General features: G+C 39.6%; 4 protein-coding genes across 13 annotated transcripts in view; 2 read left to right on the forward strand and 2 right to left on the reverse strand.

Annotated features, from left to right (window-relative positions):
• Window positions 1–3354: 3354 nt before the first annotated feature.
• On the forward strand, window positions 3355–11727 carry get1 (guided entry of tail-anchored proteins factor 1). The gene is made up of 5 exons (XM_058418985.1): window positions 3355–3622; window positions 8006–8171; window positions 9239–9306; window positions 9559–9673; window positions 10758–11727. Exons 1-5 carry the CDS (start codon window positions 3530–3532, stop codon window positions 10829–10831), a joined length of 516 nt encoding a protein of 171 aa, XP_058274968.1. The 5' UTR covers window positions 3355–3529; the 3' UTR covers window positions 10832–11727.
• Window positions 11728–11885: 158 nt separating this feature from the next.
• LOC131341993 (lebercilin-like protein) lies at window positions 11886–18762 on the reverse strand. The gene is made up of 9 exons (XM_058372701.1): window positions 18678–18762; window positions 16840–17336; window positions 16619–16756; window positions 16465–16519; window positions 15426–15535; window positions 15265–15346; window positions 14111–14226; window positions 13935–14034; window positions 11886–12350 (listed from the first exon to the last, which is right to left on the reverse strand). Exons 1-9 carry the CDS (start codon window positions 18760–18762, stop codon window positions 11977–11979), a joined length of 1557 nt encoding a protein of 518 aa, XP_058228684.1. The 3' UTR covers window positions 11886–11976.
• A 2255-nt stretch (window positions 18763–21017) lies between these two features.
• sh3bgr (SH3 domain binding glutamate-rich protein) lies at window positions 21018–36923 on the forward strand. 10 transcript variants are annotated; one of them, XM_058418974.1, is made up of 11 exons: window positions 21018–21175; window positions 23777–23962; window positions 25170–25250; window positions 26364–26549; window positions 26886–26915; window positions 27436–27465; window positions 32434–32457; window positions 32783–32809; window positions 33799–33825; window positions 34932–34983; window positions 36429–36923. In XM_058418974.1, exons 1-10 carry the CDS (start codon window positions 21131–21133, stop codon window positions 34950–34952), a joined length of 657 nt encoding a protein of 218 aa, XP_058274957.1. In that variant the 5' UTR covers window positions 21018–21130; the 3' UTR covers window positions 34953–34983; window positions 36429–36923. The 10 variants fall into 10 exon arrangements, with proteins under 10 accessions (XP_058274957.1, XP_058274960.1, XP_058274958.1 ...); XM_058418977.1 differs by lacking the exon at window positions 32783–32809; XM_058418975.1 differs by lacking the exon at window positions 32434–32457.
• Window positions 36924–61233: 24310 nt separating this feature from the next.
• Window positions 61234–72089, reverse strand: part of dscamb (Down syndrome cell adhesion molecule b) — a 133452-nt gene continuing 122596 nt past the window's right edge. Inside the window, exons 30-33 of the mRNA XM_058418997.1 lie at window positions 70649–70798; window positions 69824–70021; window positions 69094–69396; window positions 61234–64876 (exon numbers count right to left, since the gene is read on the reverse strand). Coding sequence (XP_058274980.1) covers window positions 64503–64876; window positions 69094–69396; window positions 69824–70021; window positions 70649–70798 — 1025 coding nt within the window. The 3' untranslated portion in view covers window positions 61234–64502. The remainder of the gene's footprint in view (window positions 64877–69093; window positions 69397–69823; window positions 70022–70648; window positions 70799–72089) is intronic.

The following is a 72089-nucleotide window of genomic DNA, read 5'->3' on the forward strand; positions in this document are numbered from 1 at the left end:
TGGCAGAGGGGAAGGAAGTGTTCTTTTCTCTGTTTACTCTGTACGATGCGTGCAAATGTGTGTGTGAGTGAGAAAGAGAGAGACTGAAAAGCCCTCATCTGAATCTTTATTCTTCTAGAATAAGGAAAAAAGGCTTACTGGATATTTTGTCTTACTGAATAAAACACAAGGCTCTTGCTTGTTTATTAGTTGGCTGCATCCTTATCAATCAAATGGAGTCTCAGAGTTACTGCCATATAATAGTACAGCATCCAGTATCACTTCTTATATGCTTTAATAGGAGTAACATTAATAAGATGAGACCATAAGAGGTTAATAATATGAAACATGGGTTGCTGTCATCAGCTGGTGGAACCGAGGTCCGGATGCTGATCCAGCCAATTATGTCAGCAGATGGAAACAGTTCCTTGAATCGAAACTAGATTCAAGGAAGACTAGTAGAAGAGCTGATCAATGTGAAAATAATTCAATAAAAAACAATTGAACAAAAACCTGGATGTGGTTCAGTGACCAAGCACAAGTGAGTCATCTAGTGAGTCATCTGAATCAATTTATAATTCAGAGATTTTTTTGTATACCCATTATAAAATAAATTTCTCCCTCATTTAGTCACCTGCCAATTCTCACCCACCCTCCAGCTCACCCCACCATTCAGCAGCTACCAAACTGTGAAGGATGAGTGTGAACATCTGCTTCCTCTGAGACACATGAAGCCAGCCAGCCATAGCTTTTTAGAAGCACTATTTATCCTCTCTGGTTTACATGAACTCACAGACACCCACGATTAGTTAGTGTTGCTTTGATGGACAGGAGAGAGAGAGAGAGAGAGAGAGAGAGAGAGAGAGTCATATCTCTCCCACCAAAAAAGCACAAGCAATTTGGCTTCCTTTGCCAATAAAGCACTTATTAAGCATCAGTTGTAAGGACATTTAATATTTTGACTAAACAACCGTTTATTAAATCAGTTTAGAATTATGCTTTGAATGAAACAAATTAAATTTCCACTGACAAAAATCATTCTTGTGAATTATTTACTGATAAAATGGGTAGAAATTTTGGTTTGAGCGACTGTTCCTTGTTAGGTGATTTGATCACAGCTGCATTGCCGACAAGGACAGCTTTTCACACCTGGCATGGTCATAACTTTTTGTTTGAGAAATGCTAATACCCAGTCTGAGCAGGGCCTTAGTCCAGGTTAAATACACTATATTGCCAAACATTTTGGGACACCCCTCCAAATAATTGAATTCAGGTGTTGTTTTTCAGGGGTTTGGCTCAGCCCCTTAGATCCAGTGAAAGGAACTCTTAATGCTTCAGCTTCATACCAAGACATTTTGGACAATTTCATTATCCAAACTTTGTGGGAACAGTTTGGGGATGACCCCTTCCTGTTCCAACATGACTGCACACCAGTGCACAAAGCAAGGTCCATAAAAACATGGATGAGGGAGTTTGGTGTGGAGGAACTTGACTGGTCTGCACAGAGTCCTGACCTCAACCCCACAGAACACCTTTGGGATGTATTAGTGCGGAGACTGTGAGCCAGGCCAAAACTGGTACGTCTGCCTTTACCTGCACATGAATGTAATATAGAGTTGGCCCACCCTTTGCAGCTATAACAGCTTCTGGGAAGGCTTTCCACAAGGTTTAGGAGTGTGTTTATGGGAATTTTTGACCATTCCTCTAGAAGCGCATTTGTGAGATCAGGCACTAATGTTGGACGAGAAGGCCTGAGGTTGAGGTCAGGTTGAGGTCAGGAAGTTCCTCCAGACCAAACTCGCTCATCCATATTTTTATTGACCTTGCTTTGCGCACAGCAGTGGAAGGCCGTCAGGGCCAGCAAGGCCTTCTCTGCTGGCCTAAACAGCAGTGATCTGAATCACTGACTTGCATGTTAATATATTTAATATATTTTTCTATGAATGTGTATTAAATTATTCCCAATAGTCTATTCTCTACATTTGCGCTGCATCCAGTAGTATATATTTATGATAAGAGTATTTATCCAATCATATCATGTGTTGCCCGGCCTCAAGGCCTTCAGAATCAATAGTGCAGGTTCCCATAGCTTAAAATAAGTGGCAATGAAACTGTTCCATTAACCAATCAGATTTCGAGTTAGTGTCACTGGGGCCATCTAGCAGGAATACAATTTCACATCTTTTGACTGGATAATTGGAGTAGTCAGAGGCAGAGAACCGCACAAACTAAATAATATATATATATATTTTAACTCACAATGGCTGACAGAGGCGAAGAAATTTCCGCGATTTGGTTGCAGACATCCTTACAAATGCATTTCACGGCAGACTTTTCAAGAAAATACTTTTTTTTTTTCCCCCTAGCTTTTTTGTCTCGCACACTTGCAGGGTCTGCTGTTTGTAGCAGATCAATCGACCCGCGTGTGATTTGGCACAGATTTTTACGCCGGATAGTTGGTAAGCTTTTTCAAGAACCATTTATGCTTTTGGGTTTTCTTTTACATAAAACAGTTTGCCTTCATTCCAGATCCCTGGGGTGGACTGTGGGTTTTTTTTGCTGCAGTGAAAGGAAACTTGTGAGACTGAATTGTGTTCATTTTTTTTTTTTGCTATATGTAATGTAATTTTATTCATGTTCGCTACAAGAGCCTGTGACACGACGCACTGTTATACAGTGTTTCTATATTCTCTGGGTCTCATTTCAGATGCTGCGTCCTCCGGAGGTTGCAGTACACGTCATCAAGAATGTCTTTTTTGAGAAAAGTAACCATAATAAAATTGACTATTCCTTGTGAGGTGTGAAATACTGTAGCCTAATTTCTTATTAATTAGCAGTTGATTAGTATCTATTGCCGTGGCGTCATAATGATGCTATAGAGGTGGATTAATTCAGGAAGGACACCAGTGAAGGCCTAGGTGTGAAATGCATGGCCTGCCACTGGTGTGCAGTCATGTTGGAACAGGAATTGGCCATCCACAAACTGTTCCCACAAAGTTGGGAGCATGAAATTGTCCAAAATGTCTTGGTATGCTGATGCATTAAGAGTTCCTTTCACTGGAACTAAGGGGCCGATCCCAACCCCTGAAAAACAACACCTGAATTCCCAAAACCTTTGGCAATAAGGCCCACAGTACTAACCCTGCCATGGTTCCTACAGAAACTCCTGATGAACTGTATGATCCTTTTTTTGGAGGACATATTTGTTGACCCTTTAAATTCAATTAAAGTCGCACTCCTGTTAGAAAACTGCCCTATCCAAGATGGCGCCACGGACGGTTCTGCATTAGTGTGCGGACAAATAAAATCTCTTAAATGGGGTAGAATTTCTCTTGTGATATGCAACCGCTCTGATCGACGTGCTTGAAGTGAAAACACATTTTTTTATCAATCTGTAAATAGCGCATGGCTTTATTGCATAATCAAAATAAAAACTCCCTTTTACTATGAAGGCAGTACCGTACGACGCACACTTCCGGGTTTACGTCGCCCTGCCTCCTCCCGAGTCCTAGTTGCCGCCGGGTTCCTGAAGACTTCATAAACAAAGAACATGGCTGACTCCGGATACAACTGGCTGCTGGTCCTGAGCTCGGTTTTTCTGTGCAACATCGTCAAAACACTATTACCCTCCATTTCCTCACTTGTAAGTAGCGAAGTGATTTCTAGTACAGTTTTCTGAGAGGCTCGTTGATTTTTTTTTATTGTCATGTAAGAATGCGCTCTGCCCTAAAGTGTAATGAGCCTGTACTGCATGCATGTCAGGGGTTCTCCATCAGCACCTGCACATCATTTATTCATATTATAAATAGTTTAATTAGGACTAATTATAATTCAGTTTTTCAGTTTAGTAATCTCTAACACTTACATTTATACTAGTACAGAATTACAGACTTAAATGTCATTCTGCGCGTGAAGCTCTTAATACACATGTGCCTTTCGCTGCTTATTAAAAACCCGTGCTGTTTATTATATGATGGGCAGCTAAGATAAAAAAACAATATTTTTAATGAAACTTTGAATACGTTTATATTTTTTATGAGACGTTAAAGACACATAAAATCCACTTTTCGTGCCCGCGCGGGCACCTTTCAGCGAGCACGAGCGCTGTTAAGGCGTGAATGAAGGTAATGTGAAATTTCCTGAATTCGGCCTTTTTTGTATTTTTGTAAAAGCAAATCATATTCCATCGTGTTTTTTTTTAGTTGAGTTTGTTTTATTGTCATTCTTTCAAAAGACACGATATCCAAAAAAAAGAAAGAAAGAAAATAAATAAATTAGAGTCTCGTGCTCTTACAGCTAACCCTAGAAAGCATACAGCGCATGCGCAGAAAAAAGATACAGAGACTTGTTCACATCAGGTGGGAAAATATTGTTCGATTTCTGCATTGTGTGTGTGTGTGTGTGTGTGTGTGGAGTTTGGATGTTCTCTTTGTGCTTTTGGGGTTTCTTTTGAGTTTTCCAGTACAAAGAGAAATGTTGTAGGCTGAATAGCATCTCTATATTGTCTGTAGTGTGTGTTTGTGCTCTTGTGATTGGTTGTCATCCTGTCCAGGGTGTCCCCTGCCCTTTTCTCCAAGTCCCATGGGATAGACTCGCGGATCCTTGCAACCCTGTGCAGGACAAATATTTTAAACCACAAGATACAGCTCCGGAAAAAGCTCCTCATGATCTTTTGCAAACCTCAGCTTTGCTTCTCATTAATTAAAAGCTGTTTTCCTAGCTTTGCATGACTTCAGCCCAGCCTGTTGAACCGTCCTTCCCGTGCACTTGACCCCAGCTACCGTTTGCCATTCTTTTTGTAGGTCACTTGATATCATCCTACGCTTGTTTGATTGACATTTGAATGATTTGGCGGCTATCCCAGCTTTGTTGTCTCCAATGTCTGCAGCTTGACCTTGTTCTTAGTCTTTGTAATTTTAAGGATGGAAGCAACGTGGCACTGTATCCATCAGACATTAAAGACAGAATTGAACTCTTCTTTTTCCTCACTCAAAACCTTTCTTTTCAACTCTTTTGGCATGGTCAATAATTATTATTTGACTCCAGTTACTTTTGAGGTACATACTAGCACAGTTTTTTGCCATCCAGCTGGTCCTAATGGAAGAGGATCGTGATGACGGCAGCAGTGGTTTTTATTTCCTTGTTAAATAAGATTCAGTACTTCATTAATCAGAATTGGTATTCAACAGACACTGGAATAAAATGGCTGCTATACGTGTAGAGATGCTGATTTCAGAAACAAATTCGGGAGTGGTCTCTTAATTTTCTTTGGAGCTGTATAGTGCAGGAAATGATACAGGTGTATTTGGAGGATTTTATACACTGATCAGGCATAACATTATGACCACCTGCCTAACATTGTGTTGGTCCCCCTTTTGCTGCCAAACAGCCCTGACCCATCATGCACTGTGTATTCTGACACATCAGAATCAGCATTAACTTCTTCAGCAGTTTGCCCTGACCCGTGATGCACTGTGTATTGACACCTTTCTATCAGAACTAACATTAACTTCTTCAGCAATTTGAGCAACAGTAGCTCGTCTGTTGGATCGGATCACACGGGCCAGCCTTCACTCCCCACGTGCATCAATGAGCCTTGACCGCACATGACCCTGTCGCCAGTTCACCACTGTTCCTTCCTTGGACCACTTTTGATAGATACTGACCACTGCAGACCGGGAACACCTCACAAGAGCTGCAGTTTTGGAGATGCTCTGATCCAGTGGTCTAGCCAACACAATTTGGCCCTTCATCAAACTCACTCAAATCCTTACACTTGCCCATTTTTCCTGCTTCTAACACATCAACTTTGAGGACAAAATGTACACTTGCCTGTGATGGACTGGTGACCTGTCCAGGGTGTACCCCTGCCTTTCGCCCTGTGTGCACTGGGATAGGTTCCAGCAGACCCCCCTGACCCTAATTAGGAATAAGCGGGTATAGATGATGGATGGATAGATGTTCACTTGCTGCCTAATATATCCCACCCACTAACAGGTGCCATGATGAGGAGATCATCAGTGTTATTCACTTCACCTGTCACTGCTCATAATGTTATGCCTGATCGGTGTATATCCTGTGTATGGATCTGATTCTCTGTAATGCAGGCAATCGAGACTACCGTGGAGACCCGGGTTCAATCCCTCACTTCAGGCAGCGTCTCCCAATGTTACACCCTTTCATATGTAAAGAAAAATATTCTGCTCTAATGTATGTGTGGTGATAATAAAGGCATCTGGTGCAAATTATATACTCGGGAGGATTCTAGAGTGAATGGGGAATATTTACACAGACCCCTTATGTTGAAATGGCAGGTTTTGGAAATCAAGAGAAATCCTGACAGACCTTTTTCCCCCTCACACACATTAATGTGGGACATGATTCTAGAGAAAACAAGTAAAATGGGGAAAAGAAATTACAATCTGGTTGTACATTTCCTTTAACTAATACTTTGTAAAAGCACCTTTTGCTTATGATACAACTTTGTATCTGAAATCGTTCTAGTTGATCAAAAACACTGCAGTATCACCAGAAGTAAGAAGACTGAAGATTCAGGAGACTAAGAGTCAGATTATAGTCAAAGAGATTTTATTTCTGGGCAATCCATCGTCTAAAAGCAAGTTGAAAAGAGGTTTATAGTGAGGTGTACGGCAAAGGATTATACAGATAATGCTCAAGGCTGAAAGAAAAATGAACAAAAACTTCCCGAGTGAATAAAGTACAGATGTCACGAGTAAGAAAAATCACAGTAGGTTGAGCTTAAAGGATTAAATCATGTCTCCTTCATCACATAAGTGTGGAAAAATAGAAATAAATCCCAAATCTGGCAATTTTATCGCTTGCTTCCATGCAAAAAAATCTATCAGATTGTGAGTGGCTCATCCCTTTACCAGTCATCCCACAGGCTTTCAGTAGGATTTAGATCTAGGCTCTGACTGGTTCACTCCAGAATATCGATCATCTACTGAAGCCATATTTTTGTAGCCTGGGATTTGAGACGTTCTTATGCTGGAAGGTGATTCCAGGGAGTGAACTGTACTCACCAGGTATTGCTCTTTACTGGTCTTCCAGTTAGTGAAGAGCAGCCATGATGACTTTTACATTTCCATATACAGCATTTTGGCAGACATCCTTATCCAGAGCGACTTACAGAAGACTGGGCTCTCATCCTGCATCTGAATATGAATCGTTTATCATACAGAGAGACCCATGATGGTATATTTTTAAAATCTGACTTTCATTTTCAGTAAAGGAGTCTCAAGGTAATGCTTGAGTGTATCAGCTGAGCACCCAGGCAATGAAAGTCCTAAATGAACTCACCCTTTTCAGACAAAGGAGATATTATGTATTATTAGATTATTTACAAATACATTGTACAAGGAAAGAAGTCTCCTGGTGGTCCAGCGGCAGAATCCCGTGCTCTCGTTGCCATGGTCCGGATTTGATCCCCGGGCAAGTTGCTAACCCAGCCACTGAAGAGTTAACACTCAGTGCCTGTCCTAAGCCACGATAAAATGGGAGGGTTGCATCAGGAAGGGTATCTGGGGTAAAACCTGTGCCAAATCGAAACATGCTGACCAAATGATCTGCCCCCAAACAGGGAGCAGCCGAAAGAGCAACAACAACCACAGTGTACAGGCACATGTAATATCTGATGATAAAATTATGTCTATGTAAGATTTTGATTTATAATTTAAGCTGGCTGGCTTGATTGCCAAAGAAAACGCAGACAGGTAGTCAGGTTTTCTTTTAGTGTCTATATGTGAAGCTTTCTGTTCTAGGAAAGGCCCTTTTCCGCATACACTCCTGATTGGCTAGAGTCGCTGTGATTGACAGCGGGGAGATAGCATGCTGTCCGACGAACACAATTGCCTGTACATGCTTAAAAACACACTTCCTGTTATATAATCTGTGTACATGGCTGATATATTAGCGATATTACTGCTATTTTAGTGATTCTGAAAATTCTTTCAAATTATAGTCATGAATTTTAAGAAGGTTTTTTCTTTAATGTTTCCCCGCGAAGCTGTCCAAGGTCCTGCAGAAAGATGCCGAGCAGGAAATGGAGATGCGAACAGAAATCCAGAACATGAGGTTGGAGCTTTCGTCTATAAGCATGATGGATGAATTCGCCAGGTACGCAAGGCTGGAGCGCAAGATAAACAAGATGACGGACAAGCTGAAAACTCACGGTAAGAGACCTCGTGCTCAGGGTTTCATAAAATGAAGCTGAGGACAGAAATGACAAGTCAGTGAGATATTACTAAAAACCTACTGTCATTACACTAAGATGACCCAAGGTGACATCACGCTGTATAGTTATTATTTGGAGCAAAGTGCAATTAAGATATTGTGCCTAAAAATACCAGGGTGTTTAATCGACTGTTTAAATCACACCCAAGCGGCTGTTCAAAAACGAACTGGCCAAAAAATAAATAAATAAATAACTTAAATTTATCCATCGATACACAGAGTGGCTGGGTGAAAACGGGTAGCACCTTTGCCTCGCACCTACAGGGTTGAGGGTTTGATTCCTGCCTCCTCTTTGTGTGTGAGGAGTTTGCATGTTCTCCCTTTGCTTTCGGACTTTTCCTATTAGCCACTCTGGTTTGCTCCCCAAGTCTAAAGACATACGTTGCAAGCTGATTGGCATCTCTGTAGTGTGTGTGTGTGTGTGTGTGTGTGTGTGTGTGACGCTTACCTGTGATAGCTTGGCACCTCGTCCAGGGTGTCCTTCACCTTGTGTCCCGAGTCCTCCTGGGATAGACATTCCATGACTCTGTGTAGGACATAGAAAATAGATGGACGGACAGTGGGAGGGTCATCTGAACACTCAAGACTTTGGTCTTGGGTCAATATCCCAAATTTGCTTTTATTTAAACAGGAATCTATAAATGCAAATTGTGATGGCTAGACGACTGGGTCAGAGCATCTCCAAAACTGCAGCTCTTGGTCTGCAGTGGTCAGTATCTATCAAAAGTTGTCCAAGGAAGGAACAGTGGTGAACCGGCGACAGGGTCATGGCTCAAGACCTGGGTCTTGGGTCAATATCCCAAAGTTGGATCTGTAAATGTAAATGATAAAATATCTAAAAAATATTCAAGATGGTGAACATTTGCTTTATTAGTTTTAAATATTCCAAAACGTAAATAGAAACAGATCAATAAACATGGTCTCAGACCTTTGGCCTCCTCTCTATCTCTGTGTACTTATTTTTTTTTTTTTTTACATTTTTTTTCCTGTTATTTTTGTCATACAGTGAAATCGAGAACGGCTCAGCAGGCTAAAATGAAATGGATTGTCAACATCATTTTCTACATCCTTCAGGTAAGTTTCAGTCCTGTTTTAAAGACAAAATAGATTCAGTAGACAGCTCACAATTATTAACTATTTCAGCAAAAAGGAAAGAAATCTTTGTATACAGCATTATATAAGGAGGTGATCTGAGACCGTGCAGTATAATATACAGTTTGCTTCAAGATGTAAAATCCCTCTACTGTTCATGTCATGACACTGTAGTAGTGTTTTCTCGCTGAGTTTGAGTTTAATGCTGCTCCACGTTTTGCTCTATGACCTCAGGCAGTGCTCATGATCTCACTCATCTGGAAGTATTACGCAGACCCAGTCACTGTGGTTCCCAGCAAGTGGATTTCACCACTGGAAAGACTTGTAGCTTTTCCATCTGGAGTTGCAGGTAAGAACCGATGGCTCAGTAGTATTTTCATTCCATTCGACTTTTTATAATACAGACGGTTATATTGTGAGTTTTGACTAAAAAATTAATTTATATATATTTATACATACACTGATCAGGCATAACATTATGACCACTTACAGGTGCCGTGAATAAGACTGATTATCTCCTCATCATGGCACCTGTTAGTGGGTGGGATATATTAGGCAGCAAGTGAACATTTTGCAGACCGGGAACACCTCCACAAGAGCTGCAGTTTTGGAGATGTTCCCGGTCTGCAGTGGTCAGTATCCATCCAAAGTGGTCCAAAGAAGGAACAGTGGTGAACCGGCGACAGGGTCATGGGCGGCCAAGGCTCACTGATGCACGTGGGAAGCGAAGGCTGGCCCGTGTTATCCGATCCAATAGAACAGCTACTGTTGATGAAGAATGCTAGTGTCAGAATACACAGTGCATAAGGGGGACCGACACAGTATTGGGCAGGTGGTCATAATGTTATGCCTGTTCAGTGTACACTTACACACAAACCATTATACAGTGGAACCTCGGCATACGCATTTAATTCGTCCTGGTGGTGAGTTCTTAAGGTGAATATGTGCATTGTGAAATGAATTTTCTTAGATGTCATTTTAAAGGCACATAATCCGTTCCAGCCGCCCAAAAGTGTGACCAATACGAAGCGTATGTAAACTGCTTACTTGTAAACTGACCCCAAGCCAAGCATTCCATGTCAAGGCTCCTCACAGGAAGTCGTGCCACCAAGCTTAGGGTAAAAATAGAACGGACCACCAATCTGTCAACAAAAAAAAAACGGCTGAAAAATCAGGTAGCTGTTGAACGCAGGCCGAAGGCAACGTTGGTATAGTGGGTTGACTCTTCCGAAACAGCTTTCACTGATTGAGAAAAAATTCGTAAACTCTCTTTGCTTGGCTTTTCCACTGGCACAAACAAGTTTCGAACGACTCCTGGACATGTGCGCAACTTGGCTGGCATTCAGTTTGGTTCGTTCGTATGCCGGTGAGTGTATTAGTAGTGTTTTTTTTTTTTTATCTAAAATCAACCTCATTTCCTTGTCTTTTTTCAGGTGGTGTCGGAATAACGTGCTGGTTGGTGGTCTGCAACAAAGTGGTAGCCATTGGCATTCATGCTTTTAGCTAATTCCTGTTGTAAGGCGTCTACAACTGTGGAAAATTCTCAACAAGATCTCAAACCAGTGTTTGTAAAAAAAACATGTTCTTATTGGAGCTATCGTTTCAGCAGAGCCAAACTATGCAGTCTGTTTAAAGGCGACATTTTGGCTGGCAAATTTCCCCTCGTTGAATTTCAGAAAGCCCGAACAATCTAGTCCCTCATTTCTCTTGTATAGCAAAAAGGAAAAAATGAGCTTTTTGCTGTAACTTTGTCAACTTGAGCATCATTACACATCGATCATTTTAATAATTATTTTTTTTAATATCAGGGGTTTATGATGATCTAAAATGTAAATAGAGCTGTGTCGCTTTATTGCACTTGTGTATATATAGATGGTCATCAGTGCATTTAAGAAATGCCCCCCCCCCTCCAAATAATTTACAGCTAACGAAATGAACATTCCTGTACTTAAAAACTAAAGCGAATAGAACTGGACAATGGAAACACTAGTGACGTTTGGTAACTCTGGTTCTATAGAACACTGGATAACAGCCAGGGACGATGAAGGTCATGTGGAAATCTTCTCGTGTGCACGGTTAGGTAGAAATGGTGCCTGTGATAAATACTACGTCATCATGTGGTCACACAATAAAGGTGTCCAGGTGATCATCACTATCCCTGGTGGTTAGGAGAGCTGAAACTGAACCTGCTTTATATTTATTGATCTGTGGCTGTATTTGTCGGTTTTCTTTGTGCCTGTGTGTTGTAATTAATTTAGTGCACAATTCTGTTTGCGGAAAATTTCATTGAGGAAAGAGATCGTCCATGCACACGAACAGTGTCCTGTATTATATTTTCAGTTGAAAAGGGGTAGCATTGGTCCACTGTGAAAGAAAATAAAATCTTACTGCACCCTGGCTTGATGTTTGAATTTATATGACCTTCTTGCTCCATGTTCAGTTTCAGTAAATAAACACACTATCTGAACAAAGGCATTTTTATTTTGCATATTTATTTTTTGCGTATTAACAGTTCAACCAAATCTAAACTATTGATTAAGACACATCAATTATGTTGTCTGCAAAATGACAAAAGATTGTTTTCTTTGAATCTGAGCTTTTATTGCCTTTTAATATCAGGCATCTAATCGATCAATTTCATTGACCAAACTATTAATTCTTCAATTTATTCTTTCTGGTATTGCTTGGCGCAAAAACGGTTGGCTCATATGTACCAGTGTCGAGAACATTACTAGTAGCTTTACGTCTGTGGAATCTTGGTCCAGATCTCTGACTTGTTCCATAAGCAGGTTTGCCGCTATGTAGGTTCTGGACAGTCTCTCTAAATGTGTACTGCTGTCTGATTGTGACTGGAGATTGAGTATCCTTGTTAGTGCTAACTAAATTCTGGGAATCTAACTGATCATTGATATCTTCTGAACTGGGCTCGTCAGAAGCTGAATCCTGAGTGAGGCCTGCTGTTATTTCTTCCTGCTCTGCGTTATACTCCAGCTCGATTCCATCAGTGCCACTTGTCTTTGTAATATCTAACAGGAAATGGCAAGTACATACATTATATATAGTATAATGTATTATTATATATACATCATATATAGTATACATTATAGCAAGAAAAAAACTTCTTAACGTATGCGAACTTGGACTCAGAGCACAGAGTCAGCCGTGATACAGCACTGATAAAGAGAGGGCCTTGCTTGGCAGTGCTGAGGCTTAAACTCTTCTGATCAAAAAAAACCCCATTTATAGTCAATGTTTGGGATCATTCCCTTACTAGTATCAAATTTGTCTCTCTTGAAGTCAGTTAGACCGAAGAAAAAACAAACCCCAGAGCTAATGTTCCAGAGAAATGAGAAGACAAACTTACCGAAGTTTCCGTGATTATATGTTTTACATTTGCTGTCTATTATTAGACTTTTATTATTTGCTATATACACTGATCAGGCATAACATTATGACCACCCATTTTGTCTACTCACTGTGATATTTTCTACAAGGTTGTTATGCACCTTCTTGAGAAGGCTTGTGTGAAACTCAGGAGATCAGCAGTTTCGGAAATACACTAACCATCCCGTCTGACACAAAGAAACGTGTCACGGTTAAAGTCACAGAGGTCACATTTTTCCCCCCATTGTGAAGCTTGATTGTGAGCATTGACTGAAGGTCATGGCCTGTATCTACATGGTTTTGTGTATTGTCCATCAAGCAAATGCAGATTAAAAAAGCTTCAATTATATTATACACCGATCAGGCATAACATTATGAGCGCTGACGGGTGAAGTGAATAACACTGATGATCTCCTCATCATGGCACCTGTTAGTGGGTGGGATATATTAGGCAGCAAGTGAACATTTTGTCCTCAAAGTTGATGTGTTAGAAGCAGGAGAAATGGACAAGTGTAAGGATTTGAGTGAGTTTGACGAAGGGCCAAATTGTGATGGCTAGACCACTGGATCAGAGCATCTCCAAAACTGCAGCTCTTGTGGGGTGTTCCCGGTCTGCAGTGGTCAGTATCTATCAAAAGTATCCTCTGAGACCCCACCTCGCAACGTACAGGACTTAAAGAATCTGCTGCTGACATCTTAGTGCCAGATACCACAGCACACCTTCAGGGATCCATGTCTCAATTGGCCAGGGCAGAAAAAGGGAACCAACACAATATTAGGCGGGTGGTCATAATGTTATGCCTGATCAGTGTATAACCCTGTGTTACTATTAAAAAGATAACACATTAAATGAAGTGCATTGATGTAAATCAGTGATACAGGTAGGGTTATAGAAATGTCAGAACAATTGCTGTGGTATAAATACAATTAACAAAGCCCAACCAAAGCCAACTGTCTTTCAGGCATCATCATGTGATGCATAAACTTTTGCTCTCTTGGGCCAAAAATTATATGATGAAGGAATTAGACAGGAAACTGGAGGCTCAGTGGCTTTGGGCTGATGATTAGAAGGTCATGAGTTCAAATTTTTTCACATCACCAAGCGGCTTTGAATAACAGCATCAGCCAACTGAGCAAATATAAATGGAGAGTATAGCTGTACTGAAATAGACCGTCATGTATCCGTCCACCTACAGAGGCAGCCTGGACAGTCTGGCAGCTCTTACCAGGAGGTGTCTCATTAGAGGTTTCCTCATTTTCCTTCTGCGTCAGCTCATCCTCAGAGTCTGGTCCTGGTTCATTGGCATCAAGCTCCTTTAAATAAAACTACAGTAAACACAGACTTGTACAATTTTAAGTGACTCATAGCAGCAGCAGCAATATATTCTAACATGAACTTTACCAAAGTGTTCTCCTCCATGTCTGCCTGTGGATACTCTATCTGCAGTGGGAGAGGAGGAGGTTCCAGTGCTATAGACATCAGAGGTTCAGTCAGAAATAGTTTGTTCTCTGTTGTTTCTGAAAATGGCAGATGTGAAAAACAGAAGGTTAGTCATATTTTCACATTTAACTGCAGTGCAAATGCTGCCTTTTTTGCTTTGCTTTGCTAAAAACTGGACAGGACGAAGCCGTCAATCTTGAAGATTCAGATTCAAGTAAGTGAATGTAACAAAGCACTGCCACAGGGGACTTGTTAAATGTCTCCTGTGGACGTGGGGGGCGTGGTCGAGTTTGAATGAAAGGCGGAGCCAGGAGAAGTGTGTGTGCATGTGGGTGTGTTTGCTGAAAAGTGAAAAACTTGTGATCTTTAAGTTTGCCTCCACTTTCGATGTTTATACAATGACCAGGCATAACATTATGACCACCTGCCTAATATTGTCTTGGTCCCCCTTTTGCTGTTTTGAGCAACAGTCACTCGTCTGTTGGATCGGATCACACGGGCCAGCCTTCGTTCCCCACGTGCATCAATGAGCCTTGGTCGCCCATGACCCTGTTGCTGGTTCACCACTGTTCCTTTCTTGGACCACTTTTGGTAGATACTGACCACTGCAGACCGGGAACACACCACAAGAGCTGCAGTTTTGGAGATGCTCTGATCCAGTGGTCTATTTCACATCACAAGTTGGCCCTTGTCAAACTCGCTCAAATCTTTAAACTTTTTTCCATTTTTCCTGTTTCTAACACATCAACTTTGAGGACAAAATGTTCACTTGCTGCCTAATATATCCCACCCACTAACAGGTGCCATGATGAGGAGATAATCAGTGTTATTCACCTCACCTCTCAGTGGTCATAATGTTATGCCTGATGACATGTAAACCAGTAAACCAGTGAGGGACTGGCAGACTTTCAGGCATCATTATGCCATAAACGAACATAAACTAAGCAATTAAGAACTTGAAAAGCCTGAGACAGGGTGGCTCAGTGGCAGTGAGCTGCTGATTGGAAGGTCATGAGAATCTAATCAAATCTCAGCATCAGACAATTGAATACAGCTAGGATTGTCACGTATCAGTCCACCTACAGCGGCAGCATGCTCAGTCTGGCAGCTCTTACCAGGAGTTGTCTCATTAAAGTTTTCCTCATGTGTCAGTTCATCCTCACTGCTCTCCTTTGCTGCTTCATTGGCATCAACCTCCTGTAAGTGAAACTACGGTATTTCAATTTCATTTTAAGTGATTCCACACAGCAGCAACATATTCAACCATGAACTTTACCCAAGTGTTCTTCTCCATGTCTTCCTGTGGATGCTCTATCTGCATTGGAAGGGGAGGAGGTTCGACTACTATGACAGGTGGTTCGGTTTGAACACATTTGTGTTTGGTCCCTGAAAATGGAAGAAAAGAAAAAAAGGTTATTCCCATGTCTATACTGTGTAAGCTTGTACCACTTTAAAGACACAAATTCTTGGACCCTTGTCCCTTTTTACTACTCGAAATCAAACCAAGGCACGACACAAATAAGTGTGAGAGTGTGTGTTTGTGATGTATTCCCATATGAATACGTGTGAAGCCTCATGCCCAGTGTTTTTGGGATTAGCTCCAGAGGTTACTGAAGCTGAATGAACCTCTGTATCTTTTTTATTTGGTTCAGTGGGTTTTACACAGCAGCAGTTTGCATACGATTGTGTCCAGTGATTGGTCACAAAATGACTAGTGTCGAGAAATGGCTGTGGTATGAGAAAAATAAAACACACTGGAATGTGTTGTTATGGGAAAATAACACCACTGATTATTTTCATTTTATTTGTCCTTTGGCTGCTCCTTGTTCAGAGTCATCACTTATTTGATTTTTGGCATGAGTTTATCACACGAATGCCCTTCCTGACACAACTCACAAGGCTTGGGAGCAACACTCAGAGTTAACCCCTCCTTGGGGAGGGGGGCAGTTCTCTGCCTGGGAATCAAACCCGAGGCATGGCTGGGAAAGCGTGGGATCCTGTTGCTGGAAACATACTGTTGTTCTGTCGGTGTGTATTTCTGTTGTGTGCCAATATAATATACCCACTTCAGGAACTATATCGAAGCCATTTTCATTGTTTATTCAAATAGTTATCTAGTCAAAAGTTGACCATGTTAATACTGAACTATTGGCCAAGGAGCGGGTCACTGAGTCCCTTGAGTATGGGTGTCGTGTTCACATAACAGAAAAAAACGAACCCAAACCACACTGAAAGGATATATCTGTCCCACACCAAACAAGGACAATGTCACAATGTGTGAGAAAGTGTACAGTCTGTAGTAAGCTTCCTACTACCTTTCAGGAATCTATGCGAGTAGATATCATAGTTCGCCAATTCTTTCTCCATCACCTATAACATAGGATAAACAGATGAATAAAAACAATATAAAAGAAAATAATATAAAACAATATGCAGGTCAAAAAAAGCTGTCTAATATATAAAACTCACTTTGATTTTTTGCATGAGATTGCTTATCATTTCCTCCAGATGCCTGGACAGATCTCGGGCTTCCGTCGCCTTTCTCATTTCAGCACTGATTTGACGTTTAAACGATTCAGTTCTCAGCGCTAGGTTTGTCTCCAGATCCTGGTGTGAATTGAAAAATTCAGATCATTAAGAGAGATGTTGCTGCTCCACACACATCCCTGCAGCTTGACTTTACACAATACCTGAATCCTTTTGTTCTTCTTGTCCAAGTCCACTGTGAGTACACTGAGGCGGTGGGTCAGGGTCTCTCGCTCCTCCAGGTGCTGGTCCTGGGCGAGACGCTGTAGCCGGTGCAGTGTGTCGCGGGTGTGCAGCAGCGTGCTCTCGGTGCTCTGCAGCTTGCGGGAGAGATTGTTGATTTGAGTTTTATCTCTGCGTGAAAGCTCCTGCAGTGCTTTCACCTCATTGCTGTGATTGCAGAGCAGTTGGGGCAGGTCAGCCTGGACGTCCTGGAAGTGCTGCAGGGCAGTGGTGTGTCTGCTCTGTAAGCGCTGGAGTAGGCGATTCTCTCTCTGGGTGGCGTGCAGTTGCTGCTGCAGTTCCCACACCTCATTGCTCAGCCGCTCGATGTACCTGTGCTGGGCTGATGCTGGGCAATGACCGGGGCCATCTAGGAGTTTGATGGCGGGCAGAACAGGTGTCTTGTTACTCCTGTACTCATGCCCTACTCTCTTTTGAACTATAGGGGAACAATATGTAAATAAATACATTGTACTCAGTGATATAAAACAAGCACAATATGTGACTCTTCATTTTCCATATCCAATGCCACATGCCTCACTGAACCTTCATTCCAGGTAAAGTACAGTAACACACACACAGATCCTTACGTATTAATTATCACCCTCCATACTTCTACTTTCCATTGAGTTCCAGTTGATTGAAATAAAATGCAGTCAATGGACTCCATTTCCCAGAACACATCACAGCCTTCAAACATGGCTGCTCCAGACTACACTTCCCAGAACACAATACTGCTCTCAGTAAATTCACTAGACTTCTGTGTCTCTCTCTCTCTGTCTCTCTCTCTCTCTAAGTATCTTCATCTCATTTCTTTTTATATTTTGTCAATGACTTAAATCTAGCTCTTATAATCTAGCACATAGCATATTGTGAGAAATACACAACCCTAATCTTGATTATTATAATCTGGGTCTAACAGGTTGTGATGTCATTCGAATTTATACCATTATGGCAATATAATAAAGCTGTTATTAAGTCTCTCACAAACCAAACCAGCACAATCATGTACCACACAAGTACTGTTTAAATTCTTGTCATATTCACAGATGAAGGGTGATTTTTTGACTGTTTATGGTTAAGTTGCATTATCAGAAAAATGCCGTCCTGTCACAGCAGATAGAAGCAGGGTTGCTGTTATGGAAAATGAGAGACGATAAGGAAATGAGCCCAGATTTACTACATGGAATGGCAGCTTGCAACTAAATAAAGTTTCATTATACTTTTCTTTAAAAGCCAGCATGCACAGCCCAATCTGTTTAACATACTATAAATGAGTAGTGCATATATATAATAATTGAGATGGTCATTTTATATGTTGTGTAAATAAATACCTTTGAAGCTCTTTTGTGTTAACTTCTTGCGAGTGGTTAGTGGTGGAATGCTGTGAACCTCGTCTTTCAGTGACGGAAAACAGGATTGATCTGAATTTTTTCTCAGTGAGTCTGCGCCATCTGCAGATCTCTGGGAATGTGTGCTAAAGGATTCTCCATGTCCATCACCTTGGCCAGCTGCTCTACAGCTTGCATCATCACCTTGCCATCCATCATTGTGGTGTTCCTTGGGCATTTTCTCAGAGCAATGACTGCACTAAGATTTCAAAAGCAAGAAAGAATAAAGGAAAAGAAAAGTGATGTATGGTACAGTATTCTCCAAAACATAATATTAACATCACTATTGAGTTTTAGATTACAAAAGGCTTGTCAGTTACACTTACAACTATAATGTACTATCATGTGATTTTTATAAAAACTATAGGGTCTGGATATACATCACAGACCGCTGAGGATTCTGGACCCCAGTCTTTGTACCATGAGTCTAAAGCGTAGCTGGATATATGCACTGTGCTTGTCAGTTGTTGCCATGCTCATACTTCTGCAACCAAACTGTAAGCTGTTTAGACTGAGGAGCTTAGGCCAGATTCAGCTCTGAGCCAAGATCCAAATCTGGCAGCCTGAGCTTGCCACATCAACATGCCCAGTAAGAGCAGGAGATGTCCAAGTTAAACATAGGCTGTGAAAACATACAGTAGCTGGTCCACATCCTAAACTTGCCAGAGATTCCTACTGAGTACATGGGTGTACAGCTTGTAACACAGTTATCAGTACATCTCTCCATCTGACCCTGGAGCCTATTTCTGGGGACTCAGAGCACAAGGTAAGGGACACTCTGGATGAGGTACCATCCCATCACAGGGCATAATCACACACACACACACACACACACACACACACACACATTTTAGAGATGCCAAAGTACCTGGAGGAAACCACAAACATAAAGGATGGATGTAGGAATCAAATGCCCAAACCTGGATGTGCAAGACAGATGTGCTGACCACTAAGCCACCATGATTACAATGTTTATGTCACATATTTTAACAATTTATAGTTAAATTTAATAAAGTGGAACATCCAAGAGACATATTACAGCTGCGATAAAGTCATTCCCTCACCAGCATCTCTTTCTCTGTCTGTCTGTCTGTCTGTCTCTCTTTCTCTCTCTCTCTCCCTCCCTGTCTCTCTCTCTGCTCTCTCTCTCTCTCTCCCTCCCTGTCTCTCTCTCTCTCTCTCTCTTGCTTCTTTATTCAGAAAATTTCATGAAAAAGTGATATTTGAAAGGCACTACCCCTACCTGTATAGTCATATATTAAGAATTTATATGCGACGTCTTCGGGCCCTTGGGCCAAATGTATTGCCATTTTAGACACAACTCATCTATATTCCATTAGAGAACAAGCATTATTTTAATAATTCCTACTGTAAATGCAACACAATCTACTTAGTACTTATTAAATATATTTGACCAATAAGATGATGTAATAATACCAATGAAAAGTTATGGTCACACTGATTTATCTGATTAATAGGTCAGTATAATTTAATATCTATTACTTATTACTAACGGATGCCAAAATTGTAGAAAAATGAATATATTATTGTACATTATACATTATTCAATATGACTATAGTGTACAGAGTTGCTTAAAGAATAGTACGAATTAACAAAACCCCTAAAAAAAACTGTAAACAAATGTAAACAATTGTTTACAAAATCCAGCCTGGTCCAGGAAGCAGTACATACAGCTGACTAGCTATAAATGGAGTATCCGTTTCTGATCCGCTGTTTATTCTAAATAACTGAATATCATTTATATCGTAAAATAAGTAACTATGTTAAACTAAACGATGATTTATTTAGCAAATATTTGACTTATTTGGGCATTTTTACCTGTTCAAAAGTTCAAAACAGCCGTGAGATGGAGAGAGATGTGTTTCATACAGTCGCGTGAAAATATTTTTTTGGTTTCCATGGAAATCCTAACGCATCTAGGAATATATATAAAAATGATATAATTTATATATATATATATATATATATATATATAAAATTATTCATTTTTTAAAAAATACATATGAAAACAAAATCTTCTATTAATTTTAATTATTTTTTTTTTAATGATTATTTAAAATATTTTATAACGATTGAAAATGATAATTTATGAATGGGGTAACACAGCAAACAAATAGCGCAGTTGATCATTATCGTGATACACAGCATGTTTTGCGCATTTATTGCGCTGTAATGATGCTCAAAAATCACCGACGAAGTCCACCACAAAGTTTAAATCGCCATGTGGTCTTATTTATTTATTTATTTATTTATTTATTTATTTATTTGTCTATTTATTTATTTATGGTTAGATTAAGCCGTAGTTTGCAGGTAGATCGGATTCTAAACGATTTAAAAATGCAATTAGCATCTGTTAAAATTGTTTTCAGTGGAAATTTTTATAGATATCACATGACTGAATATTGTACCTTAAGTGATTAAATAACCAATTGATGCAAATCTATATTTTTATTTAATTATAGTCACAGATTTATTCGGAATATATCCTCATATGCCCCTAAAATGTTTTGATTACGCATGCATTTTGGCTAAATGCCTCATTTCTGTCTCCAAAGGCAATAAACAACCTGCTATTTAAAAGAGGAATATTAATTAACTGCAAGCCTTCAAACTTTCTCGGTTGTCCTAACTTGCTATTTCTGTCCATGGGGCAAGTTTGCAGTGCCTCACGATGCCGAGAGAGAGACAGACAGCTGAAGTTGCCAATCATTCGGTCAGATCCGCTATCATGAAGCGCTCGAGGACAGAAATAGACCTCAGTGCCTCCTGTGCGCTCGCGCCTAGTGAACAACCTCACAGCCTCTCCCTCAAAACTTCAGCATGGTTATTAAAGTGTTTCTGGCTTCTTCCTCAGGATCGACAGCGGTAAGACTGCATGAGCTTTTTATTTCTAATGCACTTAAATCCTGGCTATAGGTCTATTTTAATATAGATCAGTGATGTAACTTTTTGCTGATAAATAGGGCTACTTACAGAAGGCAGCCTACAAGTTTAGTGGCTTCTGGGTGTAGAAACTGAAAATAAAACCCAGCTTTAGGTTATATTCATTTTATTGAAAGAGTTGAGGCCATAGTGCAGTTCTTAGCCCTCCTCCAGTTTCCTTATATATCTGTGCAGTCAGAGCCGGATCACATACCAACACTGTAGATACACTTAGACCAGCAGCAACACACAGAACATGCTAGAACACACCACACACTATTTAATCAAAGATAAATACACTAGGTTGCTTTCACACTGTGCATTTCTTGCCCTTTGCCTTTTGTATGTGATCTTAGTGGTGCCTATGTTCTGATAGTTGGGCATATTATACCTTATATTAAACCCTATATGTAATAATCTCCATTCCAATGGAGAAAAAAATATCAAGTAATCAGATACGGTTAATGTATGAAAGTGTTGAGTTGTTGCTTTTAGCCTGCGTCATAAAGTTTGTCTACTCACTGTGATATTTTCTACAAGGTTGTTATGCACCTTCTTGAGAAGGCTTGTGTGAAACTCAGGAGATCAGCAGTTTCGGAAATACACTAACCATCCCGTCTGACACAAAGAAACATGTCACGGTTAAAGTCACAGAGGTCACATTTTCCCCCATTGTGAAGCTTGATTGTGAGCATTGACTGAAGGTCATGGCCTGTATCTACATGGTTTTGTGTATTGTCCATCATTGCAAATGCAGATAAAGAAAAGCTTCAATTATATTATACACCAATCTATAACATTATGACGGGTGAAGTGAATAACACTGATGATCTCCTCATCATGGCACCTGTTAGTGGGTGGGATATATTAGGCAGCAAGTGAACATTTTGTCCTTAAAGTTGATGTGTTAGAAGCAGGAAAAATGGACAAGCGTAAGGATTTGAGCGAGTTTGACGAAGGGCCAAATTGTGATGGCTAGATGACTGGATCAGAGCATGTCCAAAACTGCAGCTCTTGTGGGGTGTTCCCGGTCTGCAGCGTTCAGTGTCTATCAAAAGTGGTCCAAGGAAGGTGGTGAACGTGGTGAACCGGTGACAGGGTCATGGGCGGCCAAGGCTCATTGATGCACATGGGAAGGAAAGGCTGGTCCGTGTGATCCGATCCAACAGACGAGCTACTGTTGCTCCATCTGCTGAAGAAGTTAATGCTGGTTCTGATAGAAAGGTGTCAGAATACACAATGCATCGCAGTTTGTTGTGAATGGGGCTGCATAGCCACAAACCAGTCAGGGGGCCCATGCTGGCCCCTGTGCACCGCTGAAAGCGCCAATAATGGGCACATGAGCATCAGAACTGGACCACGGAGCAATGGAAGAAGGTGATGATGAATCACGTTTCTTTTACATCACATGCATAGCCGGGTGCATGTGCATCTCTTACCTGGGGAACACTATGGGAAGAAGGCAAGCCAGTGTCATGCTTTGGGCAATATTCTGCCGGGAAACCTTGGGTCCTGCCATTCATGTGGATGTTACTTTGACATGTACCACCTACCTAAGAATAGTTGTAGAACATGTACACCCTTTCATTGAAACGGTATTCCCTGATGTCTGTGGCCTCTTTCATCAGAATAATGTGTCGTGCTACAAAGCAAAAACGGACCAGGAACAGTTTGATGAGCACAGCGACGAGTCTGAGATGTTGAATTGACCTTCAAATTCCCAGATCGCAATCCTATCGAGCATCTGTGGGATGTGCTGGACAAACAAGTCCGATCCATGGAGGTTCCACCTCGCAACTTAGAACATTAAAGGATCACAGCACACTTTCAGGGATCTAGTGGAGTCCATACCTCGACAGGTCAGGCCAGCAAAAGGGGGACCAACACAAAATCAGGCAGGTGGTCATAATGTTATGCCTGATCACTGTACTGTGGACACACAAGTTCTATACTGTGGTGCCAAAAACAAAGACATGACACACAAAATGGAAACAGCAGAACTAAGAACAACTACGAACACACATTTTAAAACAGGTAGTGTGTAGCACATGGCTGTGTGAGAGACTTCTAGAGGTTAGAGTAATAGGAAATGATGAGCATTTATGAATCTATTGATGGTTTATTCACATTCATATTCATATATATTCACTCATTGTTTATTTATTTATTTGTTTTAAATTAAGGTCACATGATGTTATTTTAGTTATGTTGTAAACCTTTTATGGCAATAATATGAGTATGCACAAGCTACTTAAAGTACATTTTGCTAACCAATGAATGGTTGCTAAAACATTTTATAAAAGGAGTAATGGATTAACATTGTGTATCGACTGATACTCATGGCTTAGATATCAGCATTGTATCGAAAATGGAAAAATTAGATTCATGCATTTCAATCAAAAACACCTCAAATATGTTTGCATGCTCTCTCCTTTCCTTTTCCTTGTTTCCTGTGTTTCACACATATTGTACAGATTAACTACAAATAAATGTATAAGTTTATAAAATAAAGTAGGCTGTATATATTTTATTGCATTGCCACAGATCAAAAAGAAGCAGCAGGATGTGGTCGGGTTTCTGGAAGCTCTAAAAATCGAATATGCCCAGCTCGACATTGCCTCCAATGAAGAAAATCGCATGTGGATGAGGGAGAATGTACCTGGGGAAAAGAAGCCGTCCAATGGAATCCCACTTCCTCCTCAGATCTTCAATGAGGACAACTATTGCGGGGTTCGTAATTTAGCCATGCCATGGTCCATGGTCTTACTTACAGAATCAAGACTTAAGCTGAGTTTTATGTCTTGTTAACCTGGTAAAAAACAAACTCGATATTCAGTGAAGATGGCTGTGATTTTCATGGGAGAAAGTGCTTGAGAGGCCGCAATCTTGATTGTGGTTCATATTTCAGTTAAAGTTCATGATTTTTCTTAATATTGTCACCACAATGTCCACAAAAACACCTCTCTTAGAACCATTTATAAAAATATTATTGAATATAAAAAGATGTTTTTCTTGAAGGGTACAATTCCTAAAAAGCAGTGGTGGACCGTCAGGGCCAGCAAGGCCTTCTTTGCTGGTCTAAACAGCAGTGATCTGAATTACTGACTTGCATTTTAATATATTTAATATATTTTTCCATGAATTATTCCCAATAGTCTATTCTCTACATTTCATAGCTTTCTCCCGGTTGCGCTGCTTCCAGTAGTGTATGTTTATGATTAGAGTATTTATCCAATCATATTTCAGCCAGTGGCTGACATCATGTGTTGCCAGAGTGAAAGAAATCTGCCTTAAGGCCTTCAGAATCAATGGTTCAGGCGTCCGGAGCTTAAAATAAGTGGCAATGAAATTGTTCCATTAACCAATCAGATTTCAAGTTGGCGTCACTGGGGCCATCTAGCAGGCATACGATTACGTCAGCAATTTTCCGTCCTTTGATTGGATAATTGGAGTAGTCAGAGGCAGCGAACCGCACAAACTAAATAAAATATATATATTATAACTCACAATGGCTGACAGAGGAGAAGAAATCGATTTGGTCACAGATATCCTTACAAATGTATTTTTAAGGCAGACTTTTCAAGGAAAGCTATAGATCATGAAGAAAGGTCATTGGAGGAGGACATTTTTTCTATATTCGCTGCGTCTCATTTCGGATGCTGCGTCCTCCGGAGATTGTAGTTTGCTGCATACGGCATCAAGAATGTCAAGAAAAGTAACCGTAATAAAATTGACAATTCCTTGTGAGGTGTGAAATACTGTAGTCTAATTTCTTTTTTATTTTGCTATTTAACGGGTGATTAGTGTCTATTGCCGTGGCGTCATAATGATGGTATAGAGGTGGATTAATTCAGGAAGGACACCAGTGAAGGCCTAGGTGTGACATGCACGGCCTGCCACTGCTAAAAAGTCTCTGAAGCAGTGTCTTGTGTTACAGGACTATGATACGTTCTTCGATGCCAAAGAGGACAACTCAGTTTATGAATTCCTGGGATTGACCCCTCCACCTGGCTTCAAGGTCCGTATGTTCCATGTAATATAGACATTGATTTTTGTTTAAAGATGAAATGCTCGTGCTTGTAGAAGTCTGTGTTTTCTGGTCCAGATAATCCATATATTTCTGGATTTCTGCATTAATGAAGCTACACAAAGAATTTGTACTGTTGATGTTTTGTAGAGATGCCATGTTTGTGTCTATAATATGAAGCTACTTCTCCCAACAGCTGTATGTCTGGGATTTGTATTTCCACCAGATACTCTACTGGGGGAACTGTATTTTATTTTATTTTTTTCAGGAATTGTTATTTTCTTGCCATCCCAGAGCATCTCAATTGATTTCAGTTCAGGACTTTGGATTACTATTATTATTTTTTAAACCATTCTTGCATGTTTTGAATCATTATCATTGCGTTATCCGACCTGGGTTAAGCTACAGACGACAGGCTGCTGCTCTGATTTTCTCTTGATTTGTTGTTTCTTCAATGACTCTGCAGATCCTGTGACGCTCCCACCACCATGCTTCTCAGTGCATCATTTCCCCTGAACGTAATGATCCAAATGATCCCTGAGAATATCAAAGCCCCATCTGTAGCATATATGGATTTTTCAATATCTAGTTTTATTAATGGAATTCAACATCTGCTTTACAGATGTGTAGGTTGGTTATTTAATATTGACAAGCATACCCAATCTAGGAGGGCAGGATTTTAGCTCATTTGGCTCTTTACAGGCATAACATTATGACCACTGCCAGGTGAAGTGAATAACACTGATGATCACCTCATTATGGGTAAGCGTAAGGATTTGGCAAGGGCCAAATTGTGATGGCTAGACGACTGGATCAGAGCATCTCCAAAACTGCAGCTCTTGTGGAGGTGTTCCTGGCCTGCCACGTATCAAAAGTGTCCTTAATGTCCTTTAAGTCCTGTAAATATGGAGGGATAATGATGCTAACATCTTGGTGCCAGATACCACAGCACATCTTCAGGGATCTAGTGGAGTCCATGCCTCGACGGGTCAGGGCCAACAAATGAAATGACCAGTGTGACGTTCCCAGTCATCATGTTTACACCTCATTACATATGTGTTTCATTTGTTTTTTTTTTGGGGGGGGGGATCTCTTTACCTTCAGAAAGATGCAATCGCAGAAGAGGAACAGAGCAAAAATACACCTGTGGAGGAGGGAGGAGAGGAGGGTAAGGAAGAGGCAGTAGAACAGGTGGCAGAGGACGAGCCTTCAGAAGAGCCTAAAGTGGAAGAAGAAGATGAAGGAGAAGAAGAAGGAGAAGTTGAAGAAACAGAAGAAGTAGAAGACAGTGTATGGGTTAAACGTTTTCCTCCTGGTGCACTGTTTCCTTCCCTCTACATCTCATCCATTCCCTTAATAATCCTTTTTTTTCCTGTCCCGCTGATCTCCCAAGGTTTCACTCCTCCATCCTCCTCCCTTAACCTCCTCTATTGTTCTTCAGGACTGTTGGACATGCAGCCATCTCCATCATTTTAATCATTTCCTTTAATCATTGGTTTCCTCTAATACAGCTCTCACTGCATGCTTAGTACCTTTACGATAATTATCCAGTTATATTTTAAAATGGGGGACTTCTGATTTCATGATTGCATACTAATGGAGACTTTTCCTTTATCTTTCTAATAGAAAATGGCGCATGAAGAAGAGGAAGGCCAGGTAAAGTACCGACTCATGGTCTCATCCTCAGACAGGCGTGGTGATAGTGTATACTGTTAATCAGGGTTCTTTAGGGGAACAACTGGCTGGAAAGTGAGGCATCATGATGGTCTGTCCCTTTAAAACACATAACATAAATAAGAATAAATGAAGATGTGCGCAGGAATACAAAATGATGCACTGTAATAAATGTAAAAAAATTAATAAAACAAAGATTGTGGTGTAGATTGAATAAAAGATGGAGAAAAAAGGTAGATGGAAGACAGGATGCTTTTGGAGAAGGCTTTATTAAATTTTCAGTAGTTTTATAGGAATTACTAATAATATCCTAATATTTTATTATTAATAATTTATTATAATCTATTCATTTATTATAATTAAATTTATTATAATTTATTATAATTTATTAAGTCTTCAGTCCACAATAGACGAGATTTTTTTATAAAGGAGAATGTTTTTACATTTTGTGTTAAATTCGGATTATTGTTGACAGTGCTGTGTTTTTCTGTGTCTTTGACAGGAAGGTGAAGTAGAAGAAGAATATGAACAGGTAATGTGTTATTAATATTGTTTTTAACAAATAAAATCTCCAGGATCTTATAATAAATCATACATTCAGACTGCAGACGCTACTACCTGTAATAATTATTTCTTCAAGTCTATAGAGAGATACAAGCTGGATTATTGTTCAGTACATAATGTATTTCATTTCTATTTTAGTTTTTATTATTGGATATCATATAAGCCTGGGTGTAGTGGTGGAATGAGTCTAATGAGTCAAATCAGTATTTCCTTCCTTCCTTCCTGCTTTCTTTCTTTCTTTCTTTCTTTCTTTCTTTCTTTCTTTCTTTCTTTCTTTCTTGTTGTTATTCTTTCTTTCTTTCTTTCTTTCTTTCTTTCTTTCTTTCTTTTTCTTTCTTTCTTTCTTTCTTTCTTGTTGTTATTCTTTCTTTCTTTCTTTCTTTCTTTCTTTCTTTCTTTCTTTCTTGTTGTTATTCTTTCTTTCTTTCTTTCTTTCTTTCTTTCTTTCTTTCTTTCTTTCTTTCTTGTTGTTATTCTTTCTTTCTTTCTTCCTTCCTTCCTTCCTTCCTTCCTTTCTTTCTTTCTTTCTTTCTTTCTTTCTTTCTTTCTTTCTTTCTTTCTTTCTTTCTTTCTTGTTGTTATTCTTTCTTTCTTTCTTTCTTTCTTTCTTTCTTTCTTTCTTTCTTTCTTTCTTGTTGTTATTCTTTCTTTCTTTCTTTCTTTCTTTCTTTCTTCTTCTTTCTTTCTTTCTTTCTTCTTGTTGTTATTCTTTCTTTCTTTCTTTCTTTCTTCTTCTTTCTTTCTTTCTTGTTGTTATTCTTTCTTTCTTTCTTTCTTTCTTTCTTTCTTTCTTTCTTTCTTTCTTTCTTTCTTGTTGTTATTCTTTCTTTCTTCCTTCCTTCCTTCCTTCCTTCCTTCCTTCCTTCCTTCCTTCCTTTGTCCATCCATCCATCCTTCCTTCCTTCCTTTGTCCGTCCTTCCTTCCTTCCTTCCTTCCTTTGTCCGTCCATCTGTCCTTCCTTCCTTCCTTCCTTCCTTCCTTTGTCCGTCCGTCCATCCTTCCTTCCTTCCTTCCTTCCTTTGTCCATCCTTCCTTCCTTCCTTTGTCCGTCCGTCCTTCCTTCCTTCCTTCCTTCCTTCCTTTCTTCCTTTGTCCGTCTGTCCTTCCTTCCTTCCTTTGTCCGTCCATCCTTCCTTCCTTCCTTCCTTCCTTCCTTTGTCCATCCGAACTACCTTCCTTCCTTCCTTCCTTCCTTTGTCCGTCCGTCCATCCGTCCATCCTTCCTTCCTTCCTTCCTTCCTTTGTCCATCCTTCCTTCCTTCCTTCCTTCCTTTGTCCATCCGACCTACCTTCCTTCCTTCCTTCGATCCTTCCTTCCTTTGTCCGTCCGTCCATCCTTCCTTCCTTCCTTCCTTCCTTTGTCCATCCTTCCTTCCTTCCTTCCTTCCTTCCTTCCTTCCTTTGTCCGTCCGTCCTTCCTTCCTTCCTTCCTTCCTTCCTTCCATCCTTCCTTCCTTTGTCCGTCCATCCTTCCTTCCTTCCTTCCTTCCTTCCTTTGTCCATCCGACCTACCTTCCTTCCTTCCTTCGATCCTACCTTCCTTTGTCCGTCCGTCCATCCTTCCTCCCTTCCTTCCTTCCTTCCTTCCTTCCTTCCTTTGTCCATCCTTCCTTCCTTCCTTCCTTCCTTCCTTCCTTCCTTCCTTCCTTTGTCCGTCCGTCCTTCCTTCCTTCCTTCCTTCCTTCCTTCCATCCTTCCTTCCTTTGTCCGTCCGTCCGTCCTTCCTTCCTTTCTTCCTTTGTCCGTCTGTCCTTCCTTCCTTCCTTCCTTCCTTCCTTCCTTCCTTCCTTTGTCCGTCCGTCCATCCGTCCTTCCTTCCTTCCTTTGTCCGTCTGTCCTTCCTTCCTTCCTTCCTTTGTCCGTCCATCCTTCCTTCCTTCCTTCCTTCCTTCCTTCCTTCCTTTGTCCTTCCTTCCTTCCTTCCTTCCTTCCTTCCTTCCTTTGTCCATCCATCCATCCTTCCTTCCTTCCTTCCTTCCTTTGTCCGTCCATCCTTCCTTCCGTCCTTCCTTCCTTTGTCCGTCCGTCCTTCCTTCCTTCCTTCCTTCCTTCCTTCCTTCCTTCCTTCCTTCCTTCCTTCCTTCCTTCCTTCCTTCCTTCCTTTCTTCCTTTGTCCGTCTGTCCTTCCTTCCTTCCTTCCTTCCTTCCTTTGTCCGTCCGTCCATCCGTCCTTCCTTCCTTCCTTTGTCCGTCCTTCCTTCCTTCCTTTGTCCGTCCTTCCTTCCTTCCTTCCTTTCTTTGTCCGTCTGTCCATCCGTCCTTCCTTCCTTCCTTTGTCCGTCCTTCCTTCCTTCCTTTGTCCGTCCATCCTTCCTTCCTTCCTTCCTTCCTTCCTTTGTCCGTCCGTCCTTCCTTCCTTCCTTCCTTCCTTCCTTCCTTCCTTTGTCCGTCCGTCCATCCGTCCGTCCATCCGTCCTTCCTTCCTTTGTCCGTCCGTCCTTCCTTCCTTCCTTTCTTCCTTTGTCCGTCTGTCCTTCCTTCCTTCCTTCCTTTGTCCGTCCATCCTTCCTTCCTTCCTTCCTTCCTTTGTCCGTCTGTCCGTCCTTCCTTCCTTCCTTCCTTCCTTCCTTTCTTCCTTTGTCCGTCTGTCCTTCCTTCCTTCCTTCCTTCCTTCCTTTGTCCGTCCATCCTTCCTTCCTTCCTTCCTTCCTTCCTTCCTTCCTTCCTTTGTCCGTCCTTCCTTCCTTCCTTCCTTCCTTCCTTTCTTTGTCCGTCTGTCCTTCCTTCCTTCCTTCTTTCCTTCCTTCCTTCCTTTGTCCGTCCATCCTTCCTTCCTTCCTTCCTTCCTTCCTTTGTCCGTCCTTCCTTCCTTCCTTCCTTCCTTTCTTCCTTTGTCCGTCTGTCCTTCCTTCCTTCCTTCCTTCCTTTGTCCGTCCATCCTTCCTTCCTTCCTTCCTTTCTTCCTTTGTCCGTCCATCCTTCCTTCCTTCCTTCCTTCCTTCCTTCCTTCCTTCCTTTGTCCGTCTGTCCGTCCTTCCTTCCTTCCTTCCTTCCTTTGTCCGTCCTTCCTTCCTTCCTTCCTTCCTTCCTTCCTTTGTCCGTCTGTCCTTCCTTCCTTCCTTTCTCCCATTGAGAATCACAAAAAGCCCTGACATGTCATAGGTGCTAAAGGATGTTCCTTTTCCTGTACGTAAAGGGAAACTAGTGAAAACAACAAAACTAAAATGAAAACAACAAAAAACCTAATTCTACAGTTAACCTAACCCTAACCCTAACCCTATACATGTGCTGAAAAGAGTTTCTTTATTCACCAGAATGTAATCTGACCTCTGACCTCTGACCTCATCTGCTTGTGAAAAGTCCTGCAGTCCAACAGCTTGTTCTTTTTTTTCTTTTTTAGCTATGTGTTAGGTTGTTCCTGTGTCTGGACTGTTAATGCGTCCACTCTCTCTCTCTCTCAAAGCCCCTCATTTGCAAGTTCCTCTCCTTTATTACCCCCCTGTTTTCCCACAGGCACAGATTCCTTTCCAGGGATTAGGAAGTGACTTTTAACTGTTCTTTTCCAGCACACACTTTGAATCTTTCTGTCACAAACACAGTGTGATCTGTGATCTGGATTATCTAATGCAGAGGTTCACAAACTTTTTTGCAGCCAACAACCACATTAACTCTCATGGTACCAGGGAGACTCTCAGAAAAGAAACTTGATGCATAATTAAGTGTATACACCAATCAGCCATAACATTAAAACCATAACATTGATTATCTCGCTACAGTGCCAGCTGTCAAAGGTTGGGATATATTAGGCAGCAAAGTTGATGTGTTAGAAGCAGGAAAAATGGGCAAGTGTAAGGATATGAGCGACTCTGACAAGGGCCAAATTGTGATGGCTAGACCACTGGGGCAGAGCATCTCCAAAACTGCAGCTCTTGTGGCATGTTCCTGGTATGAAGTGGTTAATACCTACCAAAGGTGGTGAACCAGTGTCAGGATCATGAGCATCTAAGGCTCATGGAGAGTGAAGGCTAGACCATTTGATCTGATCCCATAGAAGAGCTAAATAATAACCGTCACAGCTGTGTATGAGACAGAGTGGTCACAGACTGGTCAAAGTGCCATGCAGGACTTCTGTCCTCTACTGAAATGACTTACAATAGGCATGTGAGTGTCAGAACTGGATCATGGAGCAATGGAAGAAGGCAGGCTGGTCTGATGAATCATATTCTCTTTTACATCATGTAGATGATGCATGTGCTTCACTTCCCAGGGGAAGAGACAGCACCAGGATGCATTATGGGAAGAAGGCAAGCAGACAAACCCTGGGTCCTGCCATTCATTATTGTAGACCAAGTACATAGAGCACGGTATTCTGTAATGGCACTGCACTCTGCAAATATTGTTTGGGAATGGTTTTAGAGTTCAAGGTGATGACTTGGTCTCCAAATTCCCCAGATCTCCATCCAATCAGGCATCTATGGGATGTGTGTCCATTCAGGCCCAACTTCACAACTTTCAGGATCTGCTGCTAACATCTTGGTGCCAGAATATCAAAACATACCTCTGGAGGTCTTGTGGAGTCCATGCCTCATAGGCTCAGAGCTATTTTGGCATCTGTACAATATTAGGCAGGTGGTTTTAATATTATGGCTGCTTTCATTTGGTATCTTAATATCCAAGCATATAGAGTAATGATATGGATGTTTAGATTCAGTCTCCACCACTTCTCGCTTCTTTATCTTTCACACCATACCGTAGGTGGAAGACATCTACTGAGACTTCTACATTAACTGATCTCTTTCAGGCCTGCTTTGCTGCATATATTTTTTTTTTTTGTTGCTGAAAACTGCTGCACCATTACCTGCCTACTATTTTCTTGTTCTCTGTATAGCATGGTCTGTTCAGTCCTCACAATGGACCGAAGAATATAACTTAAAAATGAACACATCCACCTTTTTAAACCCTTTTCGCCCCTTCTGTCCATGTGCCCTCCTCCAGGGAGAAGAGGACCTGATGTCTGAGGTAACCTGACCTGTGTGGGCCTATTATCTTTGAAAAGTGTATGGGTTTGTTTCACAGTAAACACAGTAATCTTGGTTTATTTCTCATTATCCACCAGTTAGACCCTCCTCTTCCTTATCTCTCTGCTCTCTAACCGTCTCTCTCTCTAGTCCTGCACCTGCTGGTTTGATTCTCTACCATACACTCCATACACGAAAAACATTATAACACTATTATTCCTTTTACTGCATGTGTGTGTCGTGTGTGCGTCCGTGTTTTGTGTGTGCTTTCTTTCTTTCGGCCATCATGTGAGCAATGCCTTTGACCCACTGCGGTTCCTTCTTAGGAGGAGGAAGAACTACGACAGCTTGAGGTAGATCACAGAACTTACTCTCTCTCTCTCTCTCTCTCTCTTATTTTCTGTCCCCCCATCTGCCTGTCTAATGTAATGGTTGTGGACCAAACCTGATACAGGGACATACACATTTTTAATGCTTACACCACAGTGCTGCTAAATTGGTCAGAAGGAGTTACTTAGTTAATTACTTACTTACTTAGTTAGTTGTCTTTAACCACATGTCTGTGATGTAATGTGAGCTACAAGGCAAGTTACACGTATGTATTGATCCGCTTGCTTTAATACGTTCTTGTTTATATAGTAATAATATATTTAGGAGGATTTGTAAGGCCACATAATACGGTCATGTAATTTAAGGTTATAGATGAAATATTGTTATGGTGAGTTAAAGCTAAAGTTTTTCAGCAAATCTTGGTTGCTTAGTTATCTTAAAAAAGTGAGAGAGCTCCTGTTGTATCGCTGCTAAAATGTAAGTGATGACAGAAACTACTTTTATGGATGTTCCACAGCATTAAATATATATTTCTGTCTTTTAATTGTTGGCAAATCGCTGTGGTGTAAGAGGAATAAAACACATCGAGGCACATGGTTCATGTCATCACAACACGGGATTTCTGATGCTCCATCATAGACTACACTAGTCTCTCTCTCTCTCTCTCTCTCTCTCTCTTCTAAAAGCATAAAATCTCATCATTCTTGACTTGAATTGCTGCCTTGCTTTCCTCTCTGCTAAATTTTCTTTTCCCACTCTCTTACCATGCCTTTTTTTCTCCCCCATCCAATCATATCACAGGAAAACGCACCCCCAGGTCACACATAAACACCCCCCCCCCTTTTTTTTTCTCCAGTGTGTGAAACAGATCTCCATTTCAGCCTCACACATCATCTAAGTGCCTGTAGTTTTGTTTTTCTCTCTCTTTCGTTCTACCGTTTGTGGTCTCAAACCATGTGGTACATTTTTGCACGTTTTAATCCATTTCCTTGCTGCTATTTCTGTGACTCAGGAAGAAGAAGAGGCGCAAGCATCAGAGGTATTAATGTCTCATGGCTTTGCACGTGTAGTGGCTTTAGAGGGCAGAGATCTTAACAAGGTTTTTTTGTGCTGTGTTTTAATCCAACATCTATACATCCACATCCCGGCATATAAACACAGTTTTCTCCATGATTTCTGACTTCAGACTGAGTATTTCTGTGTAAAGTCAAAATATCTGAAATGCAAAGTATTATGTTGTAGATTGTATTTGATGCATTTGACATAAAATTTTTTATGGATTGAAAATAATTTTGTTCATCATGATACAATACATTTGAGGTACTTTGAATTACACCTTGAAATATGATTCACGTAATACTGCCCGTTCCCTGCTGGTACTGTTTTATACATTCGAATGGAAATCCATCTGAAGGTCCTAATCCAGTATCATTTTATGATGAAACATGGAGCAATATTACTACATGCACAATAACACACAATGCAAAGTTATGTTTAAACACATCTGTCAGTCATTCATGAAACCCTTACCCTTTATCATTTCCACTAAACACTAAAATGTACCTAATCCACATCACAGATTCGTTCACTAACACATGACATTAATTCACGTTACACCATTACAGGAGTTAGGAAATCACACCTGAAGCTCCACACTTTTCCTAGTAAATTTTCTGTAAATTCTCACCTCCCTCTTTCTCTACTAGTGACAAAATTCCCTATTATACAACCTCCCTATTTTTTCTGTTGATCAGACATTTGGAGTTACTTAGAAAGCTTAAAATCAAGCTAAGACAAGCTGAGAAAAGGCAAGAAGTGGACTGTTTTTACCTCATAGAATTACCAAATTTGTACACCTTTATCAATGATGGTGATCCCAAACGTCTGTCCAGCCCTGAAGATAATACACAGTGTGCCTTCTGTGACACTGTGGAATTGACTTCATTTTAATACTCATACACTTATATTATATTATATTATATTATATTATATTATATTATATTATATTATATTATATTATATTATATATGCACTATTGTCTATTCAGTAATAGTATGATATGTGAACATCATTTCATAGCTAAACTAACATTTGCAGATTTAGTATTGTTTATAGACTTTAACCCAGATCTGTTTTGTGCTCCAGGAGGAAGTGGATGAAGACTGAGGATGGGACACTGAGGATTAGGACAATTAAGGTATGTGTTGTTCTCCACTCTAACCGCTAGATGGGGCAATAGGGTAAATTTGATCAAAATGTTGGCGCCCTGTTTTGAAGTACTAATGTGCTGTATGTGTAAGGTACATGCAATAAGGCGGAAATGAAACACACCAACCAGGCGTAACATTATGACCACCTGCCTAATATTGTATTGATCCCTCTTTTGCTGCCAAAACAGCCCTGTCCCGTCATGCACTGTGTATTCTGACACCTTTCTATCAGAACCAGCATCAACTTCTTCAGCAGTTTGAGCAACAGTAGCTCGTCTGTTGGATCGGATCACACGGGCCATCCTTCGTTCCCCAAGTGCATCGGTGAGCCTTGCCCGCCCATGACCCTGTCGCCGGTTCACCACTGTTCCTTCCTTGGACCATTTTTGATTGATACTGACCACTGCAGACCGGGAACACCCCACAAGAGCTGCAGTTTTGGAGATGCTCTGATCCAGTCGTCTACCCATCACAATTTGGCCCTTCTTCAAACTCGTTCAAATCCTTACACTTTTTCTTGCTTCTAACACATCAACTTTGAGGACAAAATGTTCACTTGCTGCCTAATATATCCCACCCACTAACAGGTGCCATGATGAGGAGATCATCACTTCACCTGTCAGTGGTCATAATGTTATGCCTGATCTGCATTTTGGACTGTAGATGGAAATTTGGACATATTTTTGAGTCCTTGCATAAAATACTCCCAGTATGAATTGCCTTGTCTTTTCTTTTGTTAGCCAGCTAGCTACTATGAGAGGATATCTGTTTATTTTATTTTTTATTATTCATATACATATAAAAACATTTTCATATGTATCACTGCTATGGTTAACCAGCTATTTATCCAAAACTAGCCAGATTTCTGAGAGGAGTTGTTTTTGTTTGTTGACATTTTTCACTGATAATGTTAGCTGGCTAGTTGTTCTGAAGTAGAGACTTTGTTTTGTCACATTCATGTTTATAGGCTTCATAGGTTTCACTGATAATCTTAACCGTGTTATATTTCTATATCCTTTTATATGCTTCACTGCTAATGGTAGCCAGGTAGTTAGCATGAATGAACCTGATAGAAATTCCGAGAGAACTTTTCAGTCATATACTCAGTTATAATTCAGTTGTATACTATATTTTAATATGTTACCTTGGTAACGTTAGCAAGACGGATATAATGAATAACCTGAATTTATGAGGGACTAATCATTTGATCATAAATGGTTATTATTTTCACTGCTAATGCTAGCCAGCTAGTTAACATACGATCGCCTGTTGTGAATTCTGGGTTTTTTCATATACCGAGGAATGTGAAATGGAAAATGTCAGAAGGTCCTATGATAATGCTACAATGTCTGTACTATCACGAAGTAATAATTTCTGCTATTATCGGTTGCAGCTTACAAAGAAAATAACCACATTTCTGTTGATATTTTAGAATTCAAGTTTGACAAATATTGACTCCTACCCACCGTGACAGCCTCTGCTTGAAGACCATGAAGATGTTTAGCGCAGGATTTTCGACACAATGTTCCTGGAGTGCTTGTTCCCATGGACACTTAGACATGAACATCGACACCACCAACATCTGGAACAGAACTGCTGTTTTCCTTCCTCCGTATCTTTATACCTTTAGTCTTTTTTATTATTATTCTGATCAATTCGAAGGAAGGAAATTTTGTAATATCTAAAGGTGTGCTGCGGCATCGCTTTTCTCACCATGTTTTATGTTTAGAAGACTGCTTTAGAAGATAGTACTGATAACCTTGGAGTCTGTCGTAGTTCTAGGTATAATAACCGCTAGTGTGTAAACTGCAACTGACTGTGCGAAGGCTGGACGTAAACTGCTCTTTCAAATCAATACCCGTGGTTTTAAATTCATGTAGTTATGTATATGAGGTTAAAAATAAAAAGAAAATATGGAATTACAGTATACTTTTATGAATAACATGGAATTTATCAACACCCTTTTTACAAAAGATTGCAGCTAGAGGTCACTAATAAGGTGTGTTTTCCAACTTATCCAAATTTTTGTTCAAACCTGGTCTTAATTTTTATTTGGACATCCCCCCCCACACCCTACAACAAAACTATTATCAACACCCCCCCATCTATCTATCTATCTATCTATCTATCTATCTATCTATCTATCTATCTATCTATCTATCTATCTATCTATCTATCTATCTATCTATCTATCTATCTATCTCTATGTCCCTATCTACATTTGATTTGAGGTGTAAGTTCCAGCTGTAGGCTGCTGAAGTCATGTATGAACTGAAAAGCACTTTTGTTTAATATGAATTGCTGAAATGAAATTACTGAATGCCATTAAAAAAAAAAAAAATCTCTGGCATAAAATGCTATCTGTGTCATCATTTACCTGGATTTTTAAAACACCCCACAAATAAACAATTTGTTTTTCTTTTTCTTTTCTTAATTGTATTGCATGTCAGAAACACATGCAATGAACATCACATTTATTGACATCTAGTTTAAGCAAAGAGCTTGTCTTTTGTCAGGCTTTAAATATGGAAGACGTGCTGTTGATAATATTTTAAAAGTTTCTATTTCTCCAGATGTTTGGATCATACCCCCATCCCCATAGATTATCTGAGGATATTGATGCATACACCAATCAGGCATAGCATTATGACCACCTGCCTACTATTGTGTTGGTCCACCTTTTGCTACCAAAACAGCCCTGACCCGTCATGCACTGTGTATTCTGACACCTTTCTATCAGAACCAGCATTAACTTCTTCAGCAGTTTGTCTTTTGGATCGGTCTTCGCTCCCCTTGAGCATCAATAAGCCTTGGCTACCCATGACCCTGTCACCACTGTTGCACCAATTTTGATAGATACTGACTACTGCAGCCTGGGCACACCCCACAAGAGCTGCTCTGATCCAGTCATCTAGCTATCACAATTTGGCCCTTGCCCAAATCCTTACAATTGCCCATTTTTCCTGCTTCTAACACATCAACTTTGAGGACAAAATGTTCACTTGCTGCCTAATATATCCCACCCACTAACAGGTGTCATAATGAGGAGATAGATAGTGTTATTCACTTCATCTGGCAGTGCTCATAATGTTACGGCTGATTGTTCATCTCTTCCACACAAAATGGGTTTTATAAGACTCCCTTATCCACATTTTGTAAAGCTGAGCAATTGCACAGCCCAGGAGTGGCAACTTGGTGGACCAAGTCCAACACCTTACCCACTAAGCTACCATATCCACACTGAATTAAACTGGTAATATAACAAATAGAATAAAAACAGATAAAAGGAGATAAAATATCCATATTTACTGCTATGAGCCCGGAGATGGGCCATCTCTAGATTCTTGTTTAATTTTAAAACATTAACATGGTCATCCTGGTCTTATCTCTTTAGTCCCTACCATTGTTTTACATCAACCTTCACCTTGCTAGTACTGACAGTGACACCTGTGGACGCTGTTCTGCCACCAACCCTATTTGCATTACCTAATGTCCCACAGAGAGCTGCAGACGATACCACTGTGAGTTCCAGACAGTGGGTGATGACTGGTCACAACCTACAGAGATCACCTGGAAGCAGCTTGTGGAATCCTGAAGGGTCATTGACAGTGCAGGTGGTGCTGTTCTTTTTTTTTTTCCACCAAGCATTACCTCTATGCTGGAAATTTGCTGCAGAAAGAAAACACACTGAGTTTTATCTCTTCGCTTTCCTTTGTGTCTACAGTGTGCATTACCATCTTCCTTGTCCTTTGTTTATTACATTTACTTGTTTGTTGTATTTGCATTTACTTTGCCTTTATGGATTTTTTTTTTCTCTTTATGCCAATATGGAAAACAATGTGAGACATCCCATAATAATGTCCATAATAGTATTACTTTTTTTTTTTTAAGTGCCAGTAATTAAATGCACAGTATTATCAATAGTATTATGAATTTACAGGGCTCTATAGATAATTGGTTATATCAATTCTCTTATACACTGATCAGGCATAACATTATGACCACTGACAGGTGAAGTGAATAACACTGATGATCTCATCATGGCACCTGTTGGGATATATTAGGCAGCAAGTGAACATTTTGTCCTCAGAGTTGATGTGTTAGAAGCAGGAAAAATGGGCAAGTGTAAGGATTTGAGCGAGTTTGACGAAGGGCCAAATTGTGATGGCTAGACGACTGGATCAGAGCATCTCCAAATCTGCAGCTCTTGTGGGGTGTTCCCGGTCTGCAGTGGTCAGTATCTATCAAAAGTGGTCCAAAGAAGGAACAGTGGTGAACCGGCGACAGGGTCATGGGTGGTCAAGGCTCATTGATGCTCATGGGGAGCGAAGTCTGACCCATGTGATCCGATCCAGCAGACGAGCTACTGTTGCTCAGATTGCTCAAGAAGTTAATGCTGGTTCTGATAGAAAGGTGTCGTGCATGAAGAGTCAGGGCTGTTTTGGTTGACCAACAAAATATTAGGCAGGTGGTCATAATGATATGCCTTGTTGGTGAAAATGGCCACAGAAGGATGATACTCAGACCATGTCTAGGACATGAAACATGACTGATTCTTAGATACTTAAATATTAAATAACAATGCTATAGTAATAACAAGTTGGATACTATTTTTCTTGTGCTATTGCATTAAGGGTCTGATTCTAAACCAGTGAATGCGACACACTTGATTGAAGCTCAGCTGCCCTCATGGAGTCATCTGGTTTCTTTTTTTTTTTTTTTGGTTCAAGCAAAGACATTACTAAGACATTTTTCACTGAGGATTTATTTGCTCCTGGCTGGAAGGAGACAGTAGCTCAGGTACATTTGATCAGGGAAATGACAGTGATGATGCCAGTAAAGAAGGTTTCTGGAATGAGAATCGATTGGGCAGTTCAGTTGGGTGGTGGGCAGAGACCCAAAGAGCACAATTTGACTGTGGTAGGAGATTTAAAGCCCATTAAGGCATTCTTGACCATTCCCTTCATTACACAGTCATTACGCAATACCAGCCAAGCATAGTGCTGACTAGTTGACCAATCAACAGTTTCTCTTCCTGCAGGAAAATGCAGTAAGTAAAATGCAATAAGTATAACTTATTATCCGTATAACTCGCTTGTTTCTGTCTCTGTAACGTTGGAAGTGACTTATGAGATTTGCAGAATTCCTAAAATTCCTGAAATTCACATCCTCTTGTGGCTTATTGCGTTCATTAAATGCTGACAAAAGCAATATGAATAGGATAAAACTTTTTATATAATGTCATTTATTATTAAAAAATATTTAGCATAAACAATTCTTCTGCCAAGCAACGTAATATGAAACAGCATGCTCTGGTTGCTAAGCAAAGATCTGGGTATTCTATGGACAGAACAATGGCTCAGGTTTAACGGATTTATTTGTTTCAAACCCGGAGCATCAATAAAGAATATTACGGTTACGGTATTCATAGATGTTAAGGATTTTAAAGGATTTTAGAGCTAAAATGATCCATTTCATATGTTCTTGTATTTTTTTAAAGCCCATATTTTGTTTTTATGCTTTCATGATGCTCAATTTTACCTTTATTTTGTCTTACAATAGTAAAACCCTGTGATAATATAAAGCTGGAAAACACTTTAGTCTAGGGTTAGGGTTAAGCATGAAATTTGCCATAAGTGCAATTATAACAAGCACTACATTATTTGTCCTTTACAGTATTTCAAAACTCAGCTAAAATCCTGGGAAATAAAATCATACGTTAATATGAGAGGGCTTCTTTACTGCTCATCTTACAGATTCTCCTTGACATATGCACCCATTAAAATGTGTGTTATATCACTGCAACTGATGCTGGGCAGGGCGCTCCTCTGACAGAGATGTTGAATACATTTGTCATACTGGCAAGTGAAGTTAACCATCAGTAACCTGAGCTGTGATTTGTGGTAGCGTGTGGTAATGTGTCAGATATCTTACTGGAGCCAGAAATCCATGGGCCTCTTCATAGACACTAGGTCAGCAGTCATTTCTCAAATTAAATACACTGATAAAGTGTTAATAAGGAAAAGGATATTTGATTCATATAGTATTTTAGACTTGCTCCCATGCCTACAACTAAAACATAATTTCACCTGTAATCTCAGCAACTCTGTACATAAAATCAGTAATTAAAAAAACATTGTTGTCAGCCCTCCTGGGTTCGAATCCCGGGTTCGAACAGGCAGGGGCCTTTCTGTGTGGAGTTTGCATGTTCGGATAGCATCTTGGGATAGCTATGGCTTGCACATCATCATCACATTACCAGGCTTAGAATGTTAGGGTTATGTCCAAAAATGAATACATTATGTACGCAGGGTCAGCCATGATGCAGTGCCCCGGAGCAGGTTGGGTTGGGGGCCTTGCTCAAGGGCCCAATGGTGGTGGCTTGCTGGGTCTGGAACAATGATCTTCAATGACCTTGGTCATCGTCAGTGACCAAGAGCCTTAACCACTTGTGCTAGATAGATAGATAGATAGATAGATAGATAGATAGATAGATAGATAGATAGATAGATAGATAGATAGATAGATAGATAGATAGATAAGTTTCTGAGTGATGTATTTGCATTCATTTATCCTTAGTAACTGGAACACAGTGTGGGTTTTTACCTTCAGGGCACAGTATTAAAAAACAACTACAACAAAAACAAAAACACCCCCTTCTTTAGGCTACACCCAAATCCAAATCCAGTTACAGATACAGATACTAATATGTCACACCCCATTAGTAAGTATTGAGTACAAATTACCAAAGAGACATTTGTTTACATTTTATAAACACTTTAGTTCTCATGAAAATTTGTAGTTTATAGTGTTGCTTCTGGAGAATGGTGAGTCAAGATGTCCTGAATGTCCCAAACCCAGTTCACTGTAGGGGTATGTGGTCATCAGAAAGACAGCAAAACAAACTACACTGAAGATATATACTTCACAAGATTGTACTCTGCTCATCAGTTTTCTCTGCTCAAGGCAAAAGGCTTCTGGTATAAATCAGAGCAAGTTAAATGTGCGTCAGCTTCCTGGAGCAAGATTGCTCACAAAGCTTTTCAAGCCATAGATCGTGTAGATAAATTGTTGTCTTGGGCAGCCCCAAATCCATTGCGCTTTAAGACTAGCTGCAGATGTAGTACCAGCCAAGCTGAGGCTTGGCAATTACATATGAAATATTGCAACATACTATAAGGAAGTTAAGAGGTTGATGTTTTTGACTCATCATATTGTGAGCTGGATGTCCTTCAGTCCCTCTGTACAGGAGTATCCTGCAGTGGATAGTGTTAGCATGATTTGTCAGGGGAAAGCAGCAAAAACACCTCAAAACATGGCTCGAATCGATTGGATTATATATCATGGACTACTTTGCATGTTCATCACAATCATTTGTATATCAAAAGGAAGATTTTTTTGAAACCACAATAGAATAAAAAGAAGTTTTTTGGTTATAGCAACTTTTAAAGTACAGTATTTACAAAATACTGATTAAGGAACGAATAAATCAATTTCATTGTTTTTATTGTAGGTTGAGAAGCAGAGTCCAAAATAAAAGAACAAAAAGTTAATGTGTGGGAGAATGGTGATCAGTGATTGGTTATTGGGGGCAATAGTGATTGGTCATTGGGAACCATAGTGATCACTGATTGCTCATTGGGAACAATAGTAATTGGTTATTGGGTACTATGGGGATCAGTGATTGGTCTTTTGGAACAATAGTGATTGGTTATTGGGAACTTTGGTGATCAGTGTTTGGTCTTTGGGAACAATGGTGATCAGTGATTGGTCATTGGGAACAATGGTGATCAGTGATTCGTTATTGGAAGCAATAGTGATTGGTCATTGGGAGCCACAGTGATCAGTTGTTGGTCATTGAGGAGTATTGTGATCAGTGATTGGTCTTTGAGAACAATGGTAATCAGTGGTTATTGGGAATAATGGTGATCAGTGATTGGTTATTGGAAGCAATAGTGATTGGTCATTGGGAACAATAGTAATTGGTTATTGGGAACTATGGTGATTAGTGATTGGTCTTTGGAAACAATAGTGATTGGCCATTGGGAACAATGGTGATCAGTGATTGGTTATTGGGAACAATAGTGATTGGTCATTGGGAACAATAGTGATTGGTCATTGGGAACAATAATGATTGGTCATTGGGAGCAATGGTAATCAGTGATTGGTTATTGGGAACAATAGTGATTGGTCATTGGGAACAATAGTGATTGGTCATGGGGAACAATAGTGATTGGTCATTGGGAAATAAGCTTGCTGTACACTGTAGATTTGTACCTAGAATCATTGCTGTAAACATAAACAATACTGTTTGACTTGATAAGAGCCTGGATACACTCCCAGTTTCTTCATCATGTCATCTCAGTGAGTTTTTCCTTGTTATTGCCTCTGCTTTGCTCATTAGTAATCAAAATATGCATCTGGTTTTCTGTAAAGCTTGTAAAAATGTCTACTACTAACAGTGTTCCATAAAGAAACGTGAATGGAATGCGTCTGATTCGTATGATTATGTTTGACTGTTGAGATTTATACGGCTTCTCGATCTCTGTTTGGCGAGGACGCGGACCCTGTACTTGAAAAATGTGTCAGTACACTTGCTATTAAGATCTCGTCTCTTCTTTGTTAGGGCCAGATGGTCCTGACATGAGGAACAGCTTTCTAATCAGCTCCACTGTCAGATTTATAAATGTTACTGAATACAGATCCACTCATTATTCGCCACTCTGTCATGTCTGCTGAGTTGAACCCAATTCTTGACTGCGGAAAGGTAATGTACTTGAATTTCTTCTACTATTCTGTCATACTATTCTGCATATATGCTGCTATTCGATACAGAATACGTCCTATTTTGAAATCTAACTTGTGTAACAATAGACAGAGTCTCAAAGCAACTTCATTTAGATTCCTAATGAACAAACCAGATGTGAGGGTGGCAGGGAAAAGCTCCCTACCAGGACAGTCTGGGTATCTCCTGACAGAAACAGTTTAGAAACAGTTTTTTAACTGTATTTCAGCTTTAAGTCTGTAACCATTCTATATATATGTTTTTCTAAAAAGCAAGCATGTTAAAGAGAAACTCTAAAGCCAGCTGTTTTTTCCTTTGTGTAATTGATTGTACAATATTTGTCTATTTAGAAAATTGCGTATAGTCTATTAACCTCTTGCTTCTTTTCTGAAGCCATTCTTAATGATGTGTCCAGTGAAGCAGAATCAGTGAAACAATTTAGCTTCAATTCACATGAAATCTAGGGGGTGCTTTACTATTTAAAACCTGACATGACTGTCAACAATATGCTGCATGAGTCTATAGTGTGGACTAGAAAGAAATCAGCCCAAGCCTCACTCCTTCATACAATTATTTAAAGATGTGGACAACTGACCGTCTACACAGCCACACTACAAAATCAAAATCTTCTTATATCTGCAGAGGAGGACTACATCTGGAATGGGATGGTCAACAAGCATGTGTGAGTGTTATGGTGAAATGTCTACAAACTTTTGGCCATATATTGTTTCTTAGTAGCATCTTTTTTCACTTTTTCCCCACTAGATTTTCTGTGGTCATCCCCTAAACACCGCACCACTGCCTTCGCCATATATTTGTGACAGCATTGATATACAGTGCCACTCATCACTGCCACTCACTCGTGCATCAGCAACGGCACGCTTTGACGCATGACTCTGTCAGCAATAAGCTTCTGAAAGTGTTGGCCTCTCTTCTGAAAGCATCTAAGCAGCACTAAAGTTTATACAGTCAAGAAGAATTTCTTTCAGAGACTATTAGTCTTGATGACAGTTTAATGTCTCTGTCTTACTCTCTCATTATATATACTCATTCATTCTTACGGCAATCCAGAATGACAGTCAAATTATTATATTGCTATAATCATAGAAATGAAAAACGTCATTTGTTTAAAAAGCACTACAGAAAATCCACAAAGACAGGCAGTGTGATGAGGCGCTTGGAGGCTTTAAATTGTCTCTTAGTTACCTTTAGCAACTGATAGATTACTCTGTAAAAGTGGCTCTTCATATTATGAATCATATAAATCTTTTCGTCATTCTGGAGTGATCATGTGGACTCTTCTCAGGAAATTACTTAGAACGTAGCACACGATGCATTCATTTTCTTCATTTTCGCAGGGAGAAAATTCATTTATACACTATATTGCCAAAAGTATTCGCTCACCTGCCTTGACTCGCATATGAACTTAAGTGACATCCCATTCCTAATCCATAGGGTTCAATATGACGTCGGTCCACCCTTTGCAGCTATAACAGCTTCAACTCTTCTGGGAAGGCTGTCCACAAGGTTTAGGAGTGTGTTTATGGGAATTTTTGATCATTCTTCCAGAAGCGCATTTGTGAGGTCACACACTGATGTTGGACGAGAAGGCCTGGCTCTCAGTCTCCGCTCTAATTCATCCCAAAGGTGTTCTATCGGGTTGAGGTCAGGACTCTGTGCAGGCCAGTCAAGTTCCTCCACACCAGACTCTGTCATCCATGTCTTTATGGACCTTGCTTTGTGCACTGGTGCACAGTCATGTTGGAAGAGGAAGGGGCCAGCTCCAAACTGTTCCCACAAAGTTGGGAGCATGAAATTGTCCAAAATGTCTTTGTATGCTGAAGCATTCAGAGTTCCTTTCACTGGAACTAAGGGGCCAAGCCCAGCTCCTGAAAAACAACCCCACACCATAATCCCCCCTCCACCAAACTTTACACTTGGCACAATGCAGTCAGACAAGTACCGTTCTCCTGGCAACCGCCAAACCCAGACTCGTCCATCAGATTGCCAGATGGAGAAGCGCGATTCATCACTCCAGAGAACGCGTCTCCACTGCTCTAGAGTCCAGTGGCGGCGTGCTTTACACCACTGCATCCGACGCTTTGCATTGCACTTGGTGATGTATGGCTTGGATGCAGCTGCTCAGCCATGGAAACCCATTCCATGAAGCTCTCTGCGCACTGTTCTTGAGCTAATCTGAAGGCCACATGAAGTTTGGAGGTCTGTAGCGATTGACTCTGCAAAAAGTTGGTGACCTCTTCGCACTATGCGCCTCAGCATCCGCTGACCCCGCTCCGTCAGTTTACGTGGCCTACCACTTCGTGGCTGAGTTGCTGTCATTCCCAAAAATTCCACGTTCTTATAATACAGCTGACAGTTGACTGTGGAATATTTAGGAGCGAGGAAATTTCACGACTGGATTTGTTGCACAGGTGGCATCCTATCACAGTTCCACGCTGGAATTCACTGAGCTCCTGAGAGCGACCCATTCTTTCACAAATGTTTGTAAAAACAGTCTGCATGCCTAGGTGCTTGATTTTATACACCTGTGGCCATGGAAGTGATTGGAACACCCGATTCTGATTATTTGGATGGGTGAGCGAATACTTTTGGCAATATAGTGTATCTGGTTGTTTTATGGGTCTTGAGTATCAGGACTATATTCAGATTGGGTTATGTGATTTATGTGGAAGCATTAGACTTGTTGGAAGAACAGGCAGCCTCACCAACATTGATCTCAGGCACTAGCGCATCCCGTGTTAAAATAAGTGTTTTATTCCTATTATTCCACATCAATGATGATGTCTCCAGATGTACTGCAAGATCATCAGTCTGGATGAGTCAGGAACAGACTAGCTGACTACCATGACAGTTGAAGACTAGAGATGGCTTGGAGAGACAGCAACTGGAGCAAGTATGGTGCCCAAACATGGGGAGAATGAGCACCCTGTCCGGCTGGACCTAAGGACCACAGACACTTGGCAATGGAACGATGGTGATGAGTATAGAATGCTTCTGCAGCATGGTGTGCAAGAACCCATTTGGTTTGAGGATCCAGCAGACCAAGATGAAATGTGTACAAAATTGGGAAACAGGAAGAAGTCAGATGCAAGAGGAGCCAAGCCTGGAATCAACCCACAGTGCCCAGAACCTCCCAGTAACACAACCCAAGGAGGAACATCGACAACAGCGACAACTCAAGTAACCCCAAGCCAAAAGGAGAAAGAGAGGCTCCATAATCGAAAGAAGCTGGACAAAAAGTGGACAGCTTTGAGACAATGACATCTGCTCTGAAGATGTGTAAATAAGAGCTATCAGCCCAGGCAGAACCTGAAGAGTCGGAGGTCCCAGTTTGAGGTGGCAGATGGGGAGGAAGAGATAAGAGATTCCATGGTGTCCTCCAGAAAAGGCTGGTGACTTTGAGAAGAACAGAGTGGGAAAAAATGGAAGGAAAGGGCCAGGAGGGCTGTCTTTATGGCAAACCAACATTGTCCAAATTTACTGTATAGACCCTGGAAGATACTGAAAGTGATCTGGAGGAGGGACAGGGTTTGCAGACCAGTAGAGGTATGCAGAATCGTCCCTGAATTCTGTTGCTTTTGTCAAGACTGGGGTATAACTGGGGGTATATATATATATATATGGCCAGGACAACATCCTCTAGGTTCCTCAAATCATCACTGTATTGCCGCTTTAGATCACAATATTAAACCTGACTAGGTTGCCTGATGGTGTTGAAAAACGTGAAAACAACTGAAGACCCCAAGTAACATCACCAATGTTGTGTCCATGTGCTTTGCCAGATTTGTGTTCAAAACACTCTCTCTTCAAGTCAATAAGACAAAACAATAGACACATTTCATGTTACCATTAAAACCATAATGCCACTAATGAATTCAATAGAGAAAGATCCTGTAGATGTAAACACAGCACAAAGTTAGGAGCAAAAAGATGGAGGTGGTCCATACACCATTTTGTTTTAGTGGGGTGTATGTAATTATTACAGAAACAATAACATTAAAACAAGACTTCAGAGCTGATGTTATAAAAGATAATCACCATTTGATGTATTTGATATAGTATAATTTCATCATCTGCTATATAAGACAGGAAGCAGTACCTGTCACAGTATATATATATATATATATATATAGTATATATATATATATCTTTTCGTTATTAGGTTAGTGGTTCTGGCTGAATACCAAATAGAGCAATTAAAACACTGCAAATCCTTTTTCTGTTTTTTATATGTATTGTCATTTTATTAGGTTTCTTTTACATATCACATGCTTCCCAGAGACCGATCAGACAGTAGGCTAATTATGGTGTCTCTCATTTCCCTATGGCCATGGCAATACAGCAATCTCCTTTTCAGTTCATCTTCTATCAAATTGGCAGCTGATGAATAAATTAGGCATACCTCCAGTAGGTTGCACAGAGAGAGTGTGTGTGTGTGTGTGATATGAGAAGGCTGTTACTTGACCCTGCTGTTTATGTTTTCTCTTCAGCCCAGTGTTAGCTTTCCTTTGACACTCACTTTGCTGAAGGTTTTATGTTGCCTATGACAAGTGCTCTACAGATGTCAATCTTCTCTGAGGGCTGGCATGAGGGATGTGCTGTGCATCTTTCCATTTCCTACAGTTTTTTTTCCATGTTGCGTGTTTCTCACGTCTCGGGCTGACTTCACTGTATGCGTTCACTCAGGTGAAGGGTTATTAAGAAGTATTTGTTCTCCTTGAAAATAACAGCTTTAATTCTGAATGATTAAAACGACCTTGCTGTATTTTTTTTCTGTCATGTCTATCACCTATAGTCAGTCTGGTTTCTTTCATATCGACTCAGGGAGTTTTTCCATGCCACCATTGCCTCTGGCTTGCACGTTAGGGATAAAAATGAATTAAAATGTAAACTTAGTCATTTTTATTTTTATTTTTATTTGTATTTTTACAAAGCTGCTTTGAGACAATGCTAATTGTTAAAATGGTTACACAAATAAAAGAAAAGAAAAGAAAAGAAAAGAAAAGAAATTAAAATAAGAAGAAAAGAAAAGAAATATTAAAAAAGAATAAAATAAAATAAAATAAAATAAAATAAAATAAAATAAAATAAAATAAAATAAAATAAAATAAAATAAAATAAAGAATTGAATGCAATATATATTTTTTCAACTACCAAATAAATATATTTATTAGTAATAAAAAGCTCCTCAGCATCTTGAATGACTGCAGTACCTTTAATTCTTTGTACAGGATCTGTAGTAGTTGATTGTGCTATTTATACTGCACCCTAATTCTCAAAATTAATGCTAGGGTTTTTTGTTTTTTTTTGCCTTTAAGTTGTTCTGTTACAGTTTTAAAAAATAAAAATGAAAAAAACAGCAATAGAAATCTCTCCACGAAAACGAAATAATAGGAAATAGCTTACATAACTGACATGTATACTAGATAATAATAGTTAGATACCACAAACGACAACAGGGGAATTGTAAACTATTGCACAGTAGTATCCAGAACAAGTATGCCTTCTGGGAAGCAGCCAGTGTTGAACGTGTAGGCGGTGTCTGTGATGCAAATTTGCTGAAGGAGCTCTTATTGGTTTGGGTGAAACATGATGACAGAAGAGAAGGCTTTAATACTTTATAAAGCTCCCCGTTTGTTCCTCACACACGCAGTGGGAAAAGACGGAGGATACTTCAGTCGGTGCAGGAGAGAAAATCCGTACAGAAGATCAGCGCTTCATCATGAGTGAGGTAGGTTCAGTGCTTTGCATGAGTTAATGAGTTAATGTCGGTTATTAAACACTCAAAAGATTATTGGAACTTTTGGAATTTTTTTTTGTTTGTAATTAGATTAGATGGCATGAGATCATTTGAGATAATGGCATGAGATCATTTTATAATACAGCATTACATTTGACTCTATGTTGTTGTTGTTGTTGTTGTTGTTATTATTATTATTATTATTATTATTATTATTATTATGTATTATTTTGTAATAGTATGTCCATGATGTTCACCACATAGCAGTATGATTTTATAAACATCTGTTTGGCAGTTTTGACTCAGTGCAGATGTGCAAATTATTCATTATACTAATCTACACATATTTTTACTACACTATCAGAAAAAGGCTTATTAAAATGTACCATTTCATCTGTGAGGTGCTCTCCGTGAGGGTACACCTTTTGGGACCTTTAGTATCTTCTATCCCTAAAAAGTATCCTTAGAAAGGTGCATGTGTGTTTTTACTGCTAAAGATAATCTTAAAGGTACTTTCTATCCAGCTTTAAAGGATATGGACAAAATAAATAAATGAATAAATAAAAAAAAATAAAAATAAATGCACCACATCAGTGGTGAGAGTGAGAGTGGATGATAAATGAAAGATTACTAAAGAACCAAGAAATGATGCTGACATTGCTGATTTATTTATTTATGCATGTATTTATTTATGTATTTATTTATTTATTACAAATATTCAGTTAAGAAAAGGTAGCACAATTTTTACAAATCATATTGCTTTCATTCAAAATACATCGGTAAGTAACATGTGAGCATTATTTATTTATTTATTTATTTATTTATTACAAATATTCAGTTTAGAAATGGTAGCACAGTTTTTACGAATCATATTGCTTTCATTCATAGTACATCGGTAAGTAACATTTGAGCATTATTTATTTATTTATTTATTTATTCAATCATAAAAATTTGAATTGGTTGTATAAATGGTAGCTCAACCCTGGCTAGAATAAGCAGTTACTGAAAATATTGCAATCACAAAGCACTAAATCGTATCTACACTGATGACAGATGACACATAACTATATTTTCTTATAAGTAGAACTGTATTATTATTATTATTATTATACTATATATACTATATTATACTATATTATTGACTCGGTTCCACAGCTGGGAGCCGACTGAAAGGCAAACTGCCTGATATTTTAACCACATGAAGCCTACACGACTAACTTATTGTTCATAAAGAGTTTTGCAAATCTCAACAATCCACATTTTGCATAGAATATTTCTCTAATAAGACAAATAGGTAAGAAAAATGGCTTACTACTGTGAGACTTACCATAAGTGGATGTTACTCTTGATATATATTAATAAGCAACGGACATTTTCGGTCTAAACATCTAATATAAGATACTCAGTTTCTGATGCATGAATATAGTAAGTTATTAATAAAGAAAGAATACAGTAAGGGCTGTTTAAAGGTATAAAATTCCTTTCTCATAAACATTGATTGCTCCTTAAGCAGTTCTGTGGTGCACTTTCCGCTTTCATATGGTCAATATAACGCCATAGAATGCTATCACACAACTAAATAAATACATTTCATAGCCTTGCATTAGACTCCGGCATCCACAGTGCATTTCGTTTTGTTAAAAAATCGATAGGAGCAGCTCCTCGACCCAGCTCATTGTCAGTGCAGGTCTATTAGTTTATATTAGTTTATACAACATAGCCTACTGTTAGGTGAAATCCACTTGTCATTAACTCATGAAGGATCTAGGTCGAAATAATTGAAATTTCTGCAAACCTTTTGTTTTGTGTGAGTGCTTAAACTTATTTGAACTGCTGATAAGAGTATAAGATATAGATAGATATAGCTTAATAGATAATGTTGAATATTATAATAAAGGGATCATCCTATGGGTTGGGTATGTAATTAAAGTGTTAAAATATTGTTAAATTGTACAATGTAACATGTAATAGCTTAGTGATCTCTAATGGCGTTTGTCTCAGAGCGTCTTCCCTAAGGCACTTTGGACATGCTGTGATGTTGCATAGGTTGGAGGAAGCATGTATTAGCCCTCATACACCCTGGCTGGTTGACGCAAGCTGCCAGTGATACAGTTGAACATTTAAGAAAATAAAAAATAAATAAAATTTGAGTTAAAATTCCTCACTTCCGCTTAGGATTTTACGTCAGAGCCGAACCCAGATTTTTTTTTTTTTTAAAAAAAAAAGAATATTAGCTCGATTATAATCAGCTCCAAATATCAAGATAATAATGCATTTGAAATAAATTCAGTTCAATTTTATTTAGATAAAATGCACCTTTAACAATGGACAGAAATCTTTACAAATAATGTCATATATATGATATATTTAAATTTCATTTATCCCTAATGGGCATGACGGTCGCGAGGAAAAACTGTCTGAGATGATTTGCCTATTCCAAAGACAATAATGAACTTAAAATAGAATGTCAGCCCTTGGATCTCATTTTACTTACCCATGCGTATGAATTTAGATGAATTTCTGAGGCTGGTAGATTCTGTACTGGCGTTATGCAGACGCACAGTGAAATAGGTCATGAATATGAAAATTTGATAGCAATTTAAGTGCTATGTAAATCACATTACAGCCCTCCCTCTCTCTCTCTCTCTCTTTCTCTCTCTCTCTCACACACACACACACACAAATTACAGTGCATGGTCTAGACTGAGAGAGTGCTATGAGAATAAATTGTGCTTCATGATGTATTGCCCCCCCCTTCAACTACTAAAGCTCAGGCAATAAATTTGTGAGTTCTCTAAACGCTCTCTCTCTCTCTCTCTCTCTCTCTCCTGCCGAGTCTGCTGGATATGCTGGATATCCCTAGATTAAAATCAATAAAATAAATTTATAGCTGTATTTTATGGTGAAGGCTGTGTTTGGAGGGTAATAACAGAAAATTACAGGCATGGGGCAGTGAAATGGGTTAACATTTCTCATAAAGGTGTAAACAACAACAACAAAAAAAACAACAACAAAACCCTGTTTAAATCCTAACCTTTTCTTCAGGAGATGGAAAGTTCACTTGCTAACAGCGTCACAGAAATGTGTTGCTTGGGAGCAGAATTGACTCTCAGAATGAGCGGGATGGCATTACTGTCTCTGTCTCCTGTCAATCACAGCGACACTAGCTAATCATGGACATCTGTGAGCTCATACATGCAGAAGAAGCCAGATAGCACTTTCCTCTGAGTGTGTAATGCCTCACTGCGAGGAAAAAACCTGCTGGTTATCCCATCCTCCCTGGCCGGTTGTTGTGTCGTTGGCTAGTAGGTGGAAACTGGCAAGCAATGAAACTAATTAAGAACTATATACAGTATAAATGTCTTTTGCGTAAGGTTTGGATTAAAAACAAAAGTCCTAGCTGACCTCTGTAGCATGTTCGCATGTCTGGGTGTCGGAATTAAAATTTTCGGCATCCCTGAGGCTTTTGTATGCAAATTTTAACCGAGTCTAATTTGTCTAAATTGAGGTGTGCCACCGAATCACGTTGCAGTGTCCCATGAAAACAGGCTGGTCAATAAAAGAACTAGTAATTTTTGTGTAAATTTATGGGATCGTTTATTGTAATGGCTTTATTTTGTAAAGAAAGGAAAACTTTAACATCACATTTTCTGTTTTGCAGACTAAAGGATCTGCAGCCATTGGAGGAAACAGCAAAACATCTGGAGGGCAAGGTAAATAGGCACAAAAATACACTAATACAATAAAATACTAAAAACATTAATGGGGAAAAAAATGAAATTTAGTCCATTTGAGTCTGATATTGTATCAGTCATCAGTATATTAGCTCATTTCCGAAGAAAAAAGGGGGGATAAGATACGGTAGAGACCAAGGCATGAATTTGTCTAGTTATTTTCACTGTACACATACACATTCACTGCCATAGCAAGCACTCCTGAATGACCCACCATCAGTATATCACCATATCAGCAATATTCTTTACTTCACCTTAGGAAGCTAAATGTTTTAAAGAGGATGAAAAATCATACTAAGAGATTTGATTTTTGGGGCAGACATAAGTGCCTCTGCTTGCACCCCGGGCTTTTCCCTGTTCCCTGTGGTAAAATATGTATGTCATGATTGAGTTACTGTAGTATTTAGAGCTGCAGTGAGATTTGATGTCACTTGCTGACTGTCATAACAGAGAATAAGGATTTATAGATGAGCTGAAATATTATTATTAATAAAACTATTGTGGAACAAATTCCAAAAAATAAAATGTGAGGATGATACGTTATTTATGTAACTATGGTTCTATAACTAAGCATCATTCTTGTAAAAATTCTACTTCTTCATGTTCTGGATCACACAGACAATTACCAGTTGTAGTAGTTTACTGGCACTGGACTACTGAGCAGAAGGTTGGGTGTTTGAATCCGAGGTCCACCAAATTACCACTGCTGGGCCCCTGAGCAAGGCCCTTAACCCTCAATTGGTCAATTGTATAAAATGAGATAAAAATGTAAGTCGCTCTGGATAAGGGCGTCTGCCAAATGCCTTTTAAATGTAATGTAGTTGAGGTCTTCTTACTGCACCAGACTTCCTCAGATGTTCCTCAAGCACTGCTTGACTGATCCCACCATCTCTCAGGGTACAAGCAAAAAGACTCCTCTCTGTTCAGTCACATAGGTGGTGCAATGAACTTCCCCTAGATGTCCGAGCAGCAATCTTCTGTAACTCGCTATGGGAAATGGCTTCTACTGAATACCATAAATGTAAATTGAGGTCTTGGGTTTATAATCATCCCCTATAGTGCACCTCATCCGACAAATAAGAGAACTTTTTTTTTTTCTTTAGTTAGGGTGCCAATTCCCAAACGTCTTAATAATACCTCTTATTTAGGCTAAAAGTTGCTCAAGGATCTGATATTACAGATAGAAGTCACCCAAACACACCACAGAGCACATGAGCTGTGATGAAGCAATATTCACTCTGTAAAATCTGGCTAAAAAGGTATACAATAAGCAAATCTTTGTAGATTTGCAAATATCTGTAAGTGACACCCGAGCCATCAGGAGGTAGCCATGGTGTCCTCCAGCTCGTGTGTGTGTGTGTGTGTGGTTTCCCTGTGCTTCAGGGGTTTCCTCCCCCGGGACGGAGTCATGACTCTGTGGACGATAAACTAGATTAATGTAAGAATACATCTCATGGTATGCCCGTGCAATCATATCCACGGCTTTCATGGTGTTCCACAATGCAATTAATTGAAATAATTGGAAGCCAAATGATTTTGTTTTGTTTGTCTCTGTAGAAGGAATCCATGCTACTACAGTATATTTGATGGTGCTGTTCATCAACTAAAGAGCCGCGTTAAAACACTCTTATGTATTATTCATCGAAAGCTATTAGCTTGTTTCACAGCATGAAAAGCTGCTTGTGTGAACAATAGTAAAATGGATGAAATGAGCTCAGGCTACATGATAAAATGTGTGTTAATTTTGTTTACTTGGGCTAATTTAATGAGCATTTATATACAAGAAAAGGGAGTAAACATGGACATGCTTGTACACACATGAATGCAGCATTACAATGGCCAGGTTTGGTTTCTGACACTTGATTTTGCAAGTACCTTATAAGATACGCTGCAGAATTTGATGTCTCAGTCTAAAACGCCACCTATTTTTTGCACCTTAGGGCCCAATTATATTGTCTTGCCATTAAAAAAAAGAAAACTGTTCCTATACAGAACATATGTGAAGAGAATGCTTCTTCATTTAAAGACCTTGCCTCAAATATAACGTTCATTCGGAGAGCATTTATTGACATTTACAGTTATTGGCAAGATGTAGCTCTTACGTCTACGCTGGTCGGAAGGGCCACACATAGATCAGAGCTGATGGATCAATGATATAATGCTTCCTCTCTCTATGTCAAGTAAACTGCTTTCCTGGCAGAAAACTATGAGACGAAGGCAGTGGACACGGTATAAAATGATTAAAGCAAGTCCGAGCACTAAAGAATGGAAAATGAAACATCACCGGACACAATCAATGCTGATGTGCTGCCATAGCCGATGTTGGAGTTCCATAGAAAGAGGAACTGTATGTGGCAGCATACTCAAATTTCTGCTTTGTATTCATTCCAACAGTTCAGAGGAGCGTGAACTAGTAAAGACAAGCTCGAAGTATATTCTTTAGCTTGGCCAAACACGGTTAAAACATAAAAACAAGGGCCATGTGGGGCAAGAAACATGGTGGTGGCAGCATCACGTTATGAAGGTGTTTTGCTGGAAAAGACAACAGTTCACTTTAGAAAATATAAGGCATCATGAAGAAGGAGGATTATCTAGAAATAATGACGCATCAGCCATTAAGTTAAAGCTTAGTTGTAAATGGATCTTCAGTCAACAAAATGGTTTCAAAACACAGTAATAAAAGTACTGCAGTGGCCCTGATGAAGAGTCAGGAGGAATGGGGGAAAATTCGGACGAAGTATTGTGATAAGTTCAAGCGATTCTACGGAAATGGTACCGGAAACTAACAAAGGTGTATGTACAGTTTTGACCCTCTGAAAAACTGCTACAGCAAATGTAAGTAAAAATAAATCTGTCCCTTAGCGATTATTTTGTAATGACCTTTAATGGAAATAAAGTAGATACCTAAGTTGGCTAAATTATGGAGTTGTAACAAAATTGAGTCTTTATGCCTCACTTGTATGCAGTCATAAAGAAACGTAATGCTGTTTGAAGACGTAGTGAAGAAAAAGCATTATCTAAAATAAAAAAACTGAGATTTAAGTGCAGTGATTAAATAATTCTACTTGGTTACTTCCGTCTTAGCTTATTCTTATATTGACTACAGAGCGATTAATCTCTCTAATGGTGTTTTTTTACAGAGTAAAGCTCCATTTAACTGCAGTGTCGAACGTTAATCGCTGCTGGAGGTTCCAGTCTTTTCTTCCCGGAAACACTCGCTATTGAATCGCTATATCTTCTTGTCTGCTTGATCTGCACTTTATCTCCATCTCAGACAGTGAGATGTTTTCAGTTAAATAATTAAAGCTCTACAGCAAATATCAGTGTGGGGATGTGTTATAAATGTCTTATTGTAATGTCTATCTATCTATCTATCTATCTATCTATCTATCTATCTATCTATCTATCTATCTATCTATCTATCTATCTATCTATCTATCTATCTATCTAGTGTTGTATGGTATCTCCTCAATTCTCACTGATTATTAACTCTACAATGCTTTGTACTGTAACAATTTGGGTATCAGCTTAACCATCATTTCCATTTATCTTATTACTTTAGCATATTATTATGATAATGCGATTTGCTACAGCTTGTTTTACTAAACAACATGTGCTCTACTCAGCATATGGTCCTCATTTAGCTGCTCGAAAAGCCATATGCTAAATGATCCGTTGATAAAAAATGAAAATAGAATAGTCATTTTAGGATCCGGCTCAGCAGGACTGTAAAAGACATGCAGTGTATAAATATATGTAGAGACCTATTTCCTTCTGCGGCAATCCTAAAAATATGTTTAGCTTTTCATGGCTCTTCGACTGTATATGACCACAATTTATTGGATACAATAGCAAGAGAAATCTCTCATGTGTATCTCCTCCATCTCCAGATGCATCCAAGAAAGATGTTCCGGAGGACTTCGACATCGACATGGATGCCCCTGAAACAGAAAAGGCAGCTGTTGCCATCCAGTCACAGTTCAGAAGGTTCCAGAAGAAGAAGAATGAAGAAAAGTCCTAGTGGCTGCCGAGGGAAGCGCTCCTGATAGACACACCAGAGAGGTGTGGCGTGATGCTGCATGTGAAAGAATTTCATCCTATACGGACTCAAGGAGTGAGGCGGAGCTGGAGCAAAGACACAACCTTTCAACCTTTGGGAAAATCCATTATGCAATTTATTGGTCAACCACTGTATAAAAATCTGTTAGAGAATTTTCTTGTAGTTGCTTGTCCTGCAGGTTTCAGAGTCAATTGAACCAATGTTATTTATTTATTTTCAAATTTTGCACTCGGCTTTGGTGTCACTACTTTTCTCACTCACTATTATCCCAGTAATCATTGAGGGATTATTAATCAAATAGAAGAATCCAGAAACATTCGTTTTTTGTTCATTTTCATGATGCAGTATAGAGTTTTTAAAAAAGCAGAACACATTACGCACAAAGTTCAGCAAAAAATTTCACACTGTACGGCACAAAATGGAGGGAAATTTATTGCAATCACGCATTCTGCTTTAGATCTTAGGAGACATAAAATAATGCACTCTGTTCAGTCTCCCAATCTGCTGTTCAGATCGGCTTAAATCAGTTGAATTTCATGAATCCATTGTCCAATCCCTCAGTTTTAAGCTTGCGTCATCTTCGACTGGAGCGATAGAGCAGATGACACTGTTATCTTATCTTTATCTGTTTGCTAAAGGTCAACACTTGGACCAACCAAGGAATATTTTTGTATTTCGTTTCTTCAGGTTCGAAATTCAGTGCTATTCAGGATTATGAGTGAACCTATTAATAAATATCCTTGAGTCTCATGAATCACTGTGTCTTTTCAATTCAATTCAGCTCTAGTTGTATTTTAGCGCTTTTAACAATGGACACTGTCTTGAAGCAGCTTTATAGGAATATAAAAAAAATTCTGAATAAAAATGATTTAAAAATGCATATGTAAATGTATATTTATCCCTAAAGAGCGAGCCATAGGTGACGAGAAGAGCCAAACTCAAAAGGAAGCTTAATAATTTTAATATAATAATTTCCTTTCTATAACTTTACACTATATAGTCAAGTGTAATTGTATAACCAGGATATAACCAGGAATCAGCATAATTCCTGGATTCGTTCTAGTTTTTAACAGAAATTCCTTCCTGCCAAATGTTCAATAGCCAATTTACTTTAATTTTTCGTTAATTTCTCAAACACTGAAAGCTCATCCTAGTTAAGAAGCTTTAGGAGTAATACCCTGGCCCATACTTACCACATCGTTTCTGATCATCATCTGATCATTCATTCATCTTTAGCCTCCGCTTTATCACTGTCAGGGTTGCGCTAGATTTGGAGCTTATTCTGGGAACATTCTGGATGGGACACCAGTTTATCACGTCACCAAACATTCAAACATTCTTTCACAACTGGGATCAATTTAGATTAGACACTTCACTCAACAACATGTCCTGGCATGAGGGAGGACAACCGAGAACCTGGAGGAAACCCACGCACAGCCAAGCCCAAGCCAAGTCCAGGATTCAATCAGGGACCCTGGAATGTCCACATGCTAACAGCTGGACCTGAATTCCACTAAACCATTTAAATATATTTGGATAACATTCACTGAACCACTTTTGGGCTGCAGTACACTTACTATTACCACAACTGGCCCAAATTCAACCATATTTAGCCCAGATAAGCTCGGTCTTGCTTTATATGCAAAAGACACAGATGGTTTATATAAAAATAAAAAAGGGATATATTAGGCAGCAAGTGAACATTTTCTCCTCAAGGTTGATGTGTTAGAAGCAATGGGCAAGTGTGCAAGGATTTGAGCGAGTTTGATGAGGGCCAAATTGTGATGGCTAGACCACTGGATCAGCGCATCTCCAAAACTGCAGCTCTTGTGGGGTGTTCCCGGTCTGCAGTGGTCAGTATCTATCAAAAGTGGTCCAAGGAAGGAACAGTGGTGAACCGGCGTCAGGGTCATGGGCGACCAAGGGTCATTGATTCACGTGGGGAACGAAGGCTGGCCCGTGTGATCCAATCCAACAGATGAGCTACTGTTGCTCAAATTGCTGAAGAAGTTAATGCTGGTTCTGATAGAAAGGTGTCAGAATACACAGTGCATGGGTTGTTTTGGCAGAAAAAGAGGGATCGATGCAATATTAGGCAGGTGGTCATAATGTTTTGTCTGATCGATGTATTCTTGTGTTTGCATGGAACACATGAACTAATATCTGATCTAATAGTACAATAATTCATTCATTTATTTACAGTATAATTTCCTGGTTATATCTGACAGCCTGATATAAAAATGATGCCTAATTTAAAACGCAGAATAGAATGCTGAGCAATTTAAGAGAAGTCTGAGAAATACCAAAGCCAGATGTAATCATAGCATAGCCAGTGGATTGGCTAATATTCTAGCAATAGCCAAGGACAGCATTCTATGAAAGATTTTTTTTAGCTTTTTCATCCACATTTAAACACCAGTCATCCCATATATGCAATAAAATCAGTGACTACAGACTACCTCAGAATACTTGGACCCCAATCTCCCTCTGTAGGATCTTATCCCTGCACATCACTTTGTTTCTTTTAAATTTGACATTTTTTCTTTCCTTATGTCCTTATAATTAATGTCATCAGCTGCTGGTAGGTTTCACAGATTATAGAGGAATAGAGTGATTTCTGTACATAGAAGAATAAACTCTTGAATCTTCAGCCATACAAAAGTCACAGTCATGATATCATGCGCTTCACCAGTCATGAAATGTGTTTGGTCTGTGGTCCATGTCTCATTAATGTATTTAGGTAGAAATAAAGGGATAGAGAGAGGGGGAAGTAGAGGGAGGGAGAGAAAAAGAAAGATATAGAGAGATGGGGTAGAGGGAGGGAGGGATCAATAGAGAGAGAGAGAGAGAGAGCGACGAAGATAGAAGGAGAGAAATAAGTAGAGGGAGGGAGAAAGAAGGAAATATATAGAGGGATGGGGTAGGGGGTAAAGGGAGAGAGAAAAAGTAAAGAGGGAGAAAAAAGTAGAAAGACTGGAAAAGAATGGAAAGAGTAGAGGAATGGAAAGAGAAATAAAGGTATACAGGGATGGGGTAAAGGAAGGGGGATAGAGAGAGAGAGAGAGAGAAAGAGAGAGGAAGATAGAGGGAGAAAAGTAGAGAGAGGCAGAGAGAAGGGAAGATATAAAGGGATGGGGTATAGGGGGAGTGGGGGTAGTAAGTAGAAATACTAGAAAAGTGTAGAAAGTGTAGAGGGAGGGAAAGAGAAATAAAGGTATAGAGGGATGGGGTAGAGGAAGGGGGGTAGTGAGTGAGTGTGAGAGAGAGAGAGAGAGAGAAGATAGAGGGAGAGAAGAAGTAAAGTAGAGAGAGAGAGAGAGAGAGAGAGAGCGAGAGAGAGAGTAGAAAGTAAGAGGAGTAGAACAGAGTAGAAAAGGGTAGAAAGTGTAGAGGGAGGGAAAGAGAAATAAATGTATAGAGGGATGGGGTAGAGGAAGGGGGGTGGTGAGTAAGAGAGAGAGAGAGAGAGAGAGAGAGAGAGAGCAAGAGAGAGAGTAGAAAGTAGAAGGAGTAGAACACAGTAGAAAAGGGTAGAAAGAGTAGAGGGAGGAAGAGAGAAAGATAGATATAGGGATGGGAGAGAGAGAGAGAGAGAGAGAGAGAGAAAGAGAGAGAGATTGAATCTTAAATTTTTTTTGGATTGGTTTACATTCATTATCCTTAGGTCCAGATCATTTATATTCAAGGAGGCAAAATGACTTAAATAAAGTCAAGTATTAAATAAATCAGTGGATCTATCTGTACCTTAAACAATCACTCCTCTTCGAAATATTTCACAAGATCATCCAGCATCCAGATTACTAACATGATCCAGTCTCTCACTCCTGACCTGACTCAGACAACTGATCCTGAATCAGTCACACTCACTGTCCGTGGAAGGGATTACTGTACCAGGTATTATTTGGACACTATATAATTTGTTCCCTTTATTATCAATCATGTTATTCTTATTTATTTTTCATGTTGCATTACTCAGTACATTCATATCGGTTAGTACTTCAAGATGTTCAGGAAGTAAGAAATGTTTAGTAAATCAATTGATTTCATATTGCTCGATTCAAAATATGTTCCCCCTTATTTAATATTTGAACCCTTGACATTAGGGGTGTAATGATACGGCGTATGATATCGTATCATTTAATACGAGCCTCTTGATTTGACATGTCTGGATGGCGAACGATACCTTCAGCAAACTATTTAATAAAGAAGGTTTTTTTTTATCATGAAATACCATTTATATTATGTGATGTGAAATAAACTTTTCATTTTAATCAACTCCCTTTTCATATCAGGACAGGCTACATGGATCGGTCCCTCCAGGATTTTATGATTTTATGTAAAGTCCATAAAGACATGGATGAGGGAGTTTGGTGTGGAGGAACTTGACTGGCCTGAGTCCTGACCGCAACCCGATAGAACACCTCTGGGATGAATTAGATCTGGGCCAAAACTGGGACGTCAGCATTTACATGCACATGAACGTAATATGGAGTTGGCCCACCCTTTGCAGCTATGACTTTTCTGAGAAGGCTTTCCACAAGGTTTAGGAGTGTGTGACCATTCCACTAGAAGCACCCCACATAGCAGACGGGCCTGGGCCAGATCTGGCATTGAGCCGGCACTGCTGGCTGAGTTCTGGCATGGCAAGTGGTATGTCAACCAGATGTGGACCGGGTCTGGCAGTGATAGCACTGTTTATATGATGGCATGCCAGATGTGGCCCAGTTATGGTTTGGTGTATGTGGTGTGGCCCAGTGCTGGCCCACGTCTGTCATTCTTTGTGGTATGTGGGCCGAGTGTAAGTGCATTGTGTGGGCCAGATCTGGGCCAGACCTATTTTGCTATCTGGGACATTTGTAAGGTCAGGCACTGATGTTGGACAAGAAGGTCTGGCTTGCAGTCTCCGCTATAATTCATCCCAAAGGTGTTCTATCAGGTTGAAGTCAGGACTCTGAAGTTCCTCCACACCAAACTCGCTCATCCATGTTTTTATGGACCTTGCTTTGTGCACTGGTGTGCAGTCATGTTGGACCAGGAAGGGGTCATCCCCAAACTGTTCCCACAAAGTTGGGAGCATGAAATTATAGAAAATGTCTTGGTATGAAGCTGAAGCATTAAGAATTCCTTTCACTGGAACTAAGGGGCCGAGCCCAAACCCTGAATACAATGATTTGGAGGGGTGTCCCAAAACTTTTGGCAATATAGCGTGTGTCTTTACTGGTAGGAGTTTAAGAGAAGAATCTTGCTCATGCAATTTCCCCAATTTAAGCTGATATCTGAAGATAAAAAAAAGAACAAAAAACAACAACAAAAAATGAGCTAATACTCTAATAATCATACTGTACTGTACTAATAATCATACTGTAATCAAACTAGCTTGTTTAATTCCTTCCCATCTTTAAGGTCTGGTGCATGGGAGCATTTTCAGTTATGATACTGATGATCAAGTCATGAAAAAAGAGGTGACATCATTCCTAATACCACAAACACATCTTAGTCAGTTGTTAGGCCTCGAAACACACAAACAGCCTCACTGTTTCCTCACTGATTCAGGGAATCACCGCAGGCATCGGGAAATTTATAGCAGAAGAATGCAGGAATCATGTCTAGGGCTACAGGCAACTAAATTTGACAGGAATAATAAATAAATAAATAAATAAATAAATAAATACACAGCCCCGTGTTTCAACACGCCTCATTAAAGTCACACCAGTGAAAGACAAGTGACGCTTGGCCAGAGAGCTGATGTTTAATTAGCCATGGTTAATTCTCTTCTATTCTAAATCCACAGCCGTTTTAATGCCGTGACTGGATCTCACAAACACCGCTTCCATTCTTGTTCTTTTAGAATATAGAGTTTTTAGTCAATTAAAGGCACATCTTCAGGAAATCCAGCTTACTGAGACATCACTGTGTCTCATCACGTAATATCAAATTAGAATTTTGTGTATCATTACACCCCTACTTCTAACACAGAGTCAGGATTCATAAGGAAACATTTTCACCTTTTCCCGCTCTGCTGGTGTTGCAGGCTGAATTCATACCAGAGTGAGGAGAGAGAGAGAGAGAGAGAGAGAGAGAGAGAGAGAGAGAGAATAAAAAACGACAAGCGAACCCAATTTTGATTGCCTAATCAAACCAGATGTGTGCAAACATGACTAAGGACTTTATTTACCAAACCATTTTCCCTGGATTATCCACAAATAAAAGTGATCTCTTTATATTTATATGAACATTATTATAGAATTCCTTAGTATGACAAATAAAAATGTCTTTTGGAATTTTTTTTTCTTTTCTTTTTTTTTTTCTTTTTGAGCCGACACTTTTACGCAACGTTTCAGGTCCCCATGCAGTCCTCGGAAAAGCTCGGACGAGTCCTCCGTCCTCAGAGCTGTCGCTGTATTCGCTCGGTTTCCTCTTGGAATCTTTGAACATGATGCCATGGTAAAAAGCTAATCATCCATTGATCACATCCCAACATTTAAAAAAAAAATAAAAATAAAATAAAGAACAAAATTAATGGATAAAGAAAGGAACACTTTTTTTTTTCCTCCAGTCAGTGTTCCGCACCTTTCCTTCCACCCTTCTTTTTTATTTTTTGATATTTTTCATCTATTTTATATAATAATAATAATAATAATAATAATAATAATAATGACTATAGAATTATCCTTGATATAAATTCAAAAGTAGTACCTCTGTCAATTTAAATAAATAATTTTGGCAATCTTCATAACGGTGTTATTATTTTTTTTTTGTTTGTTTGTTTTTTAAAATAATGATAAAGATTCCAAAATGCAAGCTAAAGAAAAAAGATGAGAAAGAAAAGAAGCTGAGGAAAAAGGCTGAGTGCAAAAAGAAAAAAAGGAAGAAAGGAAGGAAGAAAGAAAGAAAGAATGTATCAGGGGAGTGATACGTAATGAAAAGAAAAAACAGATGCAAAGAACATCAATTTTGCCTTTTTAGAATTTCTGAAATATGTATATACAGGGCTCGTCTATGTCTCTGAAAAGTGCTCTTCTTTGCAGCAGAGCTTTTTTTATGTTTGTGTGCTTGTGTGTGTCGATGTGTGTGTGTGTGTGTGTGTGTGTGTGTGTGTATGCATGTGTGTAAATGTGTGTGTGTGTAGTGCTGTGCCCAGTGGTCCATGGTTTTATAGTCCTGTGTTATACCAGTGTATAGGACTTTGCGTATGGGTTGTTGCTCTGTTTCAGGTGTCCTCTAGAGTCTAACAGTGATTCCTGGGAGCTGCTGAGTTTGGCAGCCTGGGCGAGGTCCCCTGGCTCGCGGTGGGGCAGCGTGGAGGCCGAGCCTGGCTGCCACTGCTGCACCGCTTCCCTGCTGGGTGGGCCGGAGGAGGCAGGTGCAGTGGAAGGTGTCTCGGAGGGTGTTGGGGCTAACACGGCTGGCCACTTTGCTGTGCGACTCCTCTGTGGCTCCAGACACGTCTGACCCGTGGCTTCCCGGCCTGAATGAGCCGCTCCACGGTTCAGCAGGAAGTCCATGCGCAGGTACGGAGGCAGGTGGACCAGTTCACCCCCTGGACAAAGGATTCATGGTTATCTCAGCGGAAACAAGTATAAAGTTACACTACTGTTTGTGTTACAAAAGGTAAGGAAAAAGTTCCTGAAGTAAAAGTTTTTCCCACAATGATGTTTTATTGTCACTGACATTTAGCCCAGGTCTACATTTCTCACCTCAGCTGCCTTCTAAATATCCGCTGGTAAAAAGGTATAAAGCGTTATTTAAGACCAAATCCAGCACGGTGTTATATTAACTCCTGTACATATGCACACTACTTAAGTTCTTACAAACCTTAGTCAGATTGTATTCACTGTGTAAGCGATAAAACACAACAGTTCTTGCTGTTATAGGAAATAATTAGTGATGGCTGTCGTGATGAGTCCCACTGAGAAGCAGAGTTGCTCTCGCTACCACAAAGTTGACTATTTTCCAATAACAGCATGTCCCTTAGGTGTTTCATCTGTTTCCTGTTACACCACTGAGATTTGCTAATGATTATTTACTTTTTTTTTTCATTAGTTAAAGAACTTTTATTTGTTTATAGTTCCTGTTATTACTTATGTTCTAATGTTAGAAACATTACATGTTTATTCCCTCACCAGCTTCTCTTTTCTTTCTCTCTGGAAGTGAAAACAACACAAAGAACCAGAATGCACAAAATTCTCCGTCCTGAAGACCTTCCCATGATTGATTGTTACAAAGGGCTGATACCTGAAATGCCGTCTATTGGAAATGTTCACCAAACGAAAACTTCCCTTCAAAGAGTATACATTTTTATTACATTTTTTAAAGCCTATTTATCCATAGATTCCATGAAGCGCCCATTTACAAGTCTCTGTGTATTAGCTATTCTTATAGAGACACTAACTCTAACTAACTCAGAAGTCAATGAACCGAAACAATGAATCAAAACCTTCTGACCAATCAAAAAGGTATAAAGCGTCATTTAAGACCAAATCCAGCACGGTATTATATTAAATCCTGTACATATGCACAATGAATCAAAACAATGAATCAAAACCTTCTGACCAATCAAATTCAAGAAGTCAGTGACTCGAAACAATGAATCAAAACCTTATGACCAATCAAATTTAAGAAGTTAATGAATCAAAACAATGAATCAAAACCTTCTGACCAATCAAATTCAAGAAGTCAGTGACTCGAAACAATGAATCAAAACCTTATGACCAATCAAATTTAAGAAGTCAATGAATCAAAACAATGAATCAAAACCTTCTGACCAATCAAAAAGGTATAAAGCGTTATTTAAGACCAAATCCAGCATGGTGTTATATTAACTCCTGTACATATGCACAATGAATCAGAACAATGAATCAAAACTTTCTGACCAATCAAATTCCAGAAGTCAATGAATCAAAATAATGAATCAAAACCTTATGACCAATCAAATTCAAGAAGTCAATGAATCGAAACAATTATTCAAAACCTTCTGAGTCAATGAATCAACACATCTCGAGGAACAGATTTTAGAAAAACCCCATTATTTTATCAGAAAAAACACTATTAGAAAATGTAACATGGATTATTACTTTTAAGACACATAATTCATTGTTTTTTAACTGACTCTGAATAAATCAATAAATAATGATAAAACAAAGTATGCAGTAAAAGATGATCAAGTACATTAAATCTATTAAACTCTTCTCTTCAGCTCTGTAAATTAATTCACCTTTTAAAACACCATGGCAATTTCCGAACTGTAAAATGTAAAATGAACAAAGAAACCAGAAACGTCTTCACAATGCAAATTCAACTCATACAATTAGCTAAAAACAAAACAAAACGATCATCTCTCGAAAGCTGTTGTTTTCGTGATCGAGAACATGATCGTTCTGTATTGTTCTCTTTCTCATCAAATCTATTTCAGAGCATTGCAAGAATTTCAGCACAATGTCATCATTCTGTCCGCCTGGGGAGAAGGATTTTTTTTCTTTTTTCTGTCTACAGAGTTCAAAGCTAATTATTTAGCACAGCTTTAACATGCAGAGAAAGTGATGAGTGTGTAAGAGAAATGCCACGGAGTCGGGATTTTATGGAACGCGGATGAGGTTTGTATTCAAACGACGAAAGATCGCTATTTATTATCTTGGTGCTATATACATATATATCATCGATATTTATTATATATGAGGCCGGAGATCTCGAGCAATCAGACGGTTTAATCGTTCTCGGCCCTGATTTAATCCTTTAGGTATGCTGACGATAACAAGGGTTCTGCTTTCAGGAAGTGCAGGAGCGGCGGCGTTTTGTCACACCAGTCAGTCATATAAAGGCTGTCTGCTCATTCCATCTCACATTCAACGAGTCCATTGTGACAGTAAACTGCCATTTTGTACTAGCAGACAAAAACCTTTTTCAATAATGAGCACCGGTGGCCTCTATTCACCCTCGGCACACGGTGCACAGTGACGCATTTCACAATGAAGCCTAAACTGAGACGGGTAACCTAAGAATCTGACACCCGGGCCGCTGTGCTCCATGTCACTGCTATAGACACCAATGGACCCAGATAGTAGTGTGTGCGTGTGCTTGTCAACACAGGGAGCCAACAACTGAGCAATCGATACCCCCAGGCATGCAGGTAGGCAACGAGTGACAGGGTTCACTGAGGTAATGTTCAGTTAGGGGGAAAAAACCCCCCCAACCCACAGGCCCACAGACATGCTTCATGTCCAATCAATTCATTCATCCATAATTATAATCCATCCAGAAATACAGAGACTGGAATGATTCAGGTATTTTAGACGAATTATGAAGCCTTATAATTTGTGACCCTTTTGAAAATAGCCTGGAGGAAGGAAGTAAATAATTTATTGTGTATTCAAACCACAGAACTGGCCCTTACTAAATTAAACAGACCCTGAATTAAGTGAGTCTGTACAGCTCGACAAGTTACCTGATATTCAGCTGAGAGGCAGAGGAAACATAATCTAGAAGGTTAGTGCCACTTACGTTAACATGGCCTGGCATGGAAACCAAGAAGAAATGTATGTTAAGTGCCACAACTTGTGCCATTTACAGGTCTAATAAATGATATGTGCTGTTTTACTGTTCCTTGTGGTCATACCACTGGTAATGGCTTTATTTCGAATTTGCTGATTACCTTTTAAATCTATCTTAAACATGTGATGTGACTAGAAGACACCACCATCTCATAGCTGAAATGTTAGCTGGGGACTTTTGGCAGGATAAATGATCTTGTCCGTTTCTCTTAGTGTGCGTTAATTCACTTAACTAGCAAACTTTGAGGTTAAAGTAGGCTAACTAGCATTCTGAGCTCATTAAGTTAATTAAGTTGCCAGGCAACCAAGACATTCTCAGAGGCACATTGAACCTCATTGAAGCTATCTATCTATCTATCTATCTATCTATCTATCTATCTATCTATCTATCTATCTATCTATCTATCTATCTATCTAGCTAGCTAGCTAGCTAGCTAGCTATCTGTCTCTCTAACTCTGGTACAAATCTCAGCAATGTTAGCAATTCTGGCTCTGACAGTTCACTCAACCATCACCTGAGTTCATAATGGGTCTTAATTTGAGATGTGTGGTATTGTTTCCTTAATCCCCGTTTACAGTTATCTTATTTTTACCTGCCCATAATGAATTTATTCCCCAAATAATCAAACTACTAGCCTACATATATACTGATAACCTGACCAGGCAGTTACTAAGGATGAATGAATGATCATTGTAACGCATCATGCAGGCCGTTCTTTGTCAAGCCTGCATTAAATTACAAAAACTCCTAAAATTTTTGTTGCCTCTTGCAGGATCCCAGTCCAGACGCTTCTCTCTAGCCTTAAATAGATGCTTTGTGAACCTTTCTGGTTATAAACAACACAACAACAAAAAGAATAGTTTGCTTCCTGTTTGTTTCCACATTTGCATCTGTTTCGAACATTGCTAATAGACCCAAATACAGTATCATTAAGTGGACGAAAAGATAAATAGAAAATAGAATTCATGAATAGGAAAATAGAATTCAGTTATGGTCCATTGTGATAATGAAGGAAAACCTAAAAAACATCCTTGTTTTGTTGTTTCTAAGTAAATATATGCAACCTTTAGCATTCCGCCGTGTGGTCTAGTATAAAAATAATGTTCTTCTAGTGATAGAACTCTAAAATAAGAAGTGACCTGGGTCCTGATCCATTACTATATACAGAACAGAAACATCAACCCATCATCAGCCATATCTCATACTCACCAGGTCTGTGTGCTTTGGGCACGGCCATGTTCATGACCCGGCTGGCATCCTGTGGTTTTGGTGGAGAGGCGGTGAAGCGGCAGATGCCCGACTCAGAGGGTGTGCTGGATGTCATACTGTCTGTGTAGTCGTTGGTGCCGGCTGTCATCTGCTCAGAGGATGTGTCAGAGATGAAGCACTCTGTGATGGTGAACTTGGCGTGGCGCAGCTGCTCTTCCATCTTGGCATGCTCGTACGCTCGGGCGAGCTCCTCGTATGTAGAGGAAGCACTCTCCGTGGACACCATACTGCTTCGAGCACGGTCTGTATGGGAATTTACAAACAAATACACACAAATCTATTAAGATGCTTGTACGTCTTTACACTCGGCAGTACTGTGGTCTAGTTTGGATGATGCAGAACATATTAAACTTGAACATGTCAGGTCTTTCCAGTGATGGCTAACATCTAAAATTCTCCAGTAGCTTGAGAATGAAACTACTGGGATTGAGCAGTTTATTATAAGATCCCATGTATGACATAATCAGAACGACGTAGGCCCTATTACACGTACTTATTCTAGCTAGTTATGCTAACAATCCCACTTCAGAGCAATGTTTTCTGAATGGAATTGATAATAGTAGAAACAGAAGCTTAAGTTAAAATAAGTTAATCGTTACATAAGGAAAAATATAAATGTAAAAGACACTGGAATGTTTTTACAATACAGTTCTCATAGCTTTAGTGTTACCTGTGTCCTGAGAGGGACTGACACTGTAGCTGTCACTTTCCTTGTCCACTGAGCCTGTGGCACGTGGGGTGGGCAGCCTCCAATCTGTAGTGAGTGTGTGTGAGGACATGGGCTGATGAGGTCTGTTTAACGTCCATTGGCTGGCATAACGGCTCCGTGTCGCAGGACCCGCTTTAGCTGTGCGTCGGGCAGTGGGATCTGCGGGACACCAACAACATGTCTGACTAACATCTCATTTAAAATTGACTTCAATATCGTCTGCCTCAAAGTATTTATGTAATGACTCTTGGTATTGGTATAAGCACAAATTACATCTGCAGCAATATTACTTGAGTGGGCTCATAAAGCTTCCACTGGAGCTGTATTTCTAAAATTCTATTGTGAGCTTGTGGGATCTGTTGAGTCAACACTAGTGAGTTTAATCGAATCAGTTCCCCCAGCATGAAAGATTGCAATCTGTGTGTGTGTGTATGTGTGTGTGTCAGTTAGATTGAGTGACCTCACTATGTCTGATTAGTTCAGCTCAACTGGACGTCTACGGTGCTTTCCCTAATGCTCATTTCAGCCTCATCAGCAATAACATTTCCCTTAACGCATGAAAGGAAACCATAATCACTTAACACTGACATACAATATCCTAATAACTAAGCAACTGAAACCTAATACATTAATAACCCTTATGCCTTCCTTGTTTATTTATTACCATACATATATATATATATATATATATATATATATATATATATATATATATATATAGAAATTGTCAAGCTTTGCATCTACAAACTCATATAGATTTGCTTTATCAAACACTTCAGTACTCACTTGTACCGGGTCGAGCGTCTGAGACGTCCACCAGTGGGCCAGTTGTCTGGGATAGTGACTGGTAGTGAACCGTGTGTGTGACCGTGGAGGACTTCTGCTTAGACGTCTCTCCAAAATCGTTATCAGTCAACAGCACTGTAGATCGGTCATCTGAGAGAGCAACGCATACACAGGTTTACTTATTTATACATTCGTAACAGAGATTTGCAGTGTAAAATGATACTTTACTTGTGGTACAAGGGCTTGAATCCAAACCTACTGGTCAACATACCCAGAGCCTTAACCACTGGAGCTACCACTGGATACCTTAATAATAAAACTATTGAACAGTATGTGACATGACACCCTTACGCCCTTGGGTAATCCTATTTCAGAAGGATTTATACAGGACTGTTCACCCCTTTGCTGCTATAACAGCTAACACTCTTTTGGGAAGGCTTTCTACCAGATTTTTGTATGTTGCTTGGGGATTTGTACCTATTCAACAAAAGTGTTAGTGATTTTGAGTACTGATATGGAGCAAGGAGGCCTGGCATTGGCTCAATTGGCTTAAGCGCAGGGCTCTGTGCAGGCTACTTGGGTACTTTCAAACCAATCTTGGCAGATCATGTCTTCATGGACCTTGCTTTATGCTCAGGGGTATTACTGTATCATGATGGAGCAGGTTCACTTAGGCTCTCTAGTTCCAGTTGAAGTAGTTGGGAAATCTTAATGCTGCAGCATACAAAGACATTCTAGAAAACCATGTGCCTCCATCTTTGTGGAAAAAGTTTGGCCTACATAAAGTGGTCATGGACAGGCATCATGGTAGTTCTTAAAACATGGTCAATCCTAGCCAGGACAAACCAGGACTGATACAGGGGGACCTGTGCAACAACAAATTATTGTCCCTAGTATTCTGGATCCTGAATGTTTTTAAGATTTGCTTTCCTAGAACAGGCATTTCAATTTAAAGTGGCTTCAAGCCTACAGATATTTTTCAAAAAACTAGATCAATTTACAATGCTAGCAACTGTATCAGGGTCCTACCATATGTGATGTACAAGGTACCATTAAAGAGGCTAGGATTAATAATTGCAGCTACCACAATAATCCCCCTAGGCTTGCAGAAACTATGAGTCTGTAAGTGGACTACCAGTCTTACGCTGGACACCAAACTTGACAAAGGAGACGGAAATGCACGGCTTTTGCAATGAATAGGGTCCACTAGAAAACAATGCCCCATCAGAGAGCTCACTTTCCCACAGGATGTGTGGTTGTGTGTCCACCCAAGACAAGATCAACAACAACCGGATCGACTAGTTAGAACAGAAGCTGGTCCACATGCCTTCAGTTCATCAGGGAGTCACAAGACTTGTTTCACTTGCAAAGAAATCTTTTTTAGTTGGAAAACTAAAAAACTTACTGAGGAAAGGATAGCTTCTGGGGGTTTAATTGGTAG

Source organism: Hemibagrus wyckioides, linkage group LG20, assembly GCF_019097595.1.
Source record: "Hemibagrus wyckioides isolate EC202008001 linkage group LG20, SWU_Hwy_1.0, whole genome shotgun sequence".
Taxonomy (NCBI): domain Eukaryota; kingdom Metazoa; phylum Chordata; class Actinopteri; order Siluriformes; family Bagridae; genus Hemibagrus; species Hemibagrus wyckioides.

Bases quoted from the DNA above. Each gene is read 5' to 3' on its own strand.
- get1 (XM_058418985.1), top strand. From the start codon at position 3,530: ATGGCTGACTCCGGATACAACTGGCTGCTGGTCCTGAGCTCGGTTTTT. The intron at 9,307-9,558 runs GTAAGTTTCAGT...CTATGACCTCAG, and splicing joins TCATTTTCTACATCCTTCAG to GCAGTGCTCATGATCTCACT. The intron at 9,674-10,757 runs GTAAGAACCGAT...GTCTTTTTTCAG, and splicing joins TTTTCCATCTGGAGTTGCAG to GTGGTGTCGGAATAACGTGC.
- LOC131341993 (XM_058372701.1), bottom strand. From the start codon at position 18,762: ATGGCAACAACTGACAAGCACAGTGCATATATCCAGCTACGCTTTAGA. The intron at 17,337-18,677 runs GTCTGTGATGTA...GTTCCCCTATAG, and splicing joins GGGGTCCAGAATCCTCAGCG to TTCAAAAGAGAGTAGGGCAT. The intron at 14,227-15,264 runs GTAAGAGCTGCC...TGCCATTTTCAG, and splicing joins CTTTAATGAGACAACTCCTG to AAACAACAGAGAACAAACTA.
- sh3bgr (XM_058418974.1), top strand. From the start codon at position 21,131: ATGGTTATTAAAGTGTTTCTGGCTTCTTCCTCAGGATCGACAGCG. The intron at 25,251-26,363 runs GTCCGTATGTTC...CTTTACCTTCAG, and splicing joins CCCCTCCACCTGGCTTCAAG to AAAGATGCAATCGCAGAAGA. The intron at 32,810-33,798 runs GTAGATCACAGA...TCTGTGACTCAG, and splicing joins AAGAACTACGACAGCTTGAG to GAAGAAGAAGAGGCGCAAGC.